We start from the raw sequence: 72,089 nt of genomic DNA, 5'->3' as shown, positions 1-72,089 counted from the left end.
TTCTCCAACCCACGCCCCCGAGAGACCGCCGAGACCCTACCTTCTCCAACCCACACCCCGAGAGACCGCCGAGGCCCTACCTTCTCCAACCCACGCCCCCGAGAGACCGCCGAGACCTTTCCTTCTCCAACCCACACCCCGAGAGACCGCCGAGACCCTACCTTCTCCAACCCACACCCCCGAGAGACCGCCGAGACATTACCTTCTCCAACCCACACCACCGAGAGACCGCCGAGGCCCTACCTTCTCCAACCCACACACCCGAGAGACCGCCGAGACCCTACCTTCTCCAACCCACACCCCCGAGAGACCGCCGAGACCTTGCCTTCTCCAACCCACACCCCCGAGAGACCGCCGAGACCCTACCTTCTCCAACCCACACCCCCGAGAGACCGCCGAGACCCTACCTTCTCCAACCCACGCCCCCGAGAGACCGTCGAGACCCTACCTTCTCCAACCCACACCCCCGAGAGACCGCCGAGACCCTACCTTCTCCAACCCACACCCCCGAGAGACCGCCGAGGCCCTACCTTCTCCAACCCACACCCCGAGAGAGCGCCGAGACCTGGCCTTCTCCAACCCACACCCCCGAGAGACCGCCGAGACCCTACCTTCTCCAACCCACACACCCGAGAGACCGCCGAGACCCTACCTTCTCCAACCCACACCCCCGAGAGACCGCGGAGACCCTACCTTCTCCAACCCACACCCCGAGAGACCGCCGAGACCTTGCCTTCTCCAACCCACGCCCCCGAGAGACCGCCGAGACCCTACCTTCTCCAACCCACACCCCGAGAGACCTCCGAGGCCCTACCTTCTCCAAGCCACGGCCCTGAGAGACCGCCGAGACCTTGCCTTCTCCAACCCACACCCCGAGAGACCGCCGAGACCCTACCTTCTCCAACCCACACCCGAGAGACCGCCGAGACCCTACCTTCTCCAACCCACACCCCGAAAGACCGACGAGACCCTACCTTCTCCAACCCACACCCCGAGAGACCGCCGAGACCCTACCTTCTCCAACCCACACCCCCGAGAGACCGCCGAGACCCTACCTTCTCCAACCCACACCCCCGAGAGACCGCCGAGACATTGCCTTCTCCAACCCACACCCCGAGAGACCGCCGAGACCCTACCTTCTCCAACCCACGCCTCCGAGAAACCGCTGAGACCCTACCTTCTCCAACCCACACCCCGAGAGACCGCCGAGACCTTGCCTTCTCCAACCCACACCCCGAGAGACCGCCGAGGCCCTACCTTCTCCAACCCACACCCCCGAGAGACCGCCGAGAGCCTACCTTCTCCAACCCACGCCCCCGAGAGACCGCCGAGACCCTACCTTCTCCAACTCACGCCCCCGAGAGACCGCCGAGACCCTACCTTCTCCAACCCACACCCCCGAGAGACCGCCGAGACCCTACCTTCTCCAACCCACACCCCCGAGAGACCGCCGAGGCCCTACCTTCTCCAACCCACACCCCGAGAGACCGCCGAGACCTTGCCTTCTCCAACCCACACACCCGAGAGACCGCCGTGACCCTACCTTCTCCAACCCACTCCCCCGAGAGACCGCCGTGACCCTACCTTCTCCAACCCACACACCCCGAGAGACCGCCGAGACCCTACCTTCTCCAACCCACACCCCGAGAGACCGCCGAGACCCTACCTTCTCCAACCCACACCCCCGAGAGACCGCCGAGGCCCTACCTTCTCCAACCCACACACCCCGAGAGACCGCCGAGACCCTACCTTCTCCAACCCACACACCCGAGAGACCGTCGAGACCCTACCTTCTCCAACCCACACACCCGAGAGACCGCCGAGACCCTACCTTCTCCAACCCACACACCCGAGAGACCGCCGAGACCCTACCTTCTCCAACCCACACCCCGAGAGACCGCCGAGGCCCTACCTTCTCCAACCCACACACCCCGATAGACCGCCGAGACCCTACCTTCTCCAACCCACACACCCGAGAGACCGCCGAGACCCTACCTTCTCCAACCCACGCCCCCGAGAGACCGCCGAGACCCTACCTTCTCCAACCCACGCCCCCGAGAGACCGCCGAGACCCTACCTTCTCCAACCCACGCCCCCGAGAGACCGCCGAGACCCTACCTTCTCCAACCCACACCCCGAGAGACCGCCGAGGCCCTACCTTCTCCAACCCACGCCCCCGAGAGACCGCCGAGACCTTGCCTTCTCCAACCCACACCCCGAGAGACCGCCGAGACCCTACCTTCTCTAACCCACACCCCGAGAGACCGCCGAGACCCTACCTTCTCCAACCCACACCCCGAGAGACCGACGAGACCCTACCTTCTCCAACCCACACCCCGAGAGACCGCCGAGACCCTACCTTCTCCAACCCACACCCCCGAGAGACCGCCGAGACCCTACCTTCTCCAACCCACACCCCGAGAGACCGCCGAGACCTTGCCTTCTCCAACCCACACCCCGAGAGACCGCCGAGACCCTACCTTCTCCAACCCACGCCCCCGAGAGACCGCTGAGACCCTACCTTCTCCAACCCACACCCCGAGAGACCGCCGAGACCTTGCCTTCTCCAACCCACACCCCGAGAGACCGCCGAGACCCTACCTTCTCCAACCCACACCCCCGAGAGACCGCCGAGACCCTACCTTCTCCAACCCACACCCCGAGAGACCGCTGAGACCCTACCTTCTCCAACCCACGCCCCCGAGAGACAGCCGAGGCCCTACATTCTCCAACCCACACCCCGAGAGACCGCCGAGACCCTACCTTCTCCAACCCACGCCCCCGAGAGACCCCGGAGACCCTACCTTCTCCAACCCACACCCCGAGAGACCGCCGAGACCTTGCCTTCTCCAACCCACACCCCGAGAGACCGCCGAGACCCTACCTTCTCCAACCCACGCCCCCGAGAGACCGCTGAGACCCTACCTTCTCCAACCCACACCCCGAGAGACCGCCGAGACCTTGCCTTCTCCAACCCACACCCCGAGAGACCGCCGAGACCCTACCTTCTCCAACCCACACCCCCGAGAGACCGCCGAGACCCTACCTTCTCCAACCCACACCCCGAGAGACCGCTGAGACCCTACCTTCTCCAACCCACGCCCCCGAGAGACAGCCGAGGCCCTACATTCTCCAACCCACACCCCGAGAGACCGCCGAGACCCTACCTTCTCCAACCCACGCCCCCGAGAGACCCCGGAGACCCTACCTTCTCCAACCCACACACCCGAGAGACCGCCGAGACCTTGCCTTCTCCAACCCACACCCCGAGAGACCGCCGAGACCATACCTTCTCCAACCCACGCCCCCGAGAGACCGCCGAGGCCCTACCTTCTACAACCCAAACCCCCGAGAGACCGCCGAGGCCCTACCTTCTCCAACCCACACCCCCGAGAGACCGCCGAGACCCTACCTTCTCCAACCCACGCCCCCGAGAGACCGCCGAGACCTTGCCTTCTCCAACCCACACCCCGAGAGACCGCCGAGACCCTACCTTCTCCAACCCACACCACCGAGAGACCGCCGAGACCCTACCTTCTCCAACCCACGCCCCCGAGAGATCGCCGAGACCCTACCTTCTCCAACCCACGCCCCCGAGAGACCGCCGAGACCCTACCTACTCCAACCCACACACCCGAGAGATCGCCGAGGCCCTGCCGTCTCCAACCCACACCCCGAGAGACCGCCAAGACCCTACCTTCTCCAACCCACGCCCCCGAGAGACCGCCGAGACCCTACCTTCTCCAACCCACACACCCGAGAGACCGCCGAGACCTTGCCTTCTCCAACCCATACCCCGAGAGACCGCCGAGACCTTACCTTCTCCAACCCACACACCCGAGAGACCGCCGAGGCCCTACCTTCTCCAACCCACACCCCCGAGAGACCGCCGAGACCCTACCTTCTCCAACCCACACCCGAGATACCGCCGAGACCTTGCCTTCTCCAACCCACGCCCCCGAGAGACCGCCGAGACCTTGCCTTCTCCAACCCACACCCCCGAGAGACTGCCGAGACCCTACCTTCTCCAACCCACACCCCAAGAGACCGCCAAGGCCCTACCTTCTCCAACCCACGCCCCCGAGAGACCGCCGAGACCCTACCTTCTCCAACCCACACCCCGTGAGACCGCCGAGACCCTACCTACTCCAACCCACACACCCGAGAGACCGCCGAGACCTTGCCTTCTCCAACCCACACCCCGAGAGACCGCGGAGACCCTACCTTCTCCAACCCACACACCCGAGAGACCGCCGAGACCCTACCTTCTCCAACCCACGCCCCCGAGAGACCGCCGAGACCTTGCCTTCTCCAACCCACACCCCGAGAGACCGCCGAGGCCCTACCTTCTCCAACCCACACCCCGAGAGACCGCCGAGACCCTACCTTCTCCAACCCACGCCCCCGAGAGACCGGCGAGACCCGACCTTCTCCAACCCACACCCCGAGAGACCGCCGAGACCCTACCTTCTCCAACCCACACCCCGAGAGACCGCCGAGACCCTACCTTCTCCAACCCACACCCCCGAGAGACCGCCGAGACCCTACCTTCTCCAACCCACACCCGAGAGACCGCCGAGACCCTACCTTCTCCAACCCACACCCCGAGAGACCGCCGAGGCCCTACCTTCTCCAACCCACACCCCCGAGAGACCACCGAGGCCCTACCTTCTCCAACCCACACACCGAGAGACCGCCGAGACCTTGCCTTCTCCAACCCACACCCCGAGAGACCGCCGAGACCCTACCTTCTCCAACCCACGCCCCCGAGAGACCGCCGAGGCCCTACCTTCTCCAACCCACACCCCCGAGATACCGCCGAGACCTTGCCTTCTCCAACCCACGCCCCCGAGAGACCGCCGAGACTTTGCCTTCTCCAACCCACACCCCGAGAGACCGCCGAGACCCTACCTTCTCCAACCCACACCCCGAGAGACCGCCAAGGCCCTACCTTCTCCAACCCACGCCCCCGAGAGACCGCCGAGACCCTACCTTCTCCAACCCACACCCCGAGAGACCGCCGAGACCCTACCTACTCCAACCCACACACCCGAGAGACCGCCGAGACCTTGCCTTCTCCAACCCACACCCCGAGAGACCGCCGAGACCCTACCTTCTCCAACCCACACACCCGAGAGACCACCGAGACCCTACCTTCTCCAACCCACGCCCCCGAGAGACCGCCGAGACCTTGCCTTCTCCAACCCACACCCCGAGAGACCGCCGAGGCCCTACCTTCTCCAACCCACACCCCGAGAGACCGCCGAGACCCTACCTTCTCCAACCCACACCCCGAGAGACCGCCGAGACCCTACCTTCTCCAACCCACACCCCCGAGAGACCGCCGAGGCCCTACCTTCTCCAACCCACACCCCCGAGAGACCACCGAGGCCCTACCTTCTCCAACCCACACACCGAGAGACCGCCGAGATCTTGCCTTCTCCAACCCACACCCCGAGAGACCGCCGAGACCCTACCTTCTCCAACCCACGCCCCCGAGAGACCGCCGAGGCCCTACCTTCTCCAACCCACACCCCCGAGAGACCGCCGAGACCCTACCTTCTCCAACCCACACCCCAAGAGACCGCCGAGACCCTACCTTCTCCAACCCACGCCCCCGAGAGACCGCCGAGACCCTACCTTCTCAAACCCACACCCCGAGATACCGCCGAGACTCTGCCCTCTCCAACCCACACACCCGAGAGCACCCTATCTTGAATCTTACGTGCTGGAAGCAGCGGAAACTCCCTCACCTGCATGTACCTGAAGGCGTTTCCGGGTGGCAGCCCAAATTTCTCCTCCAGCGCCCCAAGGCTCGCAAACGTCCCATCTATAAACAGGTCCCCCATTCTTTTAATTCCTGCCCGATGCCAGCTCAGAAACCCCCCATCCATTCTCCCCGGGACGAACCGATGGTTCTCTCGGATCGGGGACCAAACCGAGGCCCCTACCTCACCCCTGTGGCGCCTCCACTGCCCCCAAATTTTCAGAGTCGCCGCCACCACCGGACTTGTGGTGTACCTGGTCGGTGGGAGCGGCAGCTGTGCCGTCACCAGCGCTCTCAGACCCGTGCCCACACAGGACGCCATCTCCAACCTCTTCCATGCCACCCCCTCCCCCTCCATTATCCACTTACGGATCATCGCCACATTGGCAGCCCAGTAGTACCCACACAGAATGGGCAAGGCTAGCCCTCCTCTGTCTCTGCTACGCTCCAGAAACACCCTTTTTACCCTCAGGACCTTATTCGCCCACACGAACCTCATGATACTCCAGCTGACCCATTTAAAAAAGGCCTTAGGGATCAGGATGGGAAGGCACTGGAACACAAAGAGGAACCTCGGAAGGACCGTCAATTTCACCGACAGCACCCTACCCGCCAACGACAGTGGCAACATATCCCACCTTTTAAACTCCTCCTCCATCTGCTCCACCAGCCGCGTCAAATTGAGCTTGTGCAGGGCCCCCCAACTCCTAGCCACCTGGATCCCGAGGTACCGAAAGCTCCTTTCCGCCCTCTTCAGCGGAAGCTCGTCTATCCCCTTTCCCTGGTCCCCTGGGTGTATCACAAAGAGCTCACTCTTCCCTACGTTAAATTTATATCCGGAAAAGTCCCCGAACTCCCTGAGGATCCGCACAACCTCCGGCATCACCTCCACTGGGTCTGCCACATACAATAACAGGTCATCGGCATATAGCGACACTTGGTGTTCCTCTCCCCCCCCCCGAACCAGTCCCCTCCAGTTCCTGGACTCCCTCAGTGCCATGGCCAAAGGCTCAATTGCCAATGCGAACAACAAGGGGGATTGGGGACACCCCTGCCTCGTCCCCCGGTACAGCCAAAAGTATTCCGACCTCCGCCGGTTCGTGGCCACACTCGCCACCGGGGTTTCATAAAGTAGCCTAACCCAACTGATGAACCCCTGCCCGAACCCAAACTTCCTCACCACTTCCCAAAGATACTCCCACTCCCCCCTATCGAAGGCCTTCTCCGCGTCCATAGCCACCATTGCCTCCGCTTCCCCCTCCACTGCAGGCATCATCATTACTTTGAGGGGCCACTGCACATTGGTGTTCAACTGCCTACCCTTCACAAATCCCGTCTGGTCCTCATGAATCACCCCCGGGACACGGTCCTCAATTCTGGTGGCCAGCACCTTCGCCAACAACTTCGCGTCGACGTTGAGGAGCGAGATTGGCCTGTACGACCCATACTGTAATGGGTCCTTGTCCCACTTCAGGATCATTGGTGGTCCTCACTAGTGGGTCCAACAGGTCAATGTACTTCCGGTAGAATTCCACCGAGAACCCATCTGGCCACGGGGCCTTCCCTGCCTGCAGGCTCCCCAACCCCTTAACCAGCTCTTCCAGCCCAATCGGTGCCCCTAGCCCAACCATCTGCTCCTCCTCCACCCTCGGGAACCTCAACCGATCAAAAAATCGGCGCATCCCCCCCTCCCCTGTCGGGGGCTCAGACCTATACAGCTCCTCATAAAAGTCCCTGAATACCCCATTTATTCCCACCACACTCCGCACCATGTTCCCCCCTCTGTCCCTAACTCCCCCAATCTCCCTCGCAGCCTCCCACTTCCGAAGCTGATGTGCCAGCATCCGGCTCGCCTTCTCCCCACATTCGTACACCGCCCCTTGCACTTTCCTCCACTGCACCTCTGCCTTCCTGGTAGTCAACAGGTCAAATTCGGCCTGGGGGCTTTGTCGCTCCTTGAGTAACCCCTCCTCAGGGATCTTTGCATACCTCCTATCCACTCAATATCTTCCCCCACCAATCTCTCCCCCTCTCTCTCCACTCCTTCCTCTCCTTATGGGCCTAGTGGAGATTAGCTCTCCCCTGACCACCGCCTTCAGCGCCTTCCAGACCACCCCCACCTGCACCTCCCCATTGTCGTTAGCCTCTAAATATCTTTCAATGCACCCCCGGATCTGCTCGCACACCTCCTCATCCGCCAACAGTCCCACATCGAGGCGCCACAGCGGGCGCTGGTCCCTCTCCTCCCCCAACTCCAGCCCCAACCAAGGCGGGGCATGATCCGAGATATCTATGGCCGAATATTCCGTGCCCTCCACTCTTGGGATTAGTGCCCTACTCATAGTGAAGAAATCTATCTGGGAGTAGGCTTTATAGACGTGGGAAAAAAAGGAAAATTCCCTGGCCTTCGGCCTGGCAAACCTCCATGGGTCCACTCCCCCCATCTGGTCCATAAACCCCCTAAGCACCTTGGCCACCGCCGGCCTTTTATCCGTCCTGGACCTGGAGCGGTCCAATGCTGGGTCCAGCACCGTGTTGAAGTTCCCCCCCGCATTATCAAGCTCCCTGTCTCCAGGTCCGGAATCCGACCCAACATGAACCTCATGAATCCAGCATCGTCCCAATTCGGGGTGGATACATTCACTAGTACCACCCGCATCCTCTGCAGCTTACCACTCACCATCATGTACCGGCCTCCATTATCTGCCACGATGTTCAGCACCTCAAATGACACCCGCTTCCCCACCAAGATTGCCACCCCTCAATTCTTCGCGTCCAACCCCGAGTGGAAACCCTGTCCTACCCACCCCTTTCTCAGCCCAACCTGGTCTGCCACTTTCAAATGAGTCTCCTGGAGCATAACCACATCTGGCTTCAGTCCCTTCAGGTGCGCGAACACATGGGCCCTCGTGACCGGCCCGTTCAGGCCTCTCACATTCCAAGTTCCAAGGGGCAGCACGGCAGCATTGTGGATAGCACAATTGCTTCACAGCTCCAGGGTCCCAGGTTCGATTCCCGGCTTGGGTCACTGTCTGTGCGGAGTCTGCACATCCTCCCCGTGTGTGCGTGGGTTTCCTCCGGGTGCTCCGGTTTCCTCCCACAGTCCAAAGATGTGCAGGTTAGGTGGATTGGCCATGATAAATTGCCCTTAGTGTCCAAAATTGCCCTTAGTGTTGGGTGGGGTTACTGGGTTATGGGGATAGGGTGGAAGTGTTGACCTTGGGTAGGGTGCTCTTTCCAAGAGCCGGTGCAGACTCGATGGGCTGAAAGGCCTCTTTCTGCACTGTAAATGCTATGCTATGCTAAGTTATCAGCCGGATCAGGGGGGCTTCCCCCCCACTCCCACTGACTAGCCATCTCCCTTTCTAGGCCAGCCACATGCCCGCGCCTCCCACACCCTCCATTCCCCTAGTCGGCGGACCACCGCCCCGACCCTCTCCAAACCCCAGCTCCTCTTTGGCCAATGCAGCAGCAACCCAGTTCTCCCCGCCTCTAACCTCCCCCCCTTCCCTCAGCTAGGTCCCCCTCTAGCTGTATTGTTCCCCCCATGGCACTCCCGTAAGTCAGCTGACTCCTGCTGACCCTGGCCTCTCCCGCCACTCCGTCGACCCCCCAGTGTGAGAATCTCTACTCCCCCTGCTGGCAGTCAGCGTGCGCTCCTCTCCAACACCGCCCGGCCCCACCCCTTACTTCCCTAGCGCGGGAAAAAGCCCGCGCTTTCCACCAAGCCGGCCCCGCCCTCTGGCGCAGCTCCCTTTTGCGACCTTCTCAGCTCCCCCACCTCGGGCCTCCCATTCCTCCTTTCTCTTTCTTCCCCCCCCCCCTCCCCCCTCAGCGGGGCCCTGTCCTTCCAGCCACCGACGCCCACACTCTCACACAGCCCCCACTTCGAACCAATTACCAAACCCCAGCCAGCACCAAAGAAAACAGGACAGAATATCCCCAAAACACAATAACCCCTCCTCGACTCCCCCTCCCAACAAACCCTCAGTCCGTGTCCAACTTTTCGGCCTGGATAAAGGTCCACGCCTCCTCCGGCGTCTCGAAGGTGACGATCCCTGTAGGTGACCCACAGTCGCACCAGCTGCAACAAGCCGAACTTCACCCCTCTCCGATGCAGAACCGCCTTAGCCTGGTTGTACCCGGCCCTCTTCTTGGCCACCTCCGTGCTCCAGTCCTGATATATGCGGATCCCTGCGTTCTCCCACCTGCTGCTCCGCTCCTTTTTAGCCCATCTCAGGACACCCTCCCTGTCCACAAAGCGGTGGAACCGCACCATTACTGCCCGCGGTAGCTCGTTGGCCTTGGGCCTCCTCGCCAGGACTCGGTGAGCCCCGTCCAGCTCCAGGGACCTCGGAAAGCTCCCGTGCCCATCAGCGTGTTCAGCATCGTGACCACATATGCTCCAGCATCCGACCCCTCCACTCCCTCCGGGAGACCCAGAATCCAAAAGTTCTTCCTCCTCGACCGATTCTCCATGTCTTCAAACTTTTCTTGCCACTTCTTGTGCAGCTCCTCGTGCGCCTCCACCTTCACCGCCAGGCCCAAGATCTTGTCCTCCGAGGCCTTTTGCCGCACCTCCCGGATTGCCGCCCCTTGGGCCTTCTGGGTCTCGACCAGCTTATCGATCGATGCCTTCAATCGGCTCTAGCAGCTGTGCCTTCAGCGCTTGAGGAACTCCTGCTGCTCCTGCGACCATTGCACCCACACTGCCTGGTCTCCACCCGCCGCCATCTTGGTTCTCCTCCTTCGCATTTTTTGCTGCACCAAAATCACTTTTTTCACCGCTCCACTCCTGATCCAATCCATACAGTGCCGGGGAAATCATACTGTCGCCTTCCCACACTGGGAACCGTCGAACAAATGCCGCTGGGGCCCCTAAAAAGAGCCCAAAAGTCTGTTTCTGACGGGAGCTTCCGAACGTGCAACTTAGCTCAGCATAGCCGCAACCGGAAGTGACCTGAACACTCCTTCTCAATCTGCGCATATCTGCTCTCAGTGGATGTCACTGCCTGTGACGCACATGCTACTGGTACCCAGGATGACGTGTTGGCTCTTTGAAGCAACACCACCCCAATGCCATGCTGACTCGCATCTGTGGCTATCTTGATCTCTCGGTCTGGGTCAACGAATGCAAGGACCGGTTGGAGTGGTGAGATTGGCTTTCAGTTCCAGCCACTCTGTTCGGTGCTCCACCTTCCACTCAAAGGCGTTTGATTTTTTCCACCAGGTTGCGTAGGGCCGTAGTGTGTGTGGCCAAATTTGGGATGAACTTGCCCAGGAAATTGACCAGAAAGTGCAGTACTGCCTTCTTGTCCTCGGGGAGTTTAATTGCCTCGATGGCTTTAACTTTGTCTTGTGTCCGGGCGCACACCGTGTTGCGAATTCTGATCGCTCAGAAACTTCAGCACTTGGACCTGTTTAGCTTGAGGCCATGTTCATGTATGCGTTGGAATACTTTCTTGAGTCGGGACACATATTCCTCTGGGGTTGTGGACCAGATTATGATATCGTCAACTTAGACACAAACCCCTTCTATTCCTCCATCATCTGTTCCATGATGCGATAGAAAATCTCTGATGCCGAGATGATGCCAAATGGCATTCGGTTGTCGCAGAACCTGCCAAAAGGCGTGTTGAAGGTGCAGAGCCTTCTGCTGGATTCTTCAAGTTGGATTTGCCAAAATCCTTGGGATGCATCCAATTTTGTGAAGAAGCGCGCGTGTGCCATCTTACTCATGATTTCTTCCCTCTTCGGGATGGGGTAATGTCCCCGCATAATGTTTTTGTTTAGATCCCTGGGGTCAATGCAGATGCGTAGGTCCCCCGAAGGCTTCTTTACGCACACCATCGAGCTGACCCAGTCGGTTGGTTCAGTGACCTTGGAGATGATGCCTTTTTGTTGTAGACGCGTGAGCTCTGCCTTCAGGTGCTCTCTCAGTGGAGTAAAGACACGTCATGGTGCGTGGACCACTGGCTTGGCATCAGTGCGTCGCTGCGCATGCGCGATGCGGTTCTCGGATGTCTGCACCTGTGCAGTGCGGTTTTCGGACGCTTTGTGTTCCCGATCGCATTGCGCATGCGTCGGGCCCCGGGAAGAGCGCACAAAATGGCCGCTTTCGTCAATGTGGAGGCGCTGCATCTGGGTGATGGCCTGAACACTCTCCACCTCGTGGGAGGCTTGTTTTTCACCCTCTGCCGTTTTGTACTGTGAATAGCGATTTTTCGAGTGCTCATGCACAGTACACGTTTCAATCGCGACTGGCAGGGTCACGTGCTTGATTTTCAACAATTGCTCTCGCAGAGGATCAGAGTGGACTCCAAAAACGATTTGGTCTCTGATCATGGAGTCAGTGATATCACCGAAGTTGCAGAATTGCGCTAGCAGTCTAAGGTTACTTAGATAGGAGTTGAAGGTTTTGCCTTTACCTTGCATCCTCTGCTTGAAGATTTAGCGTTCGAAGATTTCTTTGGTGTCCACCTCGCAGTGGCGAATTTGTCCAGGGTGGTTTGGTACTTTGTTTTGTCCTGCCCTTCGGAAAAGTGAAAGGAGTTGAAGATCTCTATCGCATGGTCACCCGCGGTGGTGAGTAGAAGAGCTATCTTCCGAGCATTGGTCGCGCCTTTGAAGTCGGATGCTTCCACGTATAGTTGAAATTTCTGCTTGAATGATCGCCAGTTGGCACTAAGATTGCCAGTGGTCCTGAGATGGTGAGGAGCCTGAATCTTGTCCATTGTGCCTGTATTCAGTAGCTGGTTGTCACGGATCTTGCTGAGTTGAACTAAATAGATTGAACAGTCACTCCTGGTATCATGTTGCGTTATGCTGCTTCAGATGACATAGGCTGCTACTTGATGCAGTCTTAATTAAAGGATGCTCCAGACTCTGAAATGAGTTCAACGTGTTTATTGAACTATTAACACAGTTCTCAAATGAGTTTGACTCTCTGCTAATCTAACTGTAGTAACTCAGTCTAACTGTACCAGCTTTCTCGAAGCCACGTGCTGGGGTGTGATGCTGCTGATCAACCCCGTAAGACTCTCTAGATGTCTGTCTGTGGAAAGAGGTAGGGTGTGAGTGCCTCATCCCTTTTATAGTGTTTATATCATGCCCCCTTGTGGTGATGCCACCTCTGAGTGTCCTGACTGCCCATTGGTTGTGTCCTATTCTGAGTGTTCATTGGTTGCATGTTTGCATATCATGACAATAATTATGTGACAATGGTGCTGTAGAAGAGACTGGAAATATTTATTCTGTTTTTCCACCACAGATGCTGCCAGACCTGCTCAATCTTCCAGCACTTCCCGTTTTTAAATAGGATACATTATATGCCAGTGGACTGTAACCGAAAAAGGCGGGCCACCGAAATAGCAAAATTCATTGATAAGTATTAGAGTGATCCCATTAGGCAGATACCAAGCTTGATTGCAGGCATGGAAATTTACAGCACCATTAAGTAATCAAACGTCTGCGAATGACAGTGGTCTGTGCTGCAACATTGCACCTTACGATAACTTTGTATAATAATATTTGAAGGACTGGGACCAAGTGGAGAATGGAGCACTGTCCTGGGCCTGGCAGAATACTGTTTGTTCTTATATTGTGAGCACCTCATCTAAAAAAAATAAAGGAACAAATGTTAGATGAGTATTTTTTGGGATCAAGATGTGTAAAGTAAATGGGAACAGTACAATATTCATTGATAATGAAAAGACTCTTGAGGAAGATCTTAGGGAGAGAGGGGGAGTTACCAAGATTAACAGGCAGGCAGCCAAAGAGACTGACTGACAGTCAGATTGACAGACAGGCTGTCAGACAGAATGACGGACATACTGATTAGACTGACATACTGATTAGACTGACATACTGATTAGACTGACATACTGATTAGACTGACATACAGATTTACTGACATACAGATTTACTGACAGAAAGTCAGCTTGTAATACTTAGACAGACAGACGGAAAGGCATGCTGACTGACAGTCAGACTGTAAGAGTGACAGGCTGACAGACATACCGACTGACAGTCAGCCTGATTTACAGCCAGACACACTGGTATACTGACAGACTGACCGTCTGACTGACAGAGGGGCTTTCAGACAGAATGACAGATATACTAATGGACTAATAGACAGACTTACTGACAGACCGTCAGACAGGCAAACTGACAGTCTGACTGACAGAATCAGGCAGACAGACTGTTACACTGACATACAATGAGACTGGCAGACAGCAGGAGGCAGACAGACAGATTGACAGACAGAGAATCTGACAGACAGATAATCAGACATACAGACAGACAGGAAGACAGACAGACAGACAAGTGACAGAGAGACAGATGCAGATATATATATATATATATATATTGGGTAGATTGGCTGGAATTATACAGAATCAAGCATACCTCTGCAATTCACAGTATAGTGATTGCTCCCTTAAGTTCAGACCCTATGGGAAATTTTGACACATGCAATTTGTTAGTAAATAAACAATGTTGATTTATTTAAATAACATTTCATTTGAAATTTGTATATGTTCTGCCTACCATGTATGTATCAGTCTCTCCGGATGAATCCTGCAACATAAATTGAATCCGGTTCAATGCGGGAACAGACAGAAAGGGAAAGGCACTGGGTGATACATAGATGGAAACAGACGGGTACAATGTGGTCATCAAACAGGGAGACCAAAATTTCAATCTAACTCCAGGTAGCAAATAGTAAATGGAAATAATTCATAAATCATGACAATACACTGTTCTGAGCTTCTTCAGCCCATTAATGTTGGCTCTTTAATAGAAACATAGAAGATAGGGCGGCATGGTGACGCAGTGGGTCAGCCCTGCTGCCTCACGGCACTGAGATCCCGGGTTCGATCCCAGCCCCGGGTCACTGTCCATGTGGAGTTTGCACATTCTCTCCATATCTGCATGGTTCTCACCCACAGCCCAGAGATGTGTCAGGTAGGTGGATTGACCGCGCTAAATTACCCCTTAATTGGAAAAACAAAAACAATTAAAAACACCAAAAATAGGATCAGGAGGAGGCCATTGGAGCCTGATCTGCCAGGCTGATCATCAAACCCAATAACCTGATCCCACCTTATCACCATGTGCTTTGATCGGCTTCACCCCCAAGTACTATATCTAACTGCTTCTTGAACACATACATGGTGAGATTCTCGGTTAGAGACTAAGCGCTGATGTCAGGACTGAATGGGGGATATTCCACAGTCCCGATGGGGGTGCGACATGCTAATAGGTCAGCAGCTGCGCCATGTGGAACTAGAACAATTTCAATGCACACTGACGTGTGATTCGCTGGGGCTGGGATTGGCACTCAAGAGCCTGACAAGCTGCAACTTCATACAATCACTCCACTCCCCACAACTGCCATTCCAGCCAAGAAGATGGCACCACGGAGGGTGGCCCTGAGGTTTGTAGGTGCAAAGCTTGAGATATTGCTGGTTGCTGTGGAAGGGAGGCAGGGGACACTGTTCCCCCTTTGCAGCCACGTCAGAGTGGCTCACACTGTGCATTATCTGCCCCCCCCCCCCCCCCCAGGAGAAAGCGGCCCACAAACGCAAGGAGTGGGAGAAGACTGGAGGGGGCCCGCCGGACCTGTGCTCCCTCACTGACATGGAGCAGAGGGCGATGAACTTGGTCAGTGAATTGGGAGAATGGGCAGTTGCAGAGGCGGAAGTCAGCATGGAGCACAGTGCGAGGGCAGTGACTGAGGCACAGGACAGGAAAGCCATGTCACAGGTAGCAGTGTACCAGGGCCACATGGACATTGCTGCGGCACTTCAGAGTGTGGCCCATTCATGGATCATGGCTGGGGGCGTCGAGAACATTGGCCTGACATTGGCTGGCCTGAGCCAGTCACAGACTCAGAGGGACATGGCACCGAGCATTAAGACCCTAGTTGAGACAAGAGTGGGCCTCCCGGAGTGGCAGTGCCAGGTGATGGCGGAGCCTCCAGAGTTTGCTCTGGCTGTGTTCCTGTTCCAGGGAGTAGCCCAGGGGCCACCAGGCACCCTAAGGGAGGTGGTGGTGATGGGGCCCATGCCCATGACTCCCATAGGGGAGGTGCTGGAAAACCGCAGTACCTCCAAATCCCCCCACCTGAAACTGGCGCATCGGATGGGCAGCAGGCAGAACAGGATGCCACCTGTGACACTTGGAAGACTGCTGGGTCAATCAAGGCCTGGTTGGACCAGAGATGTGCAGGCACCATGTGGTGGGGCCTACCCATGAATTGAGTTAGCACCGCTCACCACCCCCAGGACCAGGTCTTCTCTGAGCCATCTTGGTGACTGCAGTGAGTGTGGGGTAAGTGGAACGCTTAAAATCAGCCCCAGCTGCCAGGCTCTTTGGCGCCAACTCCCTCCCCAGTGGTTAGAATGACTGCTGGGCCGGGAATTGTTTTGAATTCACGCCAGCAAAGTGCTGGCCCATGAGCATTGTAGTGATATTCAGATATCAATATACATGATCAATGTTTGTAAATGTAGTACAGTCATTTCAACACTAGATGGCTCACAGTCAGATACTAGAAGAACTGGTTTCCAAGTCAGATGACATGAAGATCTGGGGCGAGATTCTCCGACCCCCCGCCGGGTCGGAGAATCGCCGGGGGCTGGCGTGAATCCCGCCCCCACCGGTTGCCGAAGTCTCCGGCACAGGAGATTCGGCGGGGGCGGGAATGCGCCACGCCGGTTGGCAGGCCCCCCCCCGCGCGATTCTCTGGCCCGGATGGGCCGAAGTCCCACCGCTAAAATGCCTGTCCCGCCGGCGTAAATTAAACCACCTACCTTACCGGCGGGACAAGGCGGCGCGGGCGGGCTCCGGGGTCCTGGGGGGGGGGGGCGCGGGGCGATCTGGCCCCGGGGGGTGCCCCCACGGTGGCCTGGCCCGCGATCGGGGCCCACCGATCAGGGCCCACCGATCCGCGGGCGGGCCTGTTCCGTGGGGGCACTCTTTCCGTTCCACCTCCGCCACGGTCTCCACCATGGCGGAGGCAGAAGAGACTCCCTCCACTGCGCATGCGCGGGAATGCCGTCAGCGGTTGCTAACGCTCCCGCGCATGTGCCGCCCGGAGATGTCATTTCCGCGCCAGCCGGCGGGGCATCAAAGGCCTTTTCCGCCAGCTGGCGGGGCGGAAATCTGTCCGGCGCCGACCTAGCCCCTTAAGGTTGGGGCTCGGCACCCAAAGATGCGGAGCATTCCGCACCTTTGGGGCGGCGCGATGCCCGTCTGATTTACGCCGTTTTGGGCACCAGTCGGCGGACGTCGCGCCGTTTCCGGAGAATTTCGCCCTGATTCAGAACAGTGAATAAGCAAGACGTAGTAGAGTGAGAGAAGTTAGAACAGTTTGTTATAATAGTGTATAGTTGTATAGTTATCTGTATTGTACTTAATACTAAACTGACAATAAAGAATTTGAGTAAAAGGACTCAGTTTATTATTTTATTACTCATTCAATAGTTCAGCTTTCAACAAGACGACTATTGGTCATTTTATCATCCTGGTGGATTCAAGAGTAATATATGTATTATAACAAGCATGTCTTGAATTGCTTCCTCAATAGCGTCCCCAATGGGAACGCAAAGCACACACAATTCAGTCTCGACGTCTTGCAAATGGAGAATTTCACTCCCCATCATTGCTAAGACGGGAACCAGTTTATACTAAATGCCAAGTTCACCAGTTTCTATCGTGTGGTTCTGGTGAAGGGATCTCGGACCCAAGCAGTTCAGCATCTCAATACTGAGATTGGAATGTTTGGTAGGCAGTTGAAATAACCAGACAAATGACTGGAGCGATAAATTACCTGCATGATGTTCTTTCTTTGAATGGCAACATTGGCTTGGGTTTCTGTATAAAATAGGAGATATGTATCATTGGACATTCAAGATTGCTGCACTCTCTGATGAAAGCTGGAAGAATTTGGTGTCCACCAGCTCGTCAGTTATAATGAAGGGTACAAAATTGAGAGACTGAAGCAGCCAGAAACCTGAAATTAAAATCAGAAAATTCTGGGCATTCCCAGCCAGCCAGGCAGCTCACGTGGAGAGAGAAACAGAGTAAAGGTTTCAGGCAATACCCCTTTTGTCAGAACTGAGGAAATGTTGCAGATGCAACAGCCTTACAGCGATATAAGAGACTACGGGGGGTAAACGGATGGTGTGAAAGGATGAAAGTGGTGGGTAAAGGGAAATTAAAGGAAGAAAGGATGAGGACAGATAATAATAATAATCGCTTGTTGTCACAAGTAGGCTTCAATTAAGATACTGTGAAAAGCCCCTAGTCACCACATTCCAGCGCCTGTTCGGGGAGGCGTGAATGGCAACAGCGGGCAGAACATGTCCAACAAACAGAAGCTGTGGTTATGATCTGAAATTGTTGAGTTCAAAATGGAAACAGGAAGGTAGTAAAGAGGAAGTGAGCTGCAAAGTAATTATCAATATGCTTTGGGCTGCCCAATTTAGAGGAGCACACAAAACTAACACGTTCCATTGAAAAGAGTACAAACAGGTTGCTATTTCCCCTGGAGAAATTTTCCGAGCACTGCACTACGGAAAAGGAAAATTTTAAAAGGCAAGTGTTGCAACTTCCTCTCCTGCACTGGAAGGTGTGGTGGGAAGGGGAAGAGGTTTGTGTTTACTGAACATTGATTAATGAGCTGGGCTGTCCCTGGAATCACAGAATCCCTACAGCGCAGAAGGAGGCCATTTGGCCCATCGGGTCTGCACCGACCCTCTGAAAGAGGACTCTACCTCGGCCCACTACCCCACCCTATCCCCATAACCCCACCTAAGCTGCATATCTTTGGACACCAAGGTGCAATTTAGGATGGCCAATCCACCTGATATTTGGAGTGTGGGAGGAAAACCAAAGCACCAGAGGAAAGCTACGCACACACACACAGGGAGAAAATGCAAACTCTACACAGACAGTGACCCAAGGTCAGAATCAAACCCAGGTCCTTGGCGCTGTGAGGCAGCAGTGTGAACCACTGTGCCACCGTACCACGGAGGGGTTGGCTCCCTTCAGAATGCTCAAAGGGGAGCGGAGTCTGGTGGGGATGTCATGCTGGAGGTGGCAGCCGTGGTGGACAATGATCAGTTGAGTGGCAGAGGCCAGTGGATTAGAAGGTAAGGGTGAGTGGAACCTGATCAGAGGCTCTGGAAGGTGGAGGGGTGATAGTGAAAGTGCAAGAAAAGAAACAGGCAGAGATAAGGGTCCTGTTAGCTACGGTGAGGGTCCTCTGTTTCGGAAAAAAAAAGAATCAGTGCATGGTGGGCTGTGTCATTAAAAAATGAAGCAACTGAGGTGAAAAAACTCCAAGGTGGGTAGAGACTCCTTATAGAAAGCAGGCTGGGAGGAAATGTGGATGACATAGTTTGCAACCTTATGGTAGGTTCTTGGTCAACAGCCTATCCCCAGGAATAGAAATAATGAGAGAGCAAGCTATTGGCTGGAAAATTAGATCAGGGTGAACAGTAACCGGAGGAAGTTGGAAACAAAGTATGAATACCTGTGTTGGATTGAAATACCTGTAGCTGTGAAGCATTTAATGTCACCTGCTGATCATTTACCTGTTGATTTGTGTTTTCTCCTGACGAGTAGAACAATGAGAAAGGAGGCAAGAACAACCAACAACACTCCCATTGCCGCACAAATGATGATTATTATCCCACTGGCATTGCCTGCGAAATTGTGTTGAGGATAGAATAGGAAGTAATTAAAACAATAGTTATGAATGGGTTCATACTTTTAAAAAAACATTCACCGTGCTTCCCGTCAATAATTTTGCTGCTGCTACCAAGGCATTTGTCCATTGCCCACTGAGGTGAATAAAGTCAGATTCCCTGGCTCAGGGAGGTATCATTGGCAGTGAGGGAGGATTAACTGACTCAGCGGTGACCCATTGGGCTGGTAGACACAGTCTGCCACAGCAACCCGGGACATCACCGCAGGTGCCTCTGGGAGTAATGACCTCAGCCCAGTCACTTCCCATTGTCTCCTCACTGCTCTTCGACCAGTCATCGTGGAAACGAAAGAGGACAGAAGCGAGGAGGAAGAAAAGATAGCAGGGAGGGAGGGAGAAAGGGGAGGAATGAAGGAGATGCAGAAATGCAGCACCCAACCATGTTTTGGCAACTATGGCATGTTGGTGCCAACTGGAAGACATCATGCGTTTCATGTGACCAGAGTCTTCGTAGCTCCATGTGGGGATTAGGAGAGAGGCCGAAAGGGAAAATTAAAAGGAGGATTTTCTGAGGAGAATGCAATGAAAGTCGAGGGCCATGAAGAATCCAGCACGAGTTGAAGGATAGAAACAAATAACATGTATTTACAATAACATATATATGCAACAGCAGCAGTAACTCCCTTGCTGTTCACGCCTCTCTCTAGCTGGTTCCAAACTGGCCAGATTTATTTATGCAGGGAATCTGCTAATGATTTCTCCGCCCCCCTCATTGGGGAAGCTCATACTCCCAAAGGATTGTGGGATTTCCATTAGTCCCCAGCCAGTGGTAAGCAGGCAGGTGATAACATCCCTGCCCCCCCCAAAGTCCAAGCAATCCACCGAAGACTCTGGCGAAGGAGGGCGTCGGACTCGTTCTGCCGCAGGCCGGAGAACATTTGCACGAGGCGCTGGATCAGGTGGCGTATAACGAGACGGACAACGGCGCTTCCGTGATGAACGGCATAACTGTTGTACATCCACAGCCCTTGGGCCTGAGGACTCCCCCTCCGAGGCGTCCTGTGTCTCCATCTCGGAGTCGGAGTCCGCTGCCTCCGTCATCTCGGCGTCTCTATCTCCACGTGGTTCTGCAACAACCTGCGCAGGTTTTGAGTGCCGCACCAGAGGAAGATTGTGAGGACTACCTTCCATTGTCTCTGGTCTCTGTGGCTGTAGCAATGAGCTCCGGGGGCGGGGAATCTTTGGAAGAGATGGTCTTCTGGACCGAACGTGGTCTACATGCTTGCGCTGGATATGACCCTGGGCTTGCACCTGGTAAGAAATAGGGCCCGTTCAGCAAAAGATAACGTCAGGGACCCACTGGGCACCACTAGCAAAATTTCGAAAGAACACTGGGTCATCGGGAACAAACTGCCGAACCGGCCGATGCTGAGGAAAACCATGTCCCTGTCATTCTTGAGTGCGCCGTACTTTTGCACCAATGACCGGGAAAACCATGCTAAGGCGGGTGCGAAGTCTACGGCCCATTAGGAGTTCCGCGGGAGCTACCCCAGTCACCGCATGTGGAGTGGTCCTATATGAAAACAAAAAACAAGCCAGTCTCGTGTCCATAGACCCGGACGACTGCTTCTTTAGGCCTCGTTTGAATGGCTGCACTACGCACTCCGCCAACCCATTGGAAGCCGGGTGGTATGGGGGCGATGCGGATATGGCGTATGCCGTTCATCTTCATGAACCTCGCAAACTTCTCACTTGTGAACGGAGTGCCATTGTCAGGGACCAGCACCTCGAGGAGGCCATGCGTACTGAAAGACAAACGCATCTTCTCGATTGTTGCGCAGGTCGTTGTGCCTACCATCTTATGCACCTCTAACCATTTAGATTGGGCATCGATTAATAGAAGGAACATGGATCCTTGAAAAGGGCCGGCGAAATCCGCATGCAAGCGTGCCCAAGGCCGCCCTGGCCATTCCCAGTGATGTAGGGGCGTGGCCAGCGGAAGCGTCTGATGCTCCTGGCAAATGGAGCAGTTTTGGGCCACCTTCTCAATGTCGGTGTCGAGGCCTGGCCACCAGACATAACTCTGGGCCAACATTTTCATCTTGGTCACGCCCGGATGCCTATTGTGCTTTTGGTCACACCCGGATGCCGATTTTGTAAGTACATTAGTATCAGCTCCTGTCCTTTTTCCGGGACAATCACACTCGTCCTCCACGCTAAATTCTGACAGCTTGGAGGAAAATGCCTGCAACCCGCCTGGGAGCTGTCTATGCTGCCCCCATTCAGGACTACGTGCCGAACCTTTGACAGGACTGGCTCCGTCTGGGTCCACTCACAGATCTGTGATGCCGTGACAGGCAAGGAGTCCATAAAATTTAGGGTTGTAATCACCTCATCGGTCGTGGGGGTCGACATGGGGCAGGTCGATAAAGGCAATCGGCTCAGTGCTTCGGCATTCGCTATCTGGGTTCCTGGTTTGTGCTCCAGAGAATACTCGTAGGTAGCGAGCAACAAAGCCCAGCGCTGGATCCGTTCGGAAGCAATGGACGGTATTGGCTTAACCTTTTCGGAAAAGTCCCAGCAGAGGCTTATGATCAGTCACGATAGTGAAGTCGCGGCCATACACATACTGGTGGAAGCGTTTCACCACGAAGATCACCGCCAGGCCCTCCTTCTGGATCTGCGCGTACTTCTTCTCCGCTGCAGTCAATGTGCGAGAGGCGAAAGCTATTGGCCGCTTGGCATTGTTCTCCATCTTGTGGGTCAGGATGGCCCCAGTACCATATGGGGATGCATCGCACGTGACGAGCAAAGGCTTTCCAGGGTCACAGTGGGTTAGTTTACCAGTCGGAAAGCGGTTTCTTGCGGCTGACCCCAAACCCAGGTGTGATTCTTCTTTAGCAGAAGGTGCAACAGGGCCAGCGTAGTTGCCAGATTGGGGAGGAACTTCCCATAATAGTTTACGAGGCCGAGAAAAGAACGAAGATGCGAAGTGTCAGTTGGGACGGGGCCTGTTGAATTGCGCGCATCTTCTTTCCGACAGGGTGCAAACCTTCGCGGTCCACCCAATAACCCAGGTAGACTACTTCCTTCGCCTGAAAGACGCACTTTGTGGACGTAAATGGACTCCAGCCTCTGAAAAGCATCTAAGGACAGCTTCCAAATGTTCCTGCTCCGACGTCCCTGTAATTAAAACATCATCTAAGTAGACAGCGACACGCGGTAAGCCTCTCAAGATGCCCTCCATGACGCGTTGAAAAATAGCGCAGGCAGAGGACACCCCAAAGGGCAATTATGTATATTCATCCAGGCCCTGGTGTGTATTAACAGTTATATATGGCCAGGAGGCAGGGTCCAGCTCCCAACTGTAGGTAGGCGTGACTCATATCTAATTTCGTGAACTAGAGTCTGCCTGCAAGCTTTGCATAGAGATCCTCTAAACGAGGCATTGGATATCGGTCGAGCCGGGAAGCTGTATTCACTGTAAGTTTATAGTCGCCACACAAGCTAACTGTGGCACCTGGCTTCATTACAGGTACAGTTGGTGCTGCCCAGTCAGCGAAGCGGACGGGCTTGATAATACCCAAGGTCTCCAAATGAGTGAGTTCCCCTTCTACCTTCTCGAGCAAGGCATAAGGCACTGGGTGCGCCCGGAAATAGTACAGCGTGGCTCCTGGTTCGACTTGGATACGGGCTATGACCCCTTTTATTTTCCCCAAATCGGGCTGGAATACACCTGGGTACCATCCTAGCACCTCAGTCAACCCTCCAGAAACTGTTTGGAGGATGTGCTGCCACTGCAGGCGTAAATGGCGCAACCAGTCCCAACCCAACAGGCTGGGCCCGTGGCTGCGCACCACGATAAGTGGGAAACGTCCCTCCTGGTGTCCAGAAACAACAGGGGTCATCGTAGTTCCTGCAATGTCCAATGGTTCCCCCGTGTAGGTGGCCAACCTGGCCTGTGTGTTGGTTAATGTAAGGGTCTGTATACCCTGCTTGATGCGGTCGAATGTCCTCTGGGCGATCAAGGAGACCGCTGCGACAGTGTCCAACTCCATCTCAAGCGGGTGACCATTGACACATACTGTCACCTTAATGGGGGCCACATGGGGAGCTGCCATAAAATGCAGCCGCAGGCAGTCGTCCTCCATCTCCATGTCCTCGGGAGTAGTCGCCGCAGGTTCATCCAAATGGAAGGTACGGCCCCTGGGCTGGCCCCAGTTTCTGTCGGAATGACGGCGCCTCTGGCGCCCCCAAGACCGGTGTCTATGATGGGGTCGGCGCTCACAAGTCCGACACGGACATGACTCCTCATCCATTGGTTCTGGAGAAGGCTCCCTTCGGGGAGGAATGTCAGACGGCCACTGGCGTTGATCCGGACGTTGCCTCGCCCAAGGTACCGCAGGCGTGCGGGGGGGATGCTTTCGGGCAGAAGGGGTTGCACCCCAAGGCATACACCTCCATTCCCTGTAGCTCCCGCACTCCCCGTTCTGCACTCTCTCGGGACAGTACTATTTGAATGGCCTGTTGGAAAGTCAACGTTGGCTCAGCTAACAACTTTCTCTGGGTGGCCGTATTGTTAATACCGCAAACCAAATGGTCGCGTAACATTTCTGACAAGGTCTCATCATAGTCACAGTACTCCACAATCCTGCGTAGCCTGGATAGAAACTCTGCAAGGGATTCTCCTGGGGTCCTCTCAGCGGTATTAAACCAGTAAGGCTGGACTATCGTGGACGGAGTTGGGTTAAAATGTTGCCCCACTAAGTTCACAAGTTCATCAAACGCCTTGGTGTCTGGCGCAGCTGGGTACGTAAGGCTCCTAGTCACCCCAAATGTATGCGGGCCGCAGGGGTGAGCAAAATGACCAACTGGCGCTCATTTTCGGTGATGTTATTTGCCCGGAAATAGTAACGCATCCGTTGTGCGTACTGGTTCCAACTTTCCAGCGCAGCATCAAAAACATCCAAACGTCCATACAGAGGCATGGTATAATAGAAAACAACTTCCAACCTGTATTCAACAAAAGTCCAGGGAGGTGGCTTCAGCAGTGTAGACAGCTATCCACTTTAACCCTCGTCGCCAGTTTTATGAGGGCCACGAAGAATCCAGCATGAGTTGAAGGATAGAAAGAAATAACATTTATTTACAATAACATACATGTACAACAACAGCAACAACTTTCTTTGCTGCTCACTCTCCTCTAGCCGGTTCCAAACTGGCCAGCTTTATTTATGCAGGGAATCTGCTAATGATTTCTCCGCCCCCCTCATTGGGGCAGCTCATACCAAAGGATTGTGGGATTGCCATTAGTTCCCAGCCAGTGGTAAGCAGGCAGGCTATTACAGAAAGGAAGCTTACAAGCTTGAGTTTGGTGAAGATTCCACAGTATGGTGGACATTGTTTGGAAGTTGGTTGGGGTAGGGGGTTTGGATATGAAGCAGCAATGAACAAGATGGCAGTGATGCTTCAATGTTGGGACCGAGAAATTCTGCTCTGTTGAATAAAGTGTGCGGTTTGATACCCTGGCCAGTAATGCAGGGTGAGGGTATGCACCGTTGCTATCGCCCTGTAGCAACAAGACGTGAGCTGCAATCTGGGGCAAGGATTTTGTTAAAGATTGAGTTTTGAGGAATTGTTGAAGATGGAAGGTAAGAGTGCAAGCTTGAAATTAAAATCGCTTCTTGTCACAAGTACGCTTCAAATGAAGTTACTGTGAAAAGCCCCAAGTCAGCTTGGGGGGTGAAGCCAGTGATTGTAATCTCAGGGTATAGTCGGCCACAGTGGAGGGAAACTGACAAGTGCAGCATGAAGTCAAGCAATCTTGGAAAATAATGAACCAAGACAAAGTAGCTGACCATATCGATAAATATAGGGAGAACACCATCCGTGAAGAGTATTTGAGATAGGTTGTATTAAAATGCAGAACCATTGGGGGAAATACATAACTTTGGCTCCCATACATCTCCAGAAATATGTTTTGCCCATCATTGAGTCTCTGCCTGTTCCACATTGGTTGCTAGATATTGGTGCTATGATTAACCAACAATGTCATCTGGACTACAATAACCAGTATGATTGAAAAACAACGTAGAACACGGTTCCATTGTTTAAAAGGAGATCAAAGGAAATGTCAATCAAGTATAGGCTAGTTAGCCTTACATCGGTGGTGGATAAATTAGTAGAATCAATCCAGAGAGATAACTGTCACAAAGAAAGGCATGGCCTAGTCAGGGATAGTCAGCATGGATTTGTAAAAGGAAGGTCTTGCCTTACAAATTTGATTAAATTCTTTGAGGAAGTGACAAGAAGGGTTGATGAAGGCAATGCAGTGGATGTTGTGTACATTGATTTTAGCAAGGCCTTTGACAAGGTGCCACAAAAGCCCATGGGATACAGGGCAGTGTGAAAAATTGGACAAAATGTTCACTTAGTAACAGGGAACAAAGGGTAACTTTTTCAAGTGGTGTTCCACAGGGCTCGGTGTTGGGACCTTACTGTTTATGTTATATATTAACAATTTGGACGTGAACGTGGGAGCAAGATTGGAAAATTTGCAGATGACACAGATTGGCCAAGTGATGAACAGTATAGAAGATAGCTACAATTTCTAAAACTTTCCAATCACCTTCAGCTGGAGTGCCTTTGAAGTGGCCAGCTGGAAATTTACAGCACTTAAACTCTTTGAAGTGGTTGATGTTTATAAACATTGTGGTTGGAGCACTTTAGAGTTACTCAATCCTGAAGGAAGATGAATGAAGCAAGGCTGACAGTTGTGTGTGTGCGCGTGAAAGCTGTCAATCAAGCCCAGTAAGGGAAATGAATGAATGGCTTGCAGCTGAAGGATCCAAGGGAATTATAAACAGCTGCCTGGTTTCTCTTTCCAGGAATTGACACATGGTACTTTCTGTGTCTACACCAGGACGTTTATGCCCAGGTGAGTATTACAACAGTATTTTTTCACCGTCTCTGTCTGGACCCCTCTCGAGCTTCCAGACAGGGATCTATTTTCTGGGGGCTGCCTGATAGGGGGGGGGTCTCTTTTCTTGGGGGGGGGGGGGAGGGGGGGCTTCCTGACAGGCGTTTCTATTCTGGATGGTCTGTGTTGGGGGGGGGGGGATATTTTATTTAAGAGTATCTAGGGGGTTTCTTCATTTAGGAGGTCATTGGAGGGGGGATTCTTGGTTCCGGAGTTCTCTGGCGGGGCCTCTTTATTTAGGGGCTCTCCAGAGGCAGTCTCCTTATTTAAGGGGTCTCTGGGGAGTTGATCACGTAGGCTTGGTGGGGGTAGGGTAGGTAGATACGGAATTGTAGAGGATGGGGGAGGATGGCCCTTGGATGGGCTTTGGGGACAACTCCATTTAGGAGCATCCCCTTTGCCAACTGTGGGGCATCATTCTCCGCCGGCGGGAGTCTCCGTTTTGTCGGCGCCGGGGGGTTTCCCGACGGCGTGGGGCTGCCCCACAATGGAAAACCCCATTGAACGGCCGGTGTAACGGAGACTCCCGCCGGCCGGTCGGGGCAGAAATGTGGCGGGACGGGATGGAGAATTTTGCCCGTGATGTCCATCACATCAGGGCCATGTTTGTCCATACCCGTTGTAATCCTCACCCACGTGATTCTCGGCCCAGAGAATTACTCAGGCCCGGAGACTGCCCAGCCCATGTACCTCAGTCCCAGCACCAGCAAAAGGTTTGCCCCCCGTTTTCTTCACTAAGGTGGAATTCTCTGCCTCACTGGGAACTCAGCTATTGGCAGCGCGAGGTGGAGAATCTTGCTCATAAGTAGTTCATAAATGCATAAGATTAAGGAGCAGAATTAGGCCATCCTGTCCGTCGAGTCTGCTCTGCCATTCTATGCTGAGATGTTCCTCATCTGTTACTTACAATTCTACAGACCAAGAGCTGGATTGCAAAATCAGCCAGAGCATCTCCTCCCGAGAACATATGACCTCGGAGCGGGAGTAGGAAATTTAGCTCCCCGAGCCAAACACCCTCAATGTGATCATGGCTGATCCCATCTTGGCCTCAACTCCACCGTCCTGCCCATTCTCCATAACCCTCAAACCCATTACCAATTAAAAGTCTGTCTAACTCCTCCTTAAATTTACTCACTGTCCCTGCATCCACCGCACTCTGGGGTAGTGAATCGCACAGATTCACAACCCTTTGGGAGAAGTAGTTTCTCCTCCCGTTTCAAATTTTCTACCTCTTATTCTAAGATTATGACCTCTCGTTTTAGAATGCCCCACAAGAGGAAGCAACAGCTCCACATCTACTTTATCCACATCTACTTTATCCATACCCCTTATCATCTTGTATGTCTCAATTTGATCTCCCCTCGTTCTTTTAAACTCTAGAGAGTATAGGCCTAAACTGTTCAATCACTCCTCATATGACAACCCCCTCATCTCTGGAATCAATTTAGTGAACCTCTTCTGAACTGCCTTCAACGCCACTACATCTTTCCTCAAATAAGGGGACCAAAATTGCACAATACTCCAGATGCAGTCTCACCAATGCCTTGTGTAGTTGCAACAACACTTCCTTAGCTTTATACTCAATTCCTTTTGCTATAAAATGCCAACATTCCATTTGCTTTCCTTAATATTGCTGCACCTGCATGCTAGTTTTCGGTGACTCATGCATGAGGACACCCAGATCCCTCTGCATCGGATCACCCCAAAGTCTCTCCCCATTTTGATAATAAGTTGCCTTTCCATTTTTTTGACCAAAGTGCATGACCTCACACTTATCCACATTAAACTCCATCCGCCACATTTTGGCCCACCCTCCTAACCTATCTATATCCATTTGTACGGTTCTTATTTCCTCATTGCAACTTACTGCCCCAACTATTTTTGTCTATATAATGTCCTTGACCTCCTTTTTACCCCTCTTCCCATCTTTCTTCGCACTGGGATATATTTTAGTTGTGAGGAATTGAGTATCTCCTTAAACAACTGCCACTGCTCATCAGCTGTCCTACCTTTTAGCCTTCCTGCCCAGTCTACACGGGCCAAATCGGTCCTCAAACCCATTTAATTTCCTTTGTTTAATTCCAGAACATTAGTGTGGGACACCACTTTCTCACCCCCAAACTGAATCTTGAATTCTACCATACTATGGTCACTACTCCCAATTGATCATGAACTATGCCTGAACTATGAAGTCATTAATCATAGAATTTCATAGAATTTACAGTGCAGAAGGAGGCCATTCGGCCTATCGAGTCTGCACCGGCTCTTGGAAAGAGCACCCTACCCAAGGTCAACACCTCCACCCTATCCCCATAACCCAGTAACCCCACCCAACACTAACGGCAATTTTGGACACTAAGGGCAATTTATCATGGCCAGACCACCTAACCTGCACATCTTTGGACTGTGGGAGGAAACCGGAGCACCCGGAGGAAACCCACGCACACACGGGGAAGATGTGCAGACTCCGGACAGACAGTGACCCAAGCCGGAATCGAACCTGGGACCCTGGAGCTGTGAAGCAATTGTGCTACCCACAATGCTACCGTGCTGCCCTTATTAATTAATCCCTCATCACAGAATACCAAACCGAGAGTAGCCTCCGGCCTCTTTGGTTCCCCAACATACTGTTCCAGGAAACAATCTTTAATACATTCAATGAACTCTGCCTCCAGGCGACCCTTGCCAATTTGATTCCTCCAGTCTATATGCCTATTAAAATCACCCATTATTGCCGTACTTTTCTTGCAAAGCCCCCAGTATTTCTCGGTTGAGACTGTGCCCCACTGTTTGGGGACCTAGAGATTACTCCTACCAAGGACTTCTTCCCTTTGTTATTTCTTATTTCTACCCAGACTGATTCGACATCTTGATCTCCAATGCTTAGGTCATTTCTCATTACAGCACTGCTCCCTTTCCTCACCAGCAGGCTACGCCACCTCCTTTTCCTTTCATCCTATCTTTCCAAAATACTGTGTACCCTTGGATATACGATTCCCAGACGTTGGGTGAAATTCTCCTACCCGCCCCGCCACCTTTCTGCGCCGACCGGCCGGCGGGAGTCTCCGTAACACCGGCCGGTCAATGGGGTTCCCATTGTGGGGCAGCCCCACGCCGTCGGGAAACCCCCGGGCGCCGGCAGAACGGAGACTCCCGCTGGCGGAGAATGACGCCCCTGGTCTCCCTGTAACCACATTTCAGTAATCCCCACCAAGTCCTAACCTTTTGTTTCTGTTTGCGCCGTTAGCTCATGAGGTTTGTTACGAATGATCTCGCATTTAGATACAAAGCTTTTTAATTTGTTTTAATGTTAGATTTCCCTGCTCTTCTATAATTCCTTGGTGCATAAAGACATTCACTTGTTTTGACCCTCTGTTATTTTATGGTAACCATCCACCACATTGTTAACCTGCACTCTTACCTCCTCCTTTAAATTAGGTTTCCTAGTTTCCCCTACATCTGAACCCTCCCCCCGCCCCACTGTTTAGTTTAAAGCCCTATCAATAGCCCTAGTTACGTAGATTCACCAGGACTCTTGTCCCAGCATGATTGAGCTGAAGACCATCCGTTCGGAACAGATCCCCTCTTCCCCAGTACTGGTACCAATGTCCCATGAATTCAAACCCACACCAATCTTTGAGCCACGCGTTTACCTCCTTAATCTTATTGACCCTGGGCCAATTAGCTCGTGGTCCAGGTAATAATCCAGAGATCATTACGTTTTTGGTTCTGCTTTTCAATTTAGCTGCTAGCTGTTTGTAGCGCACAAAGACTCCCGAGAGACGAATAGAGGTGAAGTCGATGAGGCTTTATTAAGCGTGACTCGTTCCCCGCAGTTCAGCAACAGACTGGAGCTGCGGGGAGAATTCCTGGTTCTTATACTCCGCCTTCAGGGCGGAGCTAGAGATCAACAGCCAACCAGGACCCGGGATCTGTCAGCCAATGATATCACGGCTTCACAGTCCCACATGACCCCTAATGCATACTACCACATTCACCTCTTGTTAAAAATGAACCCGGCAGGGTGGTGCTTCGCATGGTGGTAGGGGTTCACAAGGCTGGTCCTGGGAGGAAAAAAACTTTTGCATGTCATTACAGTGCCCTACACTGGGCTATGTACAGGGTTTTTTGTTTTGAACTATTTACAGTATTCGTAAGAGAGAAAAGGAAAAAAATTCTCGTTAAAGTCCACAACATTCTAGTGTTACACCGATGCCACGAGTCGGGCGGGCGGTCTGGTCGTCCTTGTCGATCGCCTCAGCTCCAGTGGTGGTGGTGCTTGTTCCAGTGTTGTCGCCTCCGGGAGCTTTACGGTTTCTGCTTCAGCTTCACTTCTGGTCGGACCTGGGAGGAGGACCGATCCTCCTGGGAAGGGGGCTGTCGCGGGGTGCGCCGGTGGCAGGGAGAGGGTGTCGAGGGGGGGTGTGTGTTGCCGGTGGGCGCCAGATCTCGCAGGGAGACCGTGTCCTGTCGGCCGTCGGGGTACTCCACGTAGGCGTACTGCGGGTTCGCGTGGAGGAGGTGAACCCTCTCGACCAACGGGTCCGACTTGTGCGCCCGCACATGTTTCCGGAGCAAGATGGGTCCTGGGGCCGCCAGCCAGGTCGGCAGCGACGTTCCAGAGGAGGACTTCCTGGGGAAGACAAGGAGGCGCTCATGAGGCGTTTGGTTAGTGGTGGTACACAGCAGCGACCGGATGGAGTGGAGGGCGTCCGGGAGGACCAACTGCCACCGGGAAACTGGGAGATCCCTGGACCGTAGGGCCAGTAGGACGGTCTTCCAGACCGTGCCGTTCTCCCTCTCTACTTGCCCGTTCCCCCGGGGGTTGTAGCTGGTCGTCCTGCTCGAGGCTATACCCTTGCTGAGCAGGAACTGGCGCAGCTCGTCACTCATGAAGGAGGACCCCCTGTCGCTATGGACGTATGCGGGGCAACCAAACAGTGTGAATATGGTGCTAAGGGCTTTAATGACTGTGGCCGCTGTCATGTCAGGGCAGGGGATGGCGAAGGGGTAACGGGAGTACTCGTCCACCACGTTCAGGAAGTATGTGCTGCGGTCGGTGGAGAGGAGGGGCCCTTTGAAATCCAGACTGAGGCGTTCAAAGGGACGGGAAGCCTTGATCAGGTGCGCACTATCCGGCCTGAAAAAATGCGGTTTGCACTCTGCGCAGATGTGGCAGTTCCTTGTGACTGTACGGACCTCCTCCACGGAGTAGGGGAGGTTGCGGGACTTTATAAAATGGTAGAACCGAGTGACCCCCGGGTGGCAGAGGTCCTCGTGGAGGGTTTGGAGACGGTTAATTTGTGCGTTGGCACATGTGCCGCGGGATAGGGCATCGGACGGCTCGTTCAGCTTTCCGGGACGGTACAAGATCTCATAGTTGAAGGTGGAGAGCTCGATCCTCCACCTTAAGATCTTGTCATTTTTAATTTTGCCCCGCTGTGCATTATCGAACATGAAAGCTACCGACCGTTGGTCAGTGAGGAGAGTGAATCTCCTGCCGGCCAGGTAATGCCTCCAATGTCGCACAGCTTCCACTATTGCTTGGGCTTCCTTTTCCACTGAGGAGTGGCGGATTTCTGAGGCGTGGAGGGTTCGGGAGAAAAAGGCCACGGGTCTGCCCGCTTGGTTAAGGGTGGCCGCTAGAGCTACATCGGAGGCATCGCTCTCGACCTGGAAGGGGAGGGACTCGTCGATGGCGCGCATCGTGGCCTTTGCGATATCCGCTTTGATGCGGCTGAAGGCCTGGCAAGCCTCTGTCGACAGAGGGAAGGTCGTGGTCTGTATTAGGGGGCGGGCCTTGTCTGCGTACTGGGGGACCCACTGGGCGTAATATGAAAAGAACCCCAGGCAGCGTTTTAGGGCTTTTGAGCAGTGAGGGAGGGGAAATTCCATGAGGGGGCGCATACGTTCGGGGTCGGGGCCTATTATCCCATTGCGCACTACTTATCCCAAGATGGCTAGCCGGTTTGTGCTAAAAACGCACTTGTCCTCGTTGTATGTGAGGTTCAAGGCTTTAGCGGTCTGGAGGAATTTTTGGAGATTGGCGTCGTGGTCCTGCTGATCGTGGCCGCAGATGGTTACGTTGTCGAGATACGGGAACGTGGCCTGCAACCCGTGTTGATCAACTATTCGGTCCATCTCCCGTTGGAAGACCGAGACCCCATTTGTGACGCCAAATGGGACCCTTAGGAAGTGGTATAATCGCCCGTCTGCCTCGAAGGCTGTGTACTTGCGGTCACTTGGGCGGATGGGGAGCTGATGGTAGGCGGACTTGAGGTCCACGGTGGAGAAGACCTTATATTGGGCAATCCGATTGACCATGTCGGATATGCGGGGGAGAGGGTACGCATCTAGCTGTGTGTACCTGTTGATGGTTTGGCTATAGTCTATGACCATCCTTTGCTTCTCCCCTGTCTTTACTACTGCCACCTGTGCTCTCCAGGGACTATTGCTGGCCTGGATTATGCCTTCCTTCAGTAGCCGCCGGACTTCGGACCGAATAAATGTCCGGTCCTGGGCGCTGTACCGTCTGCTCCTAGTGGCGACGGGTTTGCAATCTGGGGTGAGGTTTGCAAACAAGGATGGGGGCTCAACCTGGAGGGTTGAGAGGCCGCAGATAGTGAGTGGGGGTATTGGGCCCCCGAATTGGAAAGTTAGGCTCTGCAGATTGCACTGGAAGTCTAATCCCAGTAATGTGGGCGCGCAGAGTTGGGGAAGGACGTAGAGCCTGTAGGTTTTAAACTCCCTCCCTTGCACCGTTAGGGTCACTATGCAGAAGCCTTTGATCTGTACGGAGTGGGATCCTGCAGCTAGGGAAATCTGTTGCGCACTGGGACGGATGGTCAAAAAACAGCGTCTTACCGTGTCGGGGTGGATGAAGCTTTCTGTGCTCCCGGAGTCGACCAGGCATGGTGTCTCGTGTCCGTTGATCAGCACCGTTGTTGTCATCGTCTGGAGCGTCCGGGGCCGTGCTTGGTCCAGCGTCATTGAGGCCAGACGTGGTCATAGTGCTTCAGCGTCTTCCTCGAACCCCGTGGAGCCGTCGATGCTGGGGTCCATTGTTGCCGTCCAAGATGGCGGCGGGGTGGACAAAATGGCCACCCCCATGCGTCGCGCAGGGCTGGGGGGTCCCAAGATGGCGGCGCCCCTCCTCCCCTCGTTGTGGCCGGGACACAAAATGGCTGCACCTGCGGGTCGCACATGGGGCGCTGGGGGGGTTGGGGAGCGTTTGGAACGCGCAGCACTCCTTCTTCTCCGGGGACAGCGGCGACCCCCCGGGACCGGCACACAGCCGCGAAATGGCCCTTTTTCCCGCAGCTCTTGCAAATCGCTGCGCGGGCCGGGCAGCGCTGCCGGGGGTGTTTCGCCTGGCCACAGAAATAGCAGCGGGCTCCCCCGGGACGACTTGGCGTCTGAACCGCGCAAGCCTGTGGGGGGGGGGGGGGGTTGTCGCGACGGGGGTCCACGGAGCCCAAGGGGCTGCCGCGCGGTCGGGGCCGTAGGCGCAGGCGTTTCGCGCGGCCACATCTAGTGAGGCTGCAAGGGCCCGTGCCTCTGAGAGTCCTAGTGACTCTTTTTCTAAAAGTCTTTGGCGGATTTGGGGAGAGTTCATACCAGCCACAAACGCATTGCGAATTAACATGTCCGTGTGTTCAATCGCGTTTACCGGCGGGCAGCTGCAGGCCCGTCCCAAAATTAGCAGCGCGGCGTAGAATTCGTCTAGCGATTCTCTGGGACTTTGCCGTCTCGTTGCGAGTTGGTAGCGTGCGTAGATCTGGTTCACTGGGCGAACATAGATGCTCTTTAGTGCTGCGAACGCCGTCTGGAAATCCTCTGCGTCTTCTATGAGAGGGTAAATTTCCGGGCTTACCCTCGAGTGCAGGACCTGTAGTTTCTGGTCTTCTGTGACCCGGCCGGGGGCCGTTCGGAGGTAGGCTTCGAAACAAGTCTGCCAGTGTTTAAAAACTGCTGCTGAGTTCACTGCGTGGGGGCTGATCCTCAGGCATTCCGGGACGATCCTGAGCTCCATAGTCCTTTAAGCACGCTTAATAAATTGTAGCGCACAAAGACTCCCGAGAGACGAATAGAGGTGAAGTCGATGAGGCTTTATTAAGCGTGACTCGTTCCCCGCAGTTCAGCAACAGACTGGAGCTGCGGGGAGAATTCCTGGTTCTTATACTCCGCCTTCAGGGCGGAGCTAGAGATCAACAGCCAACCAGGACCCGGGATCTGTCAGCCAATGACATCACGGCTTCACAGTCCTACATGACCCCTAATGCATACTACCACACTGTTCATACCCGCTGATCAAGAACCTCCATCCTCATTCTACCTATGTCGTTTGTACCTACATGAACCACGACGACTGGATCTGTACCCTCTCACTCCAAGTTTCTCTGCAGCCCAGATGAGCTATCATGAACCAGAGTACCAGGCAGGCAACACGACCTTTGGGATTGTTTATCCTGGTCAGAGACAGTGTCAATGCCCCTAACTATACTATCCCTGATTATGACTACATTTATTTTCTCTTCCCTCACTTGAATGGCTCCCTGCACCACAGTGTTGTGGTCAGTTTGCTCATCCTCCCTGCAGTCTCCATTGCTGTCCTAGAATTTATAGAGCAGAAGGAGACCATTCAGCCCATCGAGTCTGCACTGGCCCTTGGAAAGAGCTCCCCATGCCACCACCTATCACTGCAACCCAGTAACCCCACCAAACCTTTTTGGACACCAAGGGCAATTTATCAGGGTCAAACCACCTAACCTGCACATCTTTGTAGGAAACCGGAGCACTCGGAGGAAACCCACGCAGACACGGGGAGAATGTGCAGACTCCGCACAGATAGTGATCCAAGCCGGGAATCGAACCTGGGACCCTGATGCTGTGAGGCAACTGTGCTAACCACTGTGCTACCGTGCTGTCCACACAGGGAGCAAGAATCTTAAACCTGTTGGGCAGGGTTACAGGCTGAGGCTCCTGCAACCCTACCTCCTGGATCCCTCTACCTGCCTCACTCGCAGCCACACCCTCCTGTCCCTGACCACTAGCCAAATTTAAGTTAGTTATTCTAAGGGGTGTGACTGCCTCCTGGAATACAGTGTCCAGGTATCTCTCCCCCTCCCGGATGTGTCGCAATGTCCAAAACTCAGACTCCAACTCATCAACTCTGAGCCTTAGTTCCTCAAGCAACAAACACTTACCACAGACGTGGTCACTGGGAACCACAATGGGGTTCAGCAGCTCCCACATCATGCGGAAACACCACATCACCTGACTCTCCATCTCTTTTATTTAATTAGTTTTTTTATTTGTTTTTTTTTTTAAACCCTATTTTTTTATTTTCTAAACTACGTTTTCTAAATCTCTCCTTAAGTAATGACTTAGGCCAGGTCTTTGAGATTGGCCAATTAGAATAAGAGTTCCCTGATTAGTGGCCCAATCAGGGAACCCCTTTCTGTGTACATAACAGGGAGAGCCAGATCCTCTGCACTCCTGGTGTAGACAGCAGACAGGTTGTTCAGCTGTTGGGTTTGTAAATAAAAGGAATTCTGGTGACAGTACTTCTGCCTCCGTGGGCGTATTACAGTGGCGACGAGGAAAATGGAACGACCCGAAGAAACCTCGTCAGCAGCTGCCACATATTGAGGGTAAACCACTGACAGGCAAAATGCCTTTATTCGGAAAATTGGACTCTTTTGACCCTGCAGTGGAAGACTGGACCCAATATGTAGAGCAGATGAAGTACTTCTTTAGAGAAAATGATATAATTCCAGATGAAAAGCAACGGGTCATTCGGCTGACCATGTGTGGGCCAGCAGCCTTTGCCATTATGCGCAGTCTCACTTTTCCAGAGACAGCGGTCACAAAAACTTTCCAGGAATTGACAGACTTAGTAGAAAAGTACTATGACCCTAAGCCACCTCTGATCCTGCAAAGGTCCCAGTTTTACTCAGCATTCCGAGACACTGGGGAATCAGTTACAAACTTTTTTACAAGATTAAGGCGATTAGCAGAGGCTTGCGAATTTGGCCTGACGCTAAATGAGATGCTCCGACACCGTTTGGTGTGTGGAATAAATAATTTAGCAATATAGAAACATCTGTTAGCAGAGGCTGAGCTGGATTGCGAACAAGCATTGCAGCTGGCTTCGTCCTTAGAAAAAGCGGCAAGCGGAGCGCATGAGTTACAGGGCACTCCGATGGAGATAGACGCCCGTACCAGTGAAACGGAGTTAAGGGACTACCGCTGGGTGATAGGCAACTGCATAGCCACCCTCAGGAAGAACTCGGGTACTAAGTTAACCAGGCTCACTCGCAGAAGCCCTCCCAAGCAAGGGAAAATTAGGACAGATGGCAGCCCCTGCAGCCTTACGCCTGGTAAAATATTGTAGTTGTTGCCAGAGATCGGAGCCAGAAAGGAGAAATGGAAGCCCCAAACCATCATCTTGGAGAAGGTCACATAGACCGGGGTACAGCATACCCTAGGAGCCCCACCTACCTCCGACGAGGAACAACTAAATTGTGTAATGGTGGTGAAATCAAAACCCATTAAATTATCCATAAGGTTGAATGGACGTCCCACACTGATGGAAGACGACACTGGAGCAGCCGTAGCAGTGATAGGGGAAACAGCATTCAATAAAATTCGCACTGGATCCAACCCTTATTCCTAACCAGGACCTCGGCAAAACTGAGGATATACACAGGGGAACCACTGAGAGTGTTGGGCACAACGCATGTAACTGTGGCTTATGGAGAGCAATTGGTTAGACTGCCTTTAATGGTAGTGAAAAGTGTGGGGCCAAGCTTATTGGTATGAAACTGGCTAAAAGAACAGAGCTTCCATCTTTGTCCCCCTACACCAATTACTAAAAAAGGAGCAAGTCTGGGAGTGGTTCGCTCGCTAAGACAGGGCTTTCAAGAAGATAAAAGAACAGCTTTCCGCAGAGAATGTCTTGGCACACTACAACCCCAGGAAAGAGTTGGTGCTCACGTGCGACGCCTCTCCATATGGCGTTGGTGCAGTTTTGGCACACAGAGGGCAAAATGGACAGGAATGACCTATAGCGTTGGCTTCCAGGTCGCTGGCAGCAGCAGAACGAAAGTACGCCCAAATCGAAAAGGAAGGACTGGCTGTGATCTTCACGGTGAAGAAATTCACTATAATTACAGAAGACAAAGCAATACCACCAACAGCTTCAGCCCGGATCCAACGTTTGGCCCCCTTACTGGTGGCGTACCAGTATCAACTGGAACATTGGCCAAGAACCCGGGTGACAAACGCTGATGCACTTTAGCAGGCTGCAATTACCGGACGCCCCTCCATTAGTACCCAGAATAGAGGAAACGGTAATGACGTTACATTTCCTGGACACCCTTCCAGTGGCCACACAAACATTCGTTTATGGACCCAAAGGGACCCGGTTTTATCAACAATACAACACATGGTGCTACCTGGGAGATGGAAAGACCGGTCCAGGCGGAATTCCACCCTTACTGGGGCAGAAGAGAGCAGATCACCGTGGAAGATGGGATCCTGCTGTGAGGGGCTTGAGTAATAGTTCCAAGTCAAGGCCGTCGAGCCATACTGACTAAACTACATCATGGGCACCCTGGAGTCTCAAACATGAAGATGCTGGCCAGGAGCTATGTCTGGTGGCCGGGCCTGGACACAGACATAGAGGCATTGGTAGGTCGGTGCCAAGAATGCCAACAAGGGCAGAAGGTGCCACCGCTGCACCCATGGGAATGGCCAGGTAGACCATGATCGTGACTTCATGTCGATTTTGCAGGCCCGTTTATGGGTTCAATGTTTTTTATAATAGTAGCCCCCCTTTCCAAATGGCTGGACGTCTACAAAATTAACTCTGCAAATTCAATAACTACCATTGAAAAAATTCGCACCTCGTTCACAACTCATGGTATCCCGGAGGTGATAGTTTCGGATAATGGATCGGTTGTCACCGGCCAGGAAAATTTATGAAGTCGAATGGCATTCGGCACATTAAGGGCGGCACCATACCACCCGGCATCGAATGGTTTGGCGGAGGGAGCCGCCCAGGCCTTAAAAATCGGGTTGAAGAAACAGTCAGCAGCATCATTGGACACCAAATTAGCTATTTGACGACAGAACAACCCCACACGCCACAACGGGAATAGCACCAGCGGAGCTACTCATGGGCAGATGACTCCGAACCCGGCTGAGTCTACTATTCCCGAATTTAGGTGGCAGAATAGAGCAACATCAAGAGGCCCAACGCAGGGGTCACGACAACACTCGCCGAGAAAGGCAGTTCAACGCGGGTGAAAATGTATGGGTCAGAAATTATGCGAATGGCCCCACATGGGGAGCAGGAACATCAAGGCCAGGACAGGACATGTGTCGTATGAGAAAACATGTAATAAAGAAACACCTGGACCGGGTGTGAGCCTCAGATTTGTTTCTTCCTCCGCAGCTGACTCAGACCAGCAGACCAAGGACCGTGGAGAGTCCTCCCCGACAAACTATTCACGTCCCTCCTACATCATTGGTGAGGACATCGGACTCGGATATGGACACCGTGGATGATGCCGCAGCTGTACCCCTGCTGCCGGAGGAAAGGGGCGAACCGCCCCTCAGGTGCTCACATCGGAAAAGCCGGGCACCTAGCCATTATACCCACCCCCCGCCACTACGCTGGAGGCCGAAGTGGAGGAGCCGGACCCGGCGCAAAAACGAAGCAGGAGACCATGAGTCACGAGGACCATTGGGGCTCTTCGGAATTTGGGGGGGGGAGGGGGGGAGTGGTATAATGACTCAGGCCAGGCCTTTGAGATTGGCCAATTAGAATGCAAGTTCCCTGATTAGTGGCCCAATCAGGGAACCCCTTTCTGTGTATATAACAGGGAGTGCCAGATCCTCTGCACTCCCGGTGTAGACAGCAGACTGAATGGTCATGGTTGTTCAGCTGTTGGGTTTGTAAATAAAAGGAATTCTGGTGACGGGACCTCTGCCTCCGTGGTCTTATTACACCTTATTGCCTCTGTCTGAAAGCAATTTATAAACTGTAATAAAGTGGGTTTTTTAATTTAACAGTTTCCCTATCAGCCAATCAAATCACAGCCTTCCTGTGATGGCACTTTGTTTTTTTCCCAGTTGGAATTCTGTCAGTTTCAGTGAGAGAGATAATGCTTCCTCACCTTCCCAAGTTGCAATCTGCTTGTTTACCAGTCAGCTGTTCTTCTCTCCCCTGCGCTGTCTGGAACTTCTCTCTCCGACTCAGCTCCCTGGCGACTTGCCGGTCAGTTTTCTCCCTTGTAGCCTCAGCTGCCAGTTTCACCTTCACCCAGATCCACCCAACTCCCCATTTTCACCCCAACCCCAAAATGCACTCTCACTCAGCCAAAGCAGCACTCGCAATGCAATGACTTCATTCATCCAATAACTCCTGTTATTCAATCAGCACTACAAACATCCTGGGGGTTATCATTGGTCAGAAAATGAACTTGACCAGCCATTTATGGACTGCGGTTACCAGAGCAGGTCAAAGGCTGAGAACACTGTGGCGAATAACTCAATTTCTGACCCCCCAAAAGACTATCCACCATCTACAAGGCACAAGTCAGGAGTGTGATAGAATACTCCCCACTTGCCTGGATGAGTGCAGCTCCAACAACACACAAGAAGCTCGGCACCATCCAGGACAAAGCAGCCCCGTTTAATTGCTCCCCTTTCCACAAACATTTACTCCCTCAACCACCGACGAACAGTGGCAGCCATGCGTACCATCTAAAAGACGCACTGCAGGAACTCATCAAGGCACCTTCAACAGCACCTTCCAAATCAATGACCACTAGCAATTAGAAGGACAAGGAAAGGAGTTACTTGGGAACACCGCCATCTGGAGGTTCCCCTCCAAGTCACTCACCATTTTGACTTGAAAATATATCACCGTTCTTTCACTGTAGCTGGGTCAAAATCCTGCAAGTCCTTCCCCAACAGCACAGTGGGTGCACCTTCACCACATGGGACTGCAGTGGTTCAAGAAGGCAGCTCACCACCACCTTCTCAAAGACAATTAGGGATGGGCTAGTCAGCAAAGCCACGTCCCCATGAAGGAATAAACACAACCTTGAGGCCAGCCAAGGGTTATCAGAGTAAATAAAGCAACAGTTCCTTGACAAGATCCCATGTAAAGTTAGTGAAATGGTAGCTCCTGAAAACTTACCTGGCATTTCCGTCTGTGGATTACTCATCATTGAAATGAAGTTACATTTTTACAGCACCCTCCCTGATCTCCATCAGTCTTAAAATTAACTCATTATCCCAATGACCTATCCTCATGTCCAGTTATTTATTAAATTCTGGCACAGTTGCTTCCATTGACAAAATGAAAGGAATCTGGCATGTTATATCACATTACATTAATAGGTACCTTTAATGGAGTATATTTGAAAAGTGCCTTTTCCTGACCCGATTGAGTTGGTAGCTTCACAGGTATAGTTTCCGTTCATCAATATAGTCTCAGCCTTTATGAATACAGTTTTGGTATTGGTCTCCATTCCTTCGGGTAACCTTGGGAGAGCCAAACATGCACATTTAATAAATGCCCTGGTGACCAAACCCAGTTGGCTAATATTAGCTCTGAGCTCCATAGAGCTGCCAGCTCATTATGTGCTCCTCCAGATTGTACCTACCACTAGCGTGACTGTGAAGGGATGTCAGGTGTATAATGGGGCATGAGTGACATACATTTTATAAATGAGTTAAGGACTAATGTTCTGAGTAGGCACTGGAAGTCCAACAGCATCAGCATCAGGCTGATCACATATCAAGTACAGTCACTAGAGTTTAGTGTTGCACTCCACGAATGTGAGAATTATTAAGAGGGGAAGAACAGCTTTTAAAATGAACAGTTGGTGGTGGGTGCTCAGAATCAGCTGAATGGACAGAAAGACAAATGTGGGTTTGGTCAAAAGCAGAAGTTCAACAATCAAAAGGGTTTCTAAAAACAGTTGGCACCAGAAAGATAATCGAGTTTGGAGTATTGGAAATGAAGAGCTGATAATGTTGCAAAAATTGAAGGAGAAATGGAGGATAAATGAAAAAAGAGGAAGAAGAAGAACCAGGGCAGTGGATCATATTGAGATGAAGACTGTGGAAGGAATGATGAAAACGGGAGAATAAGGAAGAGTATGTCGACGACCCTGCTGAGGAGAGTGTGACATTGAACAAGAAACAAAGATAAGATTGGTCACCCCAATCTTATATTGCATGTTTTCCATTATCGCCCAAAGGAAAAATTGGTCCAAAGATTTCTGGTGCTTAATATCATACAGCGAACCACCGTAATGGTTGTCTATTAGACATTTCCCTGCACTCGGGGCATCTTTATAGCTGACCTGCTGGACACCTTAGCCAGCTCTATCTCATCTTGGCTGCTCAGCACGCTGTGCACACGGCTGCATTGTAGACACAGATTGTCCATATTAATGACATATGTTGACGACGTGTGTGAGCGGGTGAGGGAAGCCATTCGGGGACACATAAGGATCAATGATACAGGTGAGATTTTGGCAGGCGTGGTGTGGGAGGCACTGAAGGCGGTTATCGGGGGGAACTCATTTTGATTCGGGCCCACAAGGAGAAGGCTGAACGGGCGGAGTTTGACAGGCTGGGAGGCGAACTTTTACAGGTGGACAGGAGGTGCGCGGAGTCTCTGGATGAGGAGCTTTTGAAGGAGCGTCAGAGACTGCAAATGGAATTTGGGCTCCAGTCCACAGGTAAGGCGGAGGGGCAGCTGAGGAGGGTGAAGGGGGCGGTGTATGAATATGGGGAAAACGCCAGCAGGATGTTGGCGCAGCAGCTGAGGAAGCGGCGAGAGAAATTGGGAAAGTAATGAAATGAAATGAAAATCGCTTATTGTCACGAGTAGGCTTCAATGAAGTTACTGTGAAAAGCCCCTAGTCGCCACATTCCAGCGCCTGTTCGGGGAGGCTGGTACGGGAATTGAACCGTGCTGCTGGCCTGCCTTGGTCTGCTTTAAAAGCCAGCGATTTAGCCCAGTGAGCTAAACCAGCCCCTATATGAAGTTACTGTGAAAAGCCCCTAGTCGCCACATTCCGGCGCCTGTTCAGGGAGGCTGATACGGGAATTGAACCGTGCTGCTGGCCTGCCTTGGTCTGCTTTCAAAGCCAGCGATTTAGCCCTGTGCTAAACAGTACAGTACAGTGGTGGATCCGGCAGGGGTGAATGATGTGTTTCGGGAATTTTATAGTAGACTATGCAAATCGGAATCTCCAGCCGGGGAGGAGGGTATGAAGTGATTCCTGGGGGGTGGGGGGGGATTGATGAGGAGTTGGTGGAAGGCCCAATCGGGCTTAGGGAGATTATAGATGGATTGGGGACGATACAATCAGGTAAGGCTCTGGGACCTGATGGATACCTGGTCGAGTTCTACAAAGTGTTTTCTGGACTGCTGGGGCCACTCCTGGTAAAGGCTTTTGATGAGTCCAAGGAGCTGGGAGTGCTCCCCCCAACGTTATCGCAGGCATCGATTTCACTTATTCTGAAGTGGGATAAGGATCCAGAGAACTGTGGATCGTATAGGCCAATCTCCCTTTTAAATGTGGATTTGAAATTGCTGGCAAAGATCTTGGCCATGCGCATAGAGGATTGTGTCCCAGAGGTGATAGGGGAGGAGCAGACAGGGTTTGTGAAGGGACGTCACCTGACGTCCAACATTAGATGGCTCTTAAATGTGATAATGATGCCAGCGGAGGGGCGCGATGTCGAGGTGGTGGTAGCCATTGATGCAGAAAAGGCCTTTGATCGGGTCGAGTGGAAATACCTGTGGGCTATCCTGGGAAGGTTTGGGTTCAGGCAGGGATTCGTTGACTGGGTCCGGCTATTATAACAGGCACTGGTGGCGAATGTAAGGACCAACCGAGTCTGGTCAGAATATTTTAGTTTGTGCAGAGGGACAAGACAGGGGTGTCCACTCTCCCCACTACTGTTTACCCTGGCTATAGAGCCCTTGGCAATGGCGCTTAGGTCATCAAACATCTAACGGGGGATAGAGAGAGAGTGGGGGGGGGGGTGGTGGAGCTTCACTCTACATGGACGACTTGCTCCTTTACATAACAGATCCATTGGGGGGGGGATGGCTGGGATTATGGAAATATTGGAGGAATTTGGTCGGTTCTCGGGCTACAAATTAAGCATGGGTAAGAGTGAGGTGTTCGCGATGCAGGCATGGGGCAGGAGGGGAGACTGAGGGAGTTGCTGATAAAAGTGGTGGGAAGGAGATTTAGGTACCTGGGGATTCAGGGGGCAAGGGACTGGAGTCAGCTCCATAAATTAAATTTGGGCAGGGCGGTTGAGCAAATAAAAGGGGACCTCCGCAGGGGAAGATGAACACAGTGATCTCGGGTTTTGTATGGGTTGGCAAGGCCCCAAGGGTGAGGAAGGACCTTTTGGAATGGGGGCATGGGATGTGGGGCTTGGCCCTTCTGAATTTTATTAATTATTACTGGGTGACGAATATATCAATGGTTAGGAAGTGGGTAGTCGGGGAAGAGGTCGGTGTGGACCGAGTGGAGGCGGCATCCTGTAAGGGTAAGAGTTTGGAGGCTTTGTTATCGGCACCTCTGCCGTTCCTGCCGGCTTGGTACTCCACAAGCCCAGTGGTAGTGGCAGCCCTGAGGGTATGGGGGCAATGGAGGCAGCACACGAGACTGGAGGGGGCATCGTGTGGTCACCGATCTGTGACAACCACCGTTGTATTCCGGGGTGGCTGGATGGGGGCTTTAGGAGGTGACAGTGGACAGGGATTGAGAGATTTGGTGATCGCTTCATTGTAGAGGGTTTTGCGAGCCTGGAGAGATTAGAGGAGGAGTTGGAGTTGCCGGGTTGGAACGGATTTCGGTACCTACAGGTACGGGACTTTGTCCGGAGGCAGGTTGCAAGCTTCCCTCGCCTCCCTCTAAGGGGACTGCAGGTTAAGATGATGTCAAAAACAGGGGTTGGGGAGGGGAGGGTCTCGGAAATAGATAGGGAATTGATGGAGTGGGAAGGGGTCCCAATTGGGGAGGTGAAGAGGAAGTGGGAGGAAGAGTTGGGAGGGGAGTTGTAAGTCGGAATATGGGAAAAGGCCTTGTGGAGAGTCAATTCATCCTCATTGTGTGCCAGGCTTAGCCTGATCCAGTTCTAGATGGTCCATAGGGATCATATGACTGTGGCCCAGGTGAGTAGGTTGTTTGAGGAGGTGGAGGACAGGTGTGGGCGGTGTGGGGAAAGCTGGCGAATCACGTACACATGTTTTGGGCGTGTCCGAAGCAGAGGGGATTTTGCGAGAGATTCTCAGATGTCATGTCAGAGGTCCTGGAAGGGAGGGTGACTCCGAGTCCAGCGGTGGCAATATTTGGGGTGTCGGAGGATCCGGGAGCCAAGGCGGGGGAGAAAGGCCGACGTTTTGGCCTTTGCCTCCCTGGTGGCCCGGAGATGGGCTTTGCTGGGATGGAGGGACTCGGAGCCTCCAAAATCAGGGGTGTGGGTCAGTGACATGGCAGGGTGGGGTCAGCGACATGGCAGGGTGGGGTCAGCGACATGGCAGGGTGGGGTCAGCGACATGGCAGGGTTTCTCAGGCTGGAGAAGATTAAGTTTGCCTTAAAAGGTTCAATTCAGGGGTTCGTTCGGAGGTGACAGCCGTTCATCGACTTCTTAAAGGAAAATTGGCCGTCAGCAGAAAGGGGGGTGGGGGTGGGGGGGAGGTAAAGGGAGGCATGACGTTGTAGAATAAGGATAGGGAATCTAACATACGGGCAGTCAGGAGGTAGGGTGGGGGGGGGGCAGGGGGGAGTTGGGTATGTTATTGCGATGTTGTTGCGTGTGTCAGACCGCTCTGTTGTTTACAATGTTTCAATGTTAAAGTTAGAAATGCTTCAATAAAATGTTTTCTAAAAAAAAAGACATCCGTTTCCTCCATCATCTCATTTATTATTATTGCCTGTGTGCTAAGATTACACTTAAAATATCTTCTATGTCTCCATCCGTGCTGCTTTGTCCCACAGAGCAGATTTATTCTGAATGTTGGCTCTAGTGACCAGGCATATAAAAACAGAGAGAGTGCGAGATAAACTCAGCAGGTCTGGCAGCATTGGTGGAGAAAGAAACAGGGTTAATGTTTTGAGTCCATTTGACTCCTCCTCAGAGCTAAAGAGGGGCAGAAATGTTCTGGAATTTATAGTACGAGAAGGATGCGGAGAAGGTGGAGTAGAACAGGGAAAGCTCAGAGGTAATGAAAGATGTTATGGACACAAGAAAAAGTGAGTATTACTGGTAGTATTGAGGATAGTGCTCATTGTGGCATTTTAAAAAACTATTCATTCATGGGACACTGGTATCGCAGGCTGTTCCAGCATTTATTGCCCATCCCTAATTGCCCGAGTGTGCAGTTAAGAGTCAACAACATTGCTGTGGGTCTGGAGTCATATATAGGCCGGACCGGTAAGAACGGCAGATTTCCTTCCCGAGAGGACATTAGTGAACCCCATGGGTTTTTACGACATTTGAAAGTGGTTTCATGGTAATTCCATGATTTTTATTGAATTCAAATTTCACCATCTGCAGTGGAGGGATTTAAACCTGGATCCCCAGAACATTACTCTGGTCTCTGGTTGACTCGTGCAGTGACAATACCATTATGCCACCATCTCCCCACTTATCATGAAGATAAGATAGAACGTGTGAACAGGAAAACAAATCTCAAGCCTAGTGAAAGCAAAACTAAAGGAAAAATGATAGATGACCCTGTGGTTGGGTGGGGGATGTGGAGGTGATTGCATTGTGCCAGTAACCAACCAGAACTCTGCTCACCAAGTCACTAACTGACTAAGGGAAATCAACCCTCGAGGTACAAATGTTTTTTTTGGTTTTGTTGTATTTTGCAGCTGATTCATTCTGTTGGGCTGAAAGTGGTCGTTTTGATTTATTGTTTTTTTTTCAGAAATCCAAGTAGTTAAGCAGAACATTTGAATTGTGTTTGTTTTATATTCAAATTCAGTTGATGTTTCTGCATGTTAATATGCAATCTGATGATGGTGAGTTTAGGAAATGACCTCTTTCTGCCCTGCCAATCTATATCCTCCTGACAACGGCTTCGAGATTCTCTACTTGTATTTTCTAAGCAACATGGAGAAATACATCCAGCATCAGTCAGCGAAGATTCATCTCAAATACCCTTGTGTGTCTGACATATTCACAAATGACGCCCTGAAAACCGACATGAAGATGAATATTGTATGAATTGTTCTATTTTACCTGTTTGATATGCAGATCACAACCGCTGTGAATGCGTCTGAGCCATTCATTATCTTTACAGATTTCAAAATATACACTATGAAATTATTAATAAATTAAGCATATATTTACCATTGCCAACTGTAGTTTGTTGCTGGAGGATTGGCTTTCACGTCACATGTGAGGCTAAAACCCCCGTTCCAATCAGAACGTGCTATGGTCACTAGTGGTGGATCTACAGAGGAAACAGTGTTCATGTGGTCAGTGCCTCCAGAATTGAAGAGAATTCAATTCTGCACATTAATACAGTGCCTACCATGGCAAGAAACAATTACTCAACCATGAGACGCAAGAGTATTGGATACAGAGATTCTTTTTTTAAATGTTGGATGAACCACGAGTGTATGTAGAACAAAGGAAACCACCACAGTTTAACTTGTCCCCTGGAAATTCTGATATCCACAAACATTCATCCCCTCTGCCACTAGCGCATAGTGGGAGCAATGTGTACTATCTAACGAATGATCCTTAGATTGCACCTTCCAAACACCCGATGACTATCACCTAGAAGGACGGGCAGCAGATACCTGGTAATACCACCACCTGGAGGTTCCCCTCCAAGCCACTCGCTACCCTGACTTGGAAATATATCACCACTCCTTCACAGACACTGGGTCACAATCCTGGAACTTCCTTCCCAACAGCACTGTAGATGTACCTACACCACAGGAACTGCAGCAGTTCAAGGCGGCAGCTCACCACCAACTTCTCAAGGGGCGATTAGGATTGGGCAATAAATGTAGGCCTAGCCAGTGACACCCACATACCTTAAATTATTGTTCAAAAACTTGTTCTGATAAATAAAGTCTTATGCCATAAAGCCCATTTTGCACTACAAGAACCCGCTGTATTGAAATAGCAATATTAACTAAATAAAACGGCCCAAAGAATCTAACCCAAAATTCAAATAACCTTGAATTTCTGCGAACAAGTGATTTAGTTTTAGACGATGCAAAGCTTCTTACATCTAACCTCCGGAAGAATATATTCCTTTTTGGCTTATTTAATGCATTCGGTTGGAGTTCACAACTGGACGGCGGGGGAGGAGAGCGGGTGGGCGGGGGGGCTGAAATCAAACAAAACGGATCATCTTCAACTCCTGCAATCACAACTACCCAGAAAATGTCCACTCATTCAGAGGCAAGTTTAAAACCTCCCCAGTCGAGGAGTAGCTACTTTGTTGGTGAATTATAAAGCACATTGAATGGGAACTTACAGAGGATGGATAATTCCACAGTGCAACGCTCGGTGCTGTTTGATGCTGGGTGGGAGATAACACAAGTCACCGTTTGACCATCAGCGGAATGGGTGGGTGCCACCTTGTACAGGCTGGTGACAGTCTTTGTCCCATTGTTGTTTTCACTTTGGGCTGTTGTCCAGTTTCCATGAAGATTGGAAATCCACCTGATCTTGGCCGCCGGATTCCCATCAGCTGAAGTACAATTCGCCACAGGCACTTCTGAAAGACCGGCTTGTGCTGGAACCTTCGTCGCTCTGTTCCTGGGACTGACTTGGGGGAGATGAATAAGAAATAGATTCAACGCCTGTTTCAAACATGTCGATATTTCGTGATTAACCTAGAACAGAGGCAGGAAATGGGTCCTGTGAACATTGTGGTGACCTCGTCGAATTGTTTAACCGGGGGATGGCTGATGTTATAGAAGAGAGAACCAAAGTGGGAAATTGAGGACATAGGCAGAGGCGAGGGAGAGAGGAGGGGGTATGGGCAGGGATATAATAAGCAACGGAATGGTTTTCAATTTAAAAATGCTTTTTTACCCGCAGTCAGGTCCATATTTTACTTGGGCATGACATATGATGCAAAAAGTCAAACCTCTTCATCAAATGGGCCTGATGATGTGTGTGTTGAGGGGAGGGAGGTGCGTGAGGGCGAGGACCAATGGAAGTGATCAGAATTGCAGCTTGAGAGACAGGTTGTAGAGGTGGATAGAAATGTGGTTGTGTCAGGGACATCTGGACGGTCTAACCATCCTAACCCCATATATAGACTTTAGGCAACCTGGGACAGGACAGTGGTTGTGACTGTTGCTTTACAGCACCAGGGACCTGGGTTCAATTCCCTGCTTGGGTCACTGTCTGCGTGGAGTCTGCACGTCCTCCCAGTGTGCGTGGGTTTCCTCCGGGTGCTCCGGCTTCCTCCCACAGTCTAAAGATGTGCAGGTAAGGTGAATTGGCTGTGATAAATTGCCCCAAAATGTCCAAAAGATGTGCAAGTTAGGTGGGGTTACGGGAATAGGGCGGGGGTTGGGGCCTAGGTAGAGTGTTCTTTCGGTGGGTCAGTGCAGATTCGATGGTCCGAATGGACTGGACTATAGGATTTCTGCGGTTTTATGACGACATGATGAAAGTGGATTAGTGAAGCACAGCTAATGACCGACTGTATTGAAGAACCATAAGGGTGAAGAATACTGGAGAGGGGAAGGTGTTGATTCTGTAACCCAGCATGGTATTGGTGATGGTGCTTTTGGATAATTTGGGATCTGATATGGAATGTCGAGATGGTTCCCAATGCTCTCCAACACTTGATATTTCTCTCGCCGCATGCCCGTGCCTGTTAAGAGAGGAATTGATGGAGATCAATTGCTCAGAATAGCGGTCGGTTATCATATCAGCTGCGGCTATCAACGAGAGGAGAAGACCGACATTAATCGTTTGGATGTAACGCTCACAACCATCAGCCCCCATCATCATCATCGCCTTCACCGCATGATTATTATTAGTTATCCCCACAGATACATCTTCACAGGGACAATGTCCCGGGGAGAATACATACCTACAATGGTTAAATTCATGGTGTAAGTTTGTATTCCGTACGGGAATATATTAACCTCACATGTATACATTCCCTCATCCTGCAATTCCAAAGCCTTTAACAGAATTGATCCGTCCTGGAGATTATTATTATTTCTGAGAATTATTCGGCTGGAATAGCGTTTGTCTGAGACGTTCATTCCCAACTTCGGGTTGTAAATAGCGAAGGTTTTCTCTTCAGTGCCCTTCTTCCAGGAAAGTTGCACCAGTGCTGTGTTGGATGTTGTGTTGGGTGTTGTTGCCTCGCACGGCAGCAACACCTCAGTCCCAACAAGAGCAGTGAGGGTCCGGTCTGGAGCGTTATTACTGGCTGGAACTGCAAGGAACAACAATATTGGCACCATTAGGAAACACACTGGGAGCAGATTTACTCTCAATCGGAATCAAACTCTTCATAAAATGGTCAAATCCGAAACTGATATATTTCAGCATTTTAGAAAGAGCTGCTGTATGGAATTATCCAAACTCCAATAACGGCATTAAACCTTTTCAAGTTAAAACGGGTGGTGGAATAGGGGAACTGATGTGTGAAGGTAACTGCTGGCCAGAACTTGACGAGTTGTAGACCCTGGATGAAACTGAACGAGTGACAGCTGCTGTTGGATCCACTGATACAAACTGATCCCACTGCTGTGCCAAATCGTGTCTGACATTGCTTAATTACCTAGTCAGATGTTACAAACTGTGGATTCTTCCTGAAACAGCCACCTGAATCATCTACGGTGCATTAGTTTTATACTTGTGGTGGAAACAACAGTCTGAAAGTCTACCCAAACATAAAGCTGCAACATAGGGCCGTTATGAGATAATGATCTCAATAGTGAATGTTGTTCCCTTGTTCCAGTTCTGAATTCTAGCAGTAAGTCAGTTGCTGGAATCGTCTGGCGTATTTCACTGCAGGGATGTGGGGAAGCAGCAGGAGTGTGGGAAATGCAGTTCCGTGATTCCCACATTACAACAGTAACTCCATTTCAAACATCCTCATTGAGAAAATGAAAGGCACAACTGTGACTGAAATGAACTCCCACCGCATTAATTTTAGGATTCTGGTTTACAATGCAGTGCTGAAGCAAAATAAGCAAATGTGGGCAGGATTCACCATTTCTGAGACCCTTCAGCGGGTTTCTCCGTCCCGCCGGACTGGGGCTGGATTCTCCATTTGGAGACTACGTCCCCATGCCGGCGTGAAAATGGTGGCGCAAAACAGCCACCGAGTCCCTGGGCGGGATTCTCCAATAATGGGGCTATGACCCACGCTGGCGAATCACTCTGGACCTTCCTGAAGAAAGTCCTGAGTGACTCTCCCACCTACAGGAGGCCAGCAGGGCCCCCGGAGTGCTCCTCGCAGCTCTGGCTGCGGATACGGGACCCTGCACTTCCGGTCGGGAGTCGGGGGGCGGGGGGACCTCTGTCAATGGCCTGTCCGACCAGATTTCGGCATAAATGCCGCCACGCTATCGCGAATTCGGCAAGGGAGCTCGGAGAATTCAGCCCCATGTTCAGGGTGGGGGGGGGGGGGGGGGAGGGGGGCAGCAGTATGGCACTGTAGAGCTCCCAGCTCAAGCTGTCCATACGGCCTGGAGAATTGCTGGGCCCGTGGATGCGCATGCGCACAGCGGCAGCCGGCAACGGCCGCGCCGTGCGTCATGGCGGATGTTGCTTGCGGACCCGGCCTGCAAAAATGGTATCCCCCCTTTGGACCCCTCGCGCGGGCCCTGGATCGCCCACCCACAGTGTCCCCAACCCCGAATATGTCCCTCCCACCCGTGGATCGGCCGTCCCCCAACTGAGGAGGTGCTGGACTGAGTCCGCAGCCACCACGCTGAGTTCCCGATCGGTGGGACCTGTAGTGATATACATCACTGTAAGTACACAAAGGGTTAACGCACATACACTACACCTAGCTAGACACTAGAGGGAACACCAGAGACATGACACACAGGCAGTCAACCAATAGGTCAGTAAGATAGGACACGACCAATGGGCATTCACGATACACACAGAGGTGACACAACCACAGGGGGGCATTACGCTAACCCATATATAAGGACACTGCACACATGATCTTCCTCTTTCCAGTGGAGACTCTCAGTGAGTACAGATACAGGGTTGACTGAACATCACTCCCACCACATGGATTGTAGCAGACTGGTTCATCAGCCTGAGTAGCTATAGTAGCTATAGTAGCATCCAAGTAGGAGAATTGTTAATAGTTTAATAAACGTGTTAAAGCTATCTCCAAGTTTGAACCTTCCTTTGTCAGAGTGCACATCAAGGAAGCAGCTTATGCTACGTCAAGAGCATAACAAAACATGGTTCCAGGAGTGAACTGTTAAATCCATATAGTTAAAACTCAGCAAACAGTGACAACCAGCAACAACACTCAGGCAAGATGATCGAGATTCCAGTTCCACAGCAGCTCAGGTACCAAGGCAATCTCAGTGAAAACTGCCGTTGGTTCAGGCAGAGAGTTGAGATCTACCTGGTAGCGTCCAACTTAGATGGCTTGGTGGATGCAGAGAAAATAAAGCTTCTACTTACCATTGTGGGTCCAGAAGCAGCTGAAATCTTCCAGACCTTCAAATACTCAAAGGGGCAAAACAAGAGCGACTTCCAGGCAGTCCTGGACAAATTCCAAGAATTCTGCGCGGAACATACACGAAGAAAAGGTAAAAGAGGTGCCAAAACTCACCTCGAGGTAGGCTTGCAGCAATGAACGGCAGTTTTGAATTGCAGCCATCTTGGAAAAGGTGCTGCACATGCGCAGTTGCGCGAAGAGCGCACAGAAAGGAAGCTCCATTTGCGCACGCGTGAGAAGCAGCACATGCTCAGTTGCGATAAAGACCCGAAGTAAAGGAACAGCGATCTGCCCATGCGCAATCGCTTCCTACGCACTCCGTCACATGTGTCGTGATGTCAGAGGCCCAGGACCACACCCACATAAAGGGGAAATGTCCCAAAACACGGAAAAAAATGTAAAGCCGTAAAACCCGATTCTTTCACCTGGAACGACAGCACAATGCCTGAAATTCGACCAGTCACTGAAAGTAACCTCCGCAGAACCCTGCAACAAGCAGTAAGCACCGCCCAAAGAGATGGTACAGTCCTTGAAGACTATGACTCAGACCTTGAATTCTTCCTTGGACATCGCAAGCCCAATGCCAGCTCCGACACAAAACATGATGATATGGTCCTAGAAGACAATGACTCAGACGAACATATCACCTTGGGTGGCTACCCCAGTACCAAATCCGAACCGCAACTAGATGTGTTGCACATTGACGAACCCGACAACGGGTTCTTCGGTTTGGGGAATCTTCAGCCCAGCATATATGGCATCCCGACTCGTGTGTGCAGGATTATGCTGCGGCCTGACGCCAAGAGACAGAGAGCTGTACAAGCCCACAGAGAGCAGCCTGCTGCCACACAGAGAGTGGTCCATGCACCGCAAAAAGTCCCCGACTCCACACAGAGAGGGGTCCACGCACCATGAAGGGTCCAAGACTCCACAGCGCAGTCCTTGCATGAACAAGAAGTGACTCGAGTGACACAAGCCTCCACAGAGAGCTCGTGGACAGACTCCACGATAGAAGCAACGCAAGACTCCAGAGCGCAGTCCTTGCATGAACACAAAGTGATGACAGTTTCCACAGAGAGACCAATGCACGATTCCACACAAGGAATGCTGCAAGACTCCACAGAGGGAGTGACACAAGTTTAATGATCACTCTTATCATAACTTGTACAAAGTTTCACTCATCTACCTAGTTTGTTCAATTTTCTTTAACACTGTACAGAAAATATGTAACACGAAAAAAGGGGGGATTTGGTGATATACATCACTGTAAGTACACAAAGGGTTAATGTACATACACTACACCTAGCTAGACACTAGAGGGAACACCAGAGACATGACACATAGAAAGTCAACCAAGAGGTCAGTGAGATAGGACACGACCAATGGGCATTCACAATATACACAGAGGTGACACTACCACAGAGGGGCATTACACCAACCCATACATAAGGATACTGCACACATGATCTTCCTCTTTCCAGTGGAGACTCTCAGTGAGTACAGACACAGGGTTGATTGAACATCACTCCCACCACGTGGATTGTAGCAGACTGGTTCGTCAGCCTGAGTAGCTATAGCAGGATTAACAGTAGCATCGAATCCAAGTAGGAGAATTGTTAATAGTTTAATAAACGTGTTAAAGCTATCTCCAAGTCTGAACCTTCCTTTGTCAGAGTGCACATCAAGGAAGCAGCTTATGCTACTTCGAGAGCATAACAAAACAGGACCAAGAGAGACCCACGCCGTCGGGGACGGAGCATTGCGGGGCAGGCCTCAGCCAATTGTCTGAGGCCGCGGATATGGTGTGCAGCGTATTCGCCAAGTATGCTGCTTTTCAGGGGGCGGTGCACCGCGAAAGCGGCGCTGCTCCCGATTTCGGCCTCATTGGGGATTCTCCGCCCCGTCGCCAAATGCCATTCCGACGTCAGGAATCGGAGAATCTAGCCCCTGGTGCGGGATTCTCCGTTTCGCCAGCTGGTCAATGGGGTTTCCCATTGTGGGGCAGGTCCATGCCGTCGGGAAGCCCCCTGGACGCCGACAAAATGGATAATCCTGACGACGGAGAATTGAGCTCTAAGCGTTGAAGCCGGCTCAGGATTCGTGGACTTTCACGACAGTAAAACCAGTGCTGCACAGGTGCCACATGGAACACAATTGATTCCAATGAGAAACCATGCAGTTTCGCAATTGACACTCAGGAGGCTGACAAGCTGCAGCTGCATATCCACACTTCACTCCGCACACACACCATCCCAGCCAACAAGATGGCAGTAAGATGCGCGGCCCCATGGTTCACGGACACAGAGCTCAAGACCCTCCTGGATGCCATGGAGGAGAGGCGGATAACCCTGTACCCTGGCCAGTGAAGGAGGCTGCCAATACCACCATTCATTGTGCCTGGGTGCAGGTGGCAGAAGCGGTGAGCGTCGTGGACAAAACCGTTAAGACCAGCCAGCAGTGCAGGAAAAGACTGCACGGCCTCATCAGGGTGGCCAGGGTGAGTAGGCAGCATTGTGCCCCTGGCACCAACCCCACCCCACACACCTGTAACCCCACCCTCCAACCCGGAGGGCACCGAATCCCCACCCTGCACCACATGCCGGCAGCCATACCGGCCACCTTGACCGGGTGCCCTGGCCACTGAGGCCAGCAGCTACCCACCCCCTGGGCTGCATGTGTCAGGCTGTCTAACACTGTCGTTTTCTGTCCCATCCCCAGCCACCCCCCCTCCCCAACTGCCGGGAGTGGGAAAAGACAGGAGGGGGACCACCGGACCCGCGCCCCTCACCGTGGCAGAGCAGAGGGACCTGGTGGTGGTCGGTGGCCTGGAGGAAAGGCAGGTCGCTGAGATGGAGTTCGGTTGCGGGCGAGGAAGTGAGACCCCGCTGACTTGCGGTTCCCCAAGACACATGTGTCAACCCCCCCCCCCCCCCACATCACCCTCACCCCACCACCCCGCACTCCAATCAAGCGTCTTGTCTTGTAGGAGATGCTGGAAACGGGGCGGGTTCCATCTGGCGTCCCCCGCCCGAGTCACTGCCACAGCCGGAGTCCCCCCCACCCCCACTGTGAGCCAAGCACAGACGAGAAAAGCAGCTCGGATGGCAACCTCTGCCTGAGACCCAGGACATCCCGGAGCTCGACTCCGGGGATGACACTGACTTTCTGTCACAGCTGTCTCCAACAGCTCACAGGCACCCATCTGCCAGAGCGATAGCATTGTAACAGCGCTCCTGAGTGTGGCCTGAGCACAGAGGGCCATGGCTGGGAACGTTGGCAGCACTGCCCAGGTGCTAGCCAACGTGGCACAGACACAGAGGTAGGTGGTCGGTGTCTGAGGAAGATGGCGCAGTCACTGTCTGATGTGACACAGACCCAGAAGGTGGTGGCACAGTCAATGGGTTATGTGGTGCAGTCCCAGATGGTCATAGTCCGCTTCCTGTGCTTCATAGCCGGGAGCGTGCAAACCTTGGTCAAAATCAGAGCGGGCCACCAGGACTGGCAGCGGCAGGTGATGGGAAAGCCTCAGGGGATACCTCCACTCATACCCCCATCCCTTGGAGTAGCCTGGGGGCCATCGGGCACCCCAACAGAAACGGAGACGATGGGGCCTGTGCCGGTGACTCCTGCAGGGGAGGTGTAGGAACACCACAGCACTTCGGACTCCTCCCTCCTGCCCCTGGCGTATCTGTTGGGCAATGGGCCAAATAGGGCAGCAGCATGCCAACTGGGACACCCGAGCAGCTGCAGGACCCATCCAGGCCTGGTCACCGCAACAGACGCTCACCAACAGGGACCCAAGTAACAGGGTGTGAATCACAGCAGCCTGCCTCCACTCCTGCTGTACTGTCTGGGGATCCACCTAGACATAGCATTAGGGCCCTAAGGCCAGAAAGATGGACACCAGTTAAGTTGGCCGGGTGCAGGCCACAGTTCAGTTAGAGTGTCTAGGGCACAAATCTGTACATATGTTGTCACATTAAACAACTGTTACCACTATTGCAACCTGCCTCGGTGCTCTGTCAGATGGGTGTCAGGGGTGAGTTGGTCTGGGCTGGTCAGAGTGGGGTCGCACAGGGGAGGGGGAAATGGGTGGACGTTGTGGGTGGCCTGGGCTCCTCACCCTCACCCCGCTTCCGAACCTCACTCACCCGAGCATCCCCACCACTGTCACCGCAGGGATTCAATGGCACCGAGTGATGGAATGGCCAGCTTGCATGCAGGAATCACCCAGGTGGACGCTGGAAAGTGCTATGGTGGGCAGGAGTCAGACGTTGTCATAAAATGAGGAGCACCGGAGCTCGTCACAGAGTGGGTTGTCATTATTCTTCATCTCCTGGACCAGCTGTTACTGTCAACCAAGGACCAACACGCCCGTAGTGCGGCAGGTATGTTGCTGATGTGTGTGTGTGTGTGTGTGTGGGGGGGGGGGGGGGGGGCGGTGCCAAGGGAGTGGTGGGGGTGGGAAGTGGTGTCCGTGCCCCTGGCCAGTCCCCCCCTCTAGAAGTGAACCTGGAGGTGAGCGGAGCATCCTGTGCGCGTTGGCCCTGGCGCACACGTCTGTGGACTCCCGTGCCTGCTTGGGCTCCATGTTCTGCCTCGTCAGACCCCGCTGCTGTGCAGTTTTGTGGAGGATGTCGCAAGCTATCATGATGCGGGTAACCCTCCTAGCATCATACTAGGGGACCCCTCCAGAGCGGTCCAGCCACCTGAACTGCATCTTCACGAGGCCAAAGCACCGCTCGATCACACTCCTGGTCGCTGTATGGGCGTCGATGAAGGGGGTCGCCACGTCACTCTGTGGCCTCCGGATAGGTGCCGTCAGCCACGGCTGCAGTGGGTCACCCCTGTTGCCCAGGAGCCAAGCTCCCCAGCAGGGAGAGTGTCTCAAACATGTCAGGAATCATCGCGTGTGCCAGGATGAATGAGTCGTGCACACTGCCTGGGTATCGGGTGCAGACGTGTATGATGTACAGCTGATGGTCACAACCCAAAGGGTTTGAATCTCTGGAATTCCTTGCCCAGTGAAGCAGTTGAGGCTCCTTCATTAAATGTTTTCAAGATAAAGATAGATAGTTCTTTGAAGAATAAAGGGTTATGGTGTTTGTGCCAGAAAGTGGAGCTGAGTCCACAAAAGAAGAGCCATGATCTCATTGAATGGCGGAGGATGCTCGAAGGGCCAGATGGCCGATTCCTGCCCCTAGTTCTTATGTTCTTATCAGCTGCAAGTTCATTGAGTGTGTAATGTTTTTGTCGGATGGCCTGATTTATATACAAGAACTCCTGTAGCTCAAGCTATGAACAATTTATTAACACTACTCCTGCTCCTAGTTCTTATGTTCTTATCAGCTGCAAGTTCATTGAATGTGTAATGTTCTTGTTAGATGGCCTGATTTATAATACAAGAACTCCTGTAGCTAAAGCTATAAACAATTTATTAACATCAACTGTGGTCATGAATGTGGAACCCCTTTCGGTTTGTGTAGAGTGGCCTGTTATCTGCGGGTGCTCATAGGGGGACATCCATCCCGTTGATCACTCCCTGGACCCAGGGAATCCCGCTACCCAGGCATCCTGGTGGGTTCGGTCCACATTGAAATGGATGTATTGAGCCGTCCGGGCATACAGAGCCCCCGTGATGGCGTGGATATACCTGTGAAGTGGACAGGTCCCAACTCGGCACCTGGAAGGACCCTGTGGCACAGAACATCAGGCCAACCATCACCTTGACAGCCAGCGGGAGCGGGCATCCTCCCCCACTCCCCTGCAGTGCCAGGTGCGCCATCATCTGGCAGTAATGGCGCACTGTCTCCCTGCTCAGCCGGACTCTTCAATGCATGCCGGGTCTGGCAGGTCCTCGAATGACAGGCGCTGCCAGTACATGTGAGGACTCACATGGTGCCTCACCTCTTCCTCCTCAGCCTGTTGGGCAGCCACCTCTCCATCCTTAGTGGCTGCCACCAGTTCCTCTGGGGCAGGTTCCGCTGCTGCACGTTCCGCTGCTGCAGCTTCCTCCTCCTCGAGCAGCTCCAGCTTGTCCAGCTGCATGGCATCCCACAGGGCTGCGGAGACTAGCAGGTAGGCAACATTGCTGGCTGAGTTCCAATATCCATTGGCCTCCAGGGGGTGAAATGTCGACATGTTAGCATGGTGCTCAACCACGTCCAACAGGCTACACGGTGGCCCCGGTTGGCACAGTGGACTCTGCCCCTGCATGTGCCCCTGCCCCATATCTCCGCACCCCTGGCCCCATCCGTGCCTGGCACCTTGGGGGCTTCTGTCCCTGGCACCTGTCCCTGCTGCCAGGGGCACCGTCGGTACAGTCCGCAGCCCCTGTCCGGCATCCCGCACGTAGGGGCAACAGTGGGCACTGCCCTTGGGTGGGCTGCCTGATGCCCTGCCGGAGGGTGGGGGCTATGGTAGAGGGTGGGGTGTGGGGGTGGTTAAGGTGGGTGCACCCATACAGCCGATGTCACTCTGCAGAACCAGGGGCCAAGGTTGGTGGTCATTGGGCTTGCAGCAAGATGGCAGCCCTACAGGCAACGGTAATGGCGGTCTGTGCCTGGACACCACCCCAGTTCCGTGGCGGTGAATCCGGCCACAATGCCTGTTCCCCCATCACTGCCCCCCCCCCCCCCCCCCCCCCACCCCCACCCCAGCCAGCCTGGCCAGTGTCTGTCCTGGCAACCCGCATTCGCTCTTCGCCGTGTCCTACCTCTCTCTCTCCCCCAGCAGCCATGATGCCAGTTTCACGATTTTATAAAGCACAAGTGAACCGCTCCATCGCAAACTCAGCCCATCGGAGGTGGAAAATCGCGGAGGTCTTGCAGAATTCCAGGTCAGGCCCGCTAATGACATGCAACTGGTGTTTACTGTACGTGCGTTCCTACCGCATTAACGTCGCTGTCAAGCTGACAGAGCATTGCGATTGGTCGTCAAATTGGCACCCGCCGCAATCGTGACGTCAGAACCGATTCTCCGCCAAATCGCTTTTCGCAATTTTGGCATCAGCCAACGGAGAATCCTGCCCAACTTTTTTCACACAGCGAGTAGTTCAGGTCTGAAATCCTCTGCCCTGAAGTGTGGTGGAGGTTGCTGCGTTACTCTGGGGTAACACAGGATGCAACTGGATGCAGCTTTAACCAAAAGATATTCCAGACCTTGAAGTTAGTTCAATCTGATTTATTGAACCAGTAGCACAATTAGCACAGTTCTCTATGATTTCTACTCTCTGCTAACCTAAGTGTGATTACTCTGGCTGACTGAACCAGATTAGCTCTTACCACATGCTGGAGGTGTGATACTGTACATACACCCTGACTCACTCTGTAGACGTTCATCAGTGGAAAGAACATGGAACATAGAACATAGAACATTACAGCGCAGTACAGGCCCTTCGGCCCTCGATGATGCGCCGGCCTGTGAAACCACTCTAAAGCCCATCTACACTATTCCCTTATCTTCGATATGTCTATCCAATGGCCATTTGAATGACCTTAGTGTTGGCGAGTGCACTACTGTTGCATTCCACGCCACTACTACTCTCTGAGTAAAGAACCCAGTTCTGACATCTGTCTTATATCTATCTCCCCTCAATTTAAAGCTATGTCCCCTCGTGCTAGGCACCACCATCCGAGGAAAAAGGCTCTCACTGTCCACCCTATCCAATCCTCTGATCATCTTGTATGCCTCAATTAAGTCACCTCTTAATCTTCTTCTCTCTAACGAAAACAGCCTCAAGTCCCTGAGCCTTTCCTCATAAGATCTTTTCTCCATACCAGGCAACATTCTGGTAAATCTCCTCTGCACCCTTTCCAATGCTTCCACGTCCTTCCTATAATGCGGCGACCAGAATTGCACGCAATACTCCAAATGCAGCAACACCAGAGTTTTGTACAGCTGCAACATGACCTCATGGCTCCGAAACTCAATCCCTCTACCAATAAAAGCTAACACACCGTACGCCTTCTTAACAACCCTCCCAACCTGGGTGGCAACTTTCAGGGATCTATGTACATGGACACCGAGATCTCTCTGCTCATCCATACTGCCAAGAATTTTACCATTAGCCCAGTACTCAGTCTTCCTGTTATTCCTTCCAAAATGAATCATCTCACACTTTTTAGCACAGGGCTGTTTAGCACAGGGCTAAATCGCTGGCTTTGAAAGCAGACCAGGCCAGCAGCACGGTTCAATTCCCGTAACAGCCTCCCCGAACAGGCGCCGGAATGTGGCGACTCGGGGCTTTTCACAGTAACTTCATTGAAGCCTATTTGTGACAATAAGCGATTTTCATTTCATTTTCTGCATTAAACTCCATTTGCCACCTCTCAGCCCAGCGCTGCAGCTTATCTATGTCCCTCTGTATCTTGTAACATCCATCCGCACTGTCCACAACTCCACCGACTTTAGTGTCATCTGCAAATTTACTCATCCATCCTTCTACGCCCTCCTCCAGGTCATTTATAAAAATGACAAACAGCAGTGGCCCCAAAACAGATCCTTGTGGTACACCACTAGTAACTGGACTCCAGTCTGAACATTTCCCATCAACCAACACCCTTTGTCTTCTTCCAGCTAGCCAATTTCTGATCCAAACTGCTAAATCACCCTGAATCCCATGCCTCTGTATTTTCTGCATTAGCCTACCGTGGGGAACCTTATCAAACGCTTTACTGAAATCCATATACACCACATCAACTGCTTTACCCTCATCCACCTGTTTGATCACCTTCTCAAAGAACTCAATAAGGTTTGTGAGGCACGACCTACCCTTCACAAAACCGTGTTGACAATCTCTAATCAAATTATTCCTTTCCAGATGATTATACATCCTATCTCTCATAAACCTTTCCAAGATTTTGCCCACAACAGAAGTAAGGCTCACTAGTCTATAGTTACCGGGGTTGTCTCTACTCCCCTTCTTGAACAAGGGGACAACATTTGCTATCCTCCAGTCTTCTGGCACTATTCCTGTAGACAAAGATGACTTAAAGATAAAAGCCAAAGGCTCAGCAATCTCCTCCCTAGCTTCCCAGAGAATCCTGTGATAAATCCCATCCGGCCCAGGGGACTCATCTAGTTTCACACTTTCCAGAATTGCTAACACCTCCTCCTTATGAACCTCAAGCCCTTCTGGTCCAGTAGCCTGAATCTCAGTAGTCTCCTTGACAACATTGTCTTTTTCCTGTGTGAATACTGACGAAAAATATTCACTTAGCACATCTCCTATCTCCTCGGACTCCAAGCACAACTGTCCTTGACTGGCCCTACTCTTACCCTAGTCATTCGTTTATTCCTGACATATCTATAGAAAGCTTTAGGGTTATCCTTGATCCTACCTGCCAAAGACTTCTCATGTCCCCTCCTGGCTCTTCTTAGCTCTCTCTTTAGGTCCTTCCTAGCTAACTTGTAACTCTCGAGCGCCCTAACTGAACCTTCATGTCTCATCTTTACACAAGCCTCCTTCTTCCTCTTGACAAGTGTTTCGACTGCTTTAGTAAACCACGGTTCCCTTGCTCGACCACTTCCTCCCTGCCTGACAGGTACATACTTATCAAGGACACGCAGTAGCAGTTCCTTGAACAAGCTCCACATTTCCATTGTGCCCATCCCCTGCAGTTTTCCACTTCATCCGATGCATCCTAAGTCTTGCCTCAGCGCATCATAATTGCCTTTTGGCCAGATATAACTCTTGCCCTGCGGTGTGTACCTATCCCTTTCCATCACTAAAGTAAACATAATCGAATTGTGGTCACTATCACCAAAGTGCTCACCTACCTCCAAATCTATCACCTGTCCTAGTTCATTACCCAGTACCAAATCCAATATGGCCTCGCCTCTCATTGGGCTATCTACATACTGTGTCAGGAAATCCTCCTGCACACATTGGACAAAAACAGACCCATATAAAGTACTTGAACTATAGCGTTTCCAGTCAATATTTGGAAAGTTAAAGTCCCCCATAACAACTACCCTGTTGCTTTCGCTCCTATCCAGAATCATCTTTGCAATCCTTTCCTCTACATCTCTGGAACTTTTCTGAGGCCTATAGAAAACCCCTAACAGGGTGACCTCTCCTTTCCTGTTTCTAACCTCAGTCCATACTACCTCAGTAGACAAGTCCTCATCAAACGTCCTTTCTGCCACCGTAATACTGTCCTTGACTAACAATGCCACCCCGCCCCTCTTTTACCACCTTCCCAGACCTCACTGAAATATCTAAACCCCGACACTTGCAACAACCATTCCTGTCCCTGCTCTATCCATGTCTCCGAAATGGCCACAACATCGAAGTCCCAGGTACCAACCCATGCCGCAAGTTCACCCACCTTATTCCGGATGCTCCTGGCATTGAAGAAGACACACTTTAAACCACCTTCTTGCCTGCCGGTACACTCCTGCAACTTTGAAACCTTACTCATGACCTCACTACTCTCAACCTACTGTATACTGGAGCTACAATTCAGTTCCCAAGCCCCTGCTGAATTAGTTTAAACCCTCCCGAAGAGCACTAGCAAATTTCCCCCCCAGGGTATTAGTACCCCTCTGGCCCAGGTGTAGACCATCCCGTTTGTAGAGGTCCCACCAACCCCAGAATGAGCCCCAATTATCCAGAAATCTGAAACCCTCCCTCCTGCACCATCCCTGTAGCCACATGTTCAACTCCTCTCTCTCCCTATTCCTCGTCTCGCTATCACGTGGCACAGGTAACAACCCAGAGACAATAACTCTGTTTGTCCTAGATCTAGGTTTCCACCCTAGCTCCCTGAATTCCTGCCTTACATCCCCATCCCTTTTGCTACCGATGTCGTTGGTACCAATGTGGACCACGACTTGGGGCTGCTCCCCCTCCCCCTTAAGGATCCCGAAAACACGATCCGAGACATCACGCACCCTGGCACCTGGGAGGCAACACACGAGGCGGAGTGTGAGTGCCTCGTGCCTTTTACAGTGAGATTTCACCCCTGAGTGTCCTGCCTGCTTATTGGTCATGTCCGGTTCTCTGTGTTCATTAGCTGCCTGTCTGTGCCTGTCTGTATATCATTCTCTGCATGTTTGCATAGCATAACATCTCCCCTTTCTTTTTTATGTTTTGTTGGCACATTGCAACGTACAAACATTTGGTGGCATATATTAACATATTTACAAGCGGTGGCATATGTGAACGTATTTACATGTGAAGAAAGCTGTCTAATGTGAGAAAACAGAACATAGCAACCAAAACAAATGTTCATAAGTCCAGTCTCTGGGGCTTGCGTCTGATCCTTGTCGACCGCCGGAGAGGTGGGGGTGGGGACGACGGCGCCTTGACAGGTGGGATGGAAGCCTGACTGGTGGCCTCGTAGTTCGATCCCTTCTTTCACCTTGGCTGGATTTTAAGTGGTTTCTAATCCTCAGGCTATTGCTTTTCTTGCTAATTTGTATGGCTCTTCTTTGAATCTAATACTATCTTGAATTTCCCTTGTAAGCCACATTTAGCCACCGTTCTGTTTCTACTTTTGTGCCAAATAGGAATAAACAATTTTTGGAGTTCATCTATTTGATCCTTGAAAGCCTGCCATTGCCTGTCCACTTCCTTCCTTTCAGTAATGTTTCCCAGTCCATCATAGCCAGCTCATGCCTCATGCCATAATAGTGACCTTTATTGGGTTTCAAGACCCTGGACTCAGAATTAACTGCCTTACTATCCACCTTGATAAATAATTCTATCATATTATGGTCACTTATCCCAAGGGTCTCTAACAACTAGATTGCCAACTGATAATTTCTCATTCCATTATACCCAGACCAAGATGGCCTGTTCCCTTGGGCTGAAAACGGATCAGTAACATTGGCATGAGACAATATACAAACATGTCCACCAAGAGAAAATCTAACTTTTCCTTGAAATTCAACATAACTATATTGCTAGATCATGCACCATCAACATCCTGGGAGATACTATTGACCAGAAACTGAACTTGACAAGCCACTTGGGCTACGAGGGGCGGTTAGAGGCTGTGAACTCTGGAACAAGTAACTCACCTCCTGTCCTGGATCTACAAGGTATTAGTTGGGATAGAATGGAATTTGGTCCACTTGCCTGAATGAACGTGGCTCCAACAAGACATAAGAATCTCCATACCATCATGGACACAACAGCCCATTTGATTGGCACCCTTTTCATCACCTTCCACCATTCATTCTCTCCATCACTGATGCACAGTAGCAGCCCTGTGTACCACCTACAAGATGCACTTCAGCAACGCATGGAGTCTCCTTAGGCAGCACCTTTCAACATTCACTCCCCCCACCACTGATGCACAGTCGCAGCCGTGTGCACCATCTACTGATTCACTGCAGCAACTCACTGAGGCTCCTTCGACAGCATCTTCCATCCCCACGACCACTACTATCTCGGACAAGAGCAGCAGATATCTGGGAACCCCACCACCTCGAGATGTCCATCCAAGTCCCTCATCACCCAGACTTGGAAATATATCACCGCTCCTTCACTGCGGCTGGGGCAACATCCTGGAACTCCCTCCCTATCAGAACTATGGATTTAGCTACACCACATGGACTCCAGCGGTTCAAGAATAATTAGCGATGGGAAATAAATGTTAACAGTGCCATGTGACATTACATGAAGGAACCAAAAAGAAAGCATCCCCTATTTTCAAGCAGGCTTTAGAAAGCAGAAACACTTATCTTCAAAATGCAAATAAAAACCAAATCCCAAATCACGTGACAATCTTGAAAACTCACCGCAGAGTGCAAGAAATGCAATTGACTTCAAAACCATTGCTGCCATTACTGCACTGGGACTAGTCGCCTGTGATTCTCCAAGGGATGGGAGCAGTGAAGGCTTCGGAGAGAATGAGCTATTTGCTCAGAATTTTCCAAACAACTGACACACTTCTGCACAGTCTTTTTTTATTGCCATGTCCGGCAGTTTCATTTCCACTGAGAACCACAATTTCAAAAGGAAGTTGCTTCTGAGGCATTTACAGGAAGGACCCAGGTTTGAAATTCTCCCCTTCTGTTACACAAACGCGATGTGTTAAGACAACGGAACCAGCCACTTTGATGTTTCCATACAACTTTGGGGATTTATTCACTGAGGCAAAGCCAGCTTGAGTTCTCCATGCCCAATGGTCCTTGGGATTATGTGGCTTGTCAGGTCTTCCATCAGAGCCAGTCACATTGCTGGAGTAACATGGAGGCCAGGGAGGGCAGATTTCCTTCCCCTCCTAGTGAACGGGATGGATCTTTGGCACCAATTGATGTCAGTTGTCGTGGTTAACCGAGGTTACCTTTTAATTTCCGGATTTTATGAAGGTAGTTCAAATGACCGTGGTGGACTGTTCACCCATGTAGTCCTTTCATGAATCTGAGCCTCTGGATTACTGATACCCAGTGACATTAACATTGCGCCATATTCTAACCCACAACACAAATGGAATCCAGCAAGATTTCTTATATCTTTATCAATTCCCTTTACACTTCTCTGATGGTTGGAGCACATGTCCAACTTCAATGGTCTCTGCATTTAACATCAATCACTCGCATTTATATTAGAGTTTGCGACAAATCAGCCACAAACACGCTGCCCATTAAATAGTCTTACAACACCAGATTAAAGTCCAACAGGTTTGTTTCGAATCACAAGCTTTCGGAGCACTGCTCCATGCTCAGGTGAATAAAGAGGTAGTTTCCAGAAACATATATGGAGACAAAGTCAAAGATGCAAGACGATACTTTGAATGCAAGTCTTTGCAGGTAATTACGTATTTACAGGTCCAAATGGAGCAATTGGAGAGAGGGATAATCACAGGTTAAAGAGGTGTGAATTGTCTCAAGCCAGGACAGTTGGTAGGATTTTGCAAGCCCAGGCCAGATGGTGGGGGGTGAATGTAATGCGACATGAATCCGGTTGAGGCCATACTCATGTGTGCAGAACTTGGCTATAAGTTTCTGCTCGGCAATTCTGTGTTGTCACGCGTCATGAAGGATGCCTTGGAGAACGCTTACCCGAAGTTCAGAGGCTGAATGCCCTTGACTGCTGAAGTGTTCCACGACTGGAAGGAAACATTCCTGTCTGGCGATTGTTGCGCGATGTCCGTTCATCCACTGTTGCAGCCTCTGCATGGTCTCACTAATGTACCACGCTTCGGGACATCCTTTCCTGCAGTGTATGAGGTAGATAACGTTGGCTGAGTCACACGAGTATGTACCAGGTACCTGGTGGGTGGTGTTCTCACGTTTAATGGTGGTACCCATGTCGATGATCTGGCATGTCGTGCAGAGATTGCCATGGCAGGGTTCTGTGGTGTCATGGTCACTGTTCTGAATGCTGGATAGTTTCCTGCAAACAATGGTTTGTTTGAGGTTGCGCGGTTGTTTGAAGGCAAGTAGTGGGGGTGTGGGGATGACCTGGGCAAGATGTTCGTCTTCATCAATGGCGCGTTGAAGGCTGTGATGAAGATGTCGTAGTTTCTCCGTTCCGGGGAAGTACTGGACGACGAAGGGTACTCTGTCTGTTGTGTCCCATGATTGTCTTTTGAGGAAGGCGCACCGGAACTGTCGATCGATGAGTCAAGCGCCATATCCCGTTCGTACGAGGGCACCTTTCAGCGTCTGTAGATATCTGTTATGCTCCTCACCGCACAAATCTGAGCCTCTGGATTACTGATACCCAGTGAGAAGATCCTGTGTATACGGAGGACTTGTCCATTGTGGATGGATTCTTTAATGCATTTAGGGCGGAAGCTGGAGAAGTGGAGCATTGTGAGGTTATCCATGGGCTTGCAGTAAAGCGAAGTGCTGAGGTGACCGTCCTTGATGGAAATGAGTGTGTCCAAAAATACAATCAATTCTGGAGAGTAGCCTGTGGTAAGTCTGATGGTGGGGTGGAACTTATTGATGTCATTGTGTAGTCGTTTCAGTGATTCTTCGCCGTGGGTCCAAAGGAAAAAAATGTCGTTGATGTATCTGGTATATAACGTCGGTTGAAGATTCTGTGCGGTGAGGAGGTCTTGTTCAAACTTGTTCAAACTTGTACCATGAAGATGTTGGTATATTGAGGTGCGAATTTGGTCCCCATATCTGTTCCGTGTGTCTGGATGAAGAACTTGTTGTAGAAGGTGAAGACCTTGTGATCCAGAATGAAGCGGATTAGTTGCAGAATTGCGTCTGGAGATTGGCAGTAGTCGGTGTTGAGTACTGAGGCTGTTGCAGCAATGCCGTCGTCATGGGGGATGCTGGTGTAGAGTGCCGAGACGTCCATTGTGGCGAGGAATGTTCCTGGTTCAACTGTTCCATGGGTGCTGAGTTTTTGTATCGCGATAGAAGCTGGGCGTTCCTTGTACGATGGATTTCAAGATGCCCTCGAGAGGTTCTCACACGGGGTCCCATTGCCTGATACAATAGGATAGCCTGGTGTGTTGGCCTTGTGTATTTTTGGGAGGCAGTAGAGATCTCCAACGTGGGAGTACGTGGGATGAGAGCACGTAGCTGCGCTGAAGGTCTGGATCCTAGCTCTTGATCAGGCTGTTGAGTTGGCGGGTGTGTTCCTTCGTCGGATCTGCGGGTAACTATCTGTAGTGTTCCTGGTTGTTGAATTGTCGGTACACTTTTTTGCAGCAGTCCGTTCTGTTCAGTATGACAGTGGCCCCTCCTTTGTCTGCTGGTTTGAGAATGGTGTTGCAGTTGGTCTTGAGAGCACGGATGGCGTTGCGTTGTGCCTACCAACTGTCCTGGCTTGAGACAATTCACACCTCTTTAACCCCTGATTATCCCTCTCTACAGTTGCACCGTTTGGACCTGTAAACACTTAATTACCTGCAAAGACTCGCATTCAAAGTATCGTCTTGCATCTTTGACTTTGTCTATACATATGTTTCTGGAGCCCACCTCTTCATTCACCTGAGGAAGGAGCAGTTCTCCGTAAGCTAGTGATTCAAAACAAACCTATTGGACTTTAACCTGGTGTTTTAAGATTTCTTACTGTGCTCACCCCAGTCCAACGCCGACATCTCAACATCATTAAATAGTTGAGAGAGATGGTGGCCCATCATACAGAGAGCGATTTGCTTTTCCCTCAACATGGCCTGACTGCAATCCCACCAATGAAGCTGAAATGGATAAAGAAATGTGTGTTTTTAACTTTAAGTCAACCAGGTCCAAACTGCCCGCCAAACCTCGCCCCGCACAAGTTTCAGGAGGAATTTGTTATGGGCCAGGGTTTAGAGAACCCCAAAGTGTATCATGGAGTTCACCTGACCCACATCTTTTACTAGATTGTGGTAGGGGGAGCACACGGCCCACTCTACAGGCGTGGTACAGCAGAAATGGAAAAATATTTTTAAAAGCAAAACAATGTTTATTCTATGAACTCAAGTTTCCCTATTTAAAACATACAGTGAACATCTTAGCAACCATTAATTCAAATACAACCGCCAAAGACTACAACACTAAGTAAGCCTTTAAGCTTTCCTTTTTAACATCCATACGACTTAAAAACAAAACCTTTATCAGAAGCACATCCGGGTGAAGTCACTACTGTTATTAGTTTTAAATCACCAGGAACGATTTACAGTCTTTAGATTACAAAGAGAGATTCATACACCTTCTGGCTGTGACTGCAGCTATCCAGCTCTGAATACTAAACTAAAACACACCCTGCAGCCTGCTCAATAACAAAAGTAAAAAGCTGACAGACAGCCCAGCTTACCCACTCTCTGACATCGCTGCAGTAGTAAACACTCATTTCTTAAAGGTACTCTCACTACAGATATTTATATACGCACGCATTTATAAACACCCATTTCTTAAAGGTACTCTCATATGATACCTCCCACCAAGGAAAAAAAATAAACCATCAACTTCAAGATGGTTTCATTTTTCACTATTTCACCATTCTTTAAGAAATGCGCACAATAAGTATATTTTTTAGTTTCAAAAAACAACACACACAAACAAGTATAATAATATAGTCCATTTTCTTTTCATTTTTCTTCCTCCAACTGAAATCCTTCCTGATTGACAGTCTCTTTGAACAAGAAGGTCTTTGCACGATCCGTCCATTTCTCTACGCCTCAGCATTTCTCTTTAAAGTCAGATACTTCAGTTCAATCTGATCACAGAGTCCCTTGTCATTCTCCATCACATGAGAATTGGTTATCACAGCTTTCAGGCAGGCAAATGCCTGTTGAAAGTCCGCTGTCCACTGAAATTTTCGCCATTTCTTCAGCAAGTCCATCAGTGGAGCAATCACGCGACAAAACCTTTGCACAAATGTTCGATCAAATCCACTCATGCCAAGAAATTGCACTATTTCCCTTTGTCTCGAGGGTATGGGTAACTCCTCAAGGAAAGTGACTTGGACTTTTCCAAATTCACTTTTGGCTAGGTTTATCACCAAACCCGCCTCCATCAGATGTTTCAAATGTTCTGCCCATGTCTGACTGAAAATTTCCAGATCGTCGATGTATACCATTCAATTGGGTAATCCTGAAACGACTTTGTTAGTTAACCGGTGAAATGTGGCTGGGGCGTTTTTCATGCCAAATGGCATAACTTTGAATTGGTATGTACCATCTGGAATCACACAAGCTGAAATCTCTTTTGCCCTTTCGGATAAAGGTACCTGCCAGTAACCTTTAAGTAAATCCAGTTTGGAAATAATAGCTGATTGTCCCACTTTCACAATGCAATTCCCAAACATGGGATAGGATAAGAGTCTGTTCTTGTAACTGCATTAACCTTTCTATAGTCCACACACAACCATTGGGTACCATCTGGTTTTGGTACCATCACTATGGGTGAGCTCCATTGGCTGCAACCCACTTCAATTGTGCCATTTTTAAGCATACTCTCAATCTCTTTGTTAACCTGTGCCAATTTTAAAGGGTTAAGCCTATATGGATGTTGTTTGATTGGAACAGCATTTCCCACATCTACATCATGTATAGCCATTTTAGTACTTCCCAATTTATCTCCACAAATATGCCCATGTGATATCAATAACTCTTTCAGGTCAGTCCGTTTTTCCTGTGGAAGGTAACTCAATAATTTATCCCAATTTTTAAGAACATCCTCATTTTCCAATTTATTTGAGGTATGTGAAATTCACAGTCATCTGGATTTGGTTTGTCACTTTGAGTTCGAATCATCAAAACCTCCTCATTTTTCTCTCCTTCCCTTTCAAAGTACGTTTCAAGCATATTCACATGACACACTCGGTGAGTTTTCCTTCTTTCTGGTGTTTTTACCACATAATTCACCTCACTTAATTTCCTTTCAACCTGATAAGGTCCACAAAACCTTGCTTTTAAAGGTTCACCTACCACTGGTAACAATACTAAAACTATGAACTTTGGATTTCTTGTCCGCTACCCGTTTCATCACATTTTGTGCAACTTTTAAATGTTGTCTAGCCAATTCACCTGCTCTATTTAATCATTCCCTCAAATTTGACACGTAATCCAATAATGTAATTTCCGATTTCCCACTCACCAATTTTTCCTTAATCAATTTAAGTGGTCCTCTTACCTCATGACCAAAAATTGGTTCAAAAGGACTAAATTTGTTGACTCATTAGGTGCATCCCTAATTGCAAACAGTACAAATGGAATTCCTTTATCCCAATCCTCTGGATAATTGTGACAATAAGCCCTCAACATTGTCTTTGATGTCAGATGCCACCTTTCTAACGCTCCATGTGATTCTGAACAGTACGCAGTTGATTTAAATTGTTTTATTCCGAAGTTATCCATAACTTCTTTGAATAACCTGGAGGTAAAATTTGATCCTTGATCCGATTGTATTTCTGTGGGTCGTCCATATCTAGTAAAGAAGTTAAGCAACTCCACCACAATCTTTTTAACTGTAATATTATGTACTGGAATGGCCTCTGGAAACCTAGTACACACCTCCATTATAGTCAGAAAATATTGATTCCCACCTTTTGTTTCAGGAAGCGGTCCTACGCAATCAATTAGGACCCTTGTAAAAGGTTCCTCAATGCTGGAATGGGTATTATGGGCATTGGTTTTATCACTGCTTGAGGTTTCCCTATCACTTGACATGTGTGACATGATTGACAAAATTTAACTACATCTTTATGTAGTCCAGGCCAATAAAAATGTTTCTGGATTTTAGCTTGAGTTTTCCTTATTCCCAAATGACCTCCCACTGGTACCTCATGTGCAACTCGCAACACCTCCTTTCTCTACCCTACTGACAATACTACTTGATGAACCTCTGCCCACTTTTCATCCGCCTGCATATGTAAAGGTCTCCATTTTCTCACCAAGACATCACTTTTATGGTAATAACACTCTGGTACACACCCAAATTTCTCTTCCGTGTATGCTTTCTGATACATCCGTTCTATTTCTATATCTTTCTGTTGTAACTCCGCCAATTTTCCTGAACTAAAAATATCCGCCTCACCCTCCACCTGTTCTTGTTCTTTTTCAACCATCTGATCAAAAATAGTTTCTGATAATTGCACTTCAACGTCATCTTCACTCTTTGATTTCTCCTCTCGTCTTAACCTGAAATGAAATGAAATGAAATGAAAATCGCTTATTGTCACGAGTAGGCTTCAATGAAGTTACTGTGAAAAGCCCCGAGTCGCCACATTCCAGTGCCTGTTCGGGGAGGCTGGTATGGGAACCTGTGACTTTGCAACCTTGTTACTACACATTCCGGAAAAATCCCAGGATATTCATCCTTCAACACTTCAGTTGTCTGATTTTCCACTGGCTTATCAACCACAGTAGGCATCACTCCCAACTGCAATCCAGCTAGATCATTACCCAAGATAAACTGTATTCCTGGACAAGATAGTTTCTCTATTACTCCTACGACCACTTCACCACTCTT

At 51.2% G+C, this 72,089-nt stretch overlaps 1 protein-coding gene across 1 annotated transcript; it reads right to left on the bottom strand.

Annotated features, from left to right (window-relative positions):
* Positions 1 to 13,001: 13,001 nt before the first annotated feature.
* On the bottom strand, positions 13,002 to 65,076 carry LOC140386568 (nectin-1-like). The gene is made up of 10 exons (XM_072468998.1): positions 64,965 to 65,076; positions 49,599 to 49,952; positions 48,021 to 48,314; positions 46,877 to 46,979; positions 40,880 to 41,019; positions 19,369 to 19,479; positions 17,601 to 17,644; positions 14,315 to 14,344; positions 14,174 to 14,217; positions 13,002 to 13,382 (listed from the first exon to the last, which is right to left on the bottom strand). The coding sequence occupies exons 1-10, from the start codon at positions 65,008 to 65,010 to the stop codon at positions 13,379 to 13,381; spliced, it is 1,170 nt and encodes a 389-aa protein (XP_072325099.1). The 5' UTR covers positions 65,011 to 65,076; the 3' UTR covers positions 13,002 to 13,378.
* Positions 65,077 to 72,089: the final 7,013 nt, after the last annotated feature.

This window comes from Scyliorhinus torazame, chromosome 12 (genome assembly GCF_047496885.1).
Source record: "Scyliorhinus torazame isolate Kashiwa2021f chromosome 12, sScyTor2.1, whole genome shotgun sequence".
In the NCBI taxonomy this organism is placed as follows: domain Eukaryota; kingdom Metazoa; phylum Chordata; class Chondrichthyes; order Carcharhiniformes; family Scyliorhinidae; genus Scyliorhinus; species Scyliorhinus torazame.
The sequence above is the reverse complement of the archived record's forward strand: the minus strand, read 5'-3'. Positions and strand labels throughout refer to the sequence as shown.

Bases quoted from the DNA above. Each gene is read 5' to 3' on its own strand.
- LOC140386568 (XM_072468998.1), bottom strand. From the start codon at position 65,010: ATGGCAGCAATGGTTTTGAAGTCAATTGCATTTCTTGCACTCTGCG. The intron at 48,315-49,598 runs GTATGTATTCTC...ATCTCCCCCAAG, and splicing joins CATGAATTTAACCATTGTAG to TCAGTCCCAGGAACAGAGCG. The intron at 17,645-19,368 runs GTAAATGATCAG...TATTTTATACAG, and splicing joins GAGAAAACACAAATCAACAG to AAACCCAAGCCAATGTTGCC.